Source organism: Salvia miltiorrhiza, unplaced genomic scaffold (genome assembly GCF_028751815.1).
Source record: "Salvia miltiorrhiza cultivar Shanhuang (shh) unplaced genomic scaffold, IMPLAD_Smil_shh original_scaffold_269, whole genome shotgun sequence".
Lineage (NCBI taxonomy): Eukaryota > Viridiplantae > Streptophyta > Magnoliopsida > Lamiales > Lamiaceae > Salvia > Salvia miltiorrhiza.
The window spans coordinates 141,760-213,848 of record NW_026651514.1 but is presented as its reverse complement, the minus strand read 5'-3'; the positions used below and the strand labels follow the sequence as shown (position 1 = coordinate 213,848).

General features: G+C 36.7%; 4 protein-coding genes and 2 long non-coding RNA genes across 8 annotated transcripts; 3 read left to right on the top strand and 3 right to left on the bottom strand.

Moving 5' to 3' along the window:
• The first annotated feature begins 17,928 nt into the window (after positions 1-17,928).
• On the top strand, positions 17,929-18,576 carry LOC131003785 (uncharacterized). Its single transcript, XR_009094795.1, has 3 exons — positions 17,929-18,043; positions 18,169-18,235; positions 18,485-18,576. It is a non-coding gene; the product is annotated as an uncharacterized LOC131003785 (long non-coding RNA).
• A 7,793-nt stretch (positions 18,577-26,369) lies between these two features.
• Positions 26,370-27,278, top strand: LOC131003793 (uncharacterized). The gene is made up of 2 exons (XR_009094799.1): positions 26,370-26,453; positions 27,029-27,278. It is a non-coding gene; the product is annotated as an uncharacterized LOC131003793 (long non-coding RNA).
• A 3,808-nt stretch (positions 27,279-31,086) lies between these two features.
• LOC131003811 (uncharacterized protein At2g29880-like) lies at positions 31,087-31,906 on the bottom strand. The gene is made up of 2 exons (XM_057930366.1): positions 31,794-31,906; positions 31,087-31,710 (listed from the first exon to the last, which is right to left on the bottom strand). Exons 1-2 carry the CDS (start codon positions 31,875-31,877, stop codon positions 31,087-31,089), a joined length of 708 nt encoding a protein of 235 aa, XP_057786349.1. The 5' UTR covers positions 31,878-31,906.
• A 2,965-nt stretch (positions 31,907-34,871) lies between these two features.
• On the bottom strand, positions 34,872-37,253 carry LOC131003800 (E3 ubiquitin-protein ligase RSL1-like). The gene is made up of 3 exons (XM_057930353.1): positions 36,960-37,253; positions 35,487-35,935; positions 34,872-35,051 (listed from the first exon to the last, which is right to left on the bottom strand). Exons 1-3 carry the CDS (start codon positions 37,113-37,115, stop codon positions 34,928-34,930), a joined length of 729 nt encoding a protein of 242 aa, XP_057786336.1. The 5' UTR covers positions 37,116-37,253; the 3' UTR covers positions 34,872-34,927.
• A 7,894-nt stretch (positions 37,254-45,147) lies between these two features.
• Positions 45,148-45,504, top strand: LOC131003810 (protein MNN4-like). The gene has a single exon (XM_057930365.1). It carries the CDS (start codon positions 45,148-45,150, stop codon positions 45,502-45,504), a length of 357 nt encoding a protein of 118 aa, XP_057786348.1.
• A 1,642-nt stretch (positions 45,505-47,146) lies between these two features.
• On the bottom strand, positions 47,147-58,212 carry LOC131003790 (choline monooxygenase, chloroplastic). Of its 3 annotated transcripts, none has more exons than XM_057930345.1 (12): positions 58,191-58,212; positions 54,583-54,783; positions 52,082-52,495; positions 51,617-51,662; positions 51,406-51,541; positions 49,738-49,812; positions 49,437-49,643; positions 49,190-49,285; positions 48,914-49,035; positions 48,728-48,821; positions 48,104-48,154; positions 47,147-47,469 (listed from the first exon to the last, which is right to left on the bottom strand). In XM_057930345.1, exons 3-12 carry the CDS (start codon positions 52,440-52,442, stop codon positions 47,332-47,334), a joined length of 1,326 nt encoding a protein of 441 aa, XP_057786328.1. In that variant the 5' UTR covers positions 52,443-52,495; positions 54,583-54,783; positions 58,191-58,212; the 3' UTR covers positions 47,147-47,331. The 3 variants fall into 3 exon arrangements, with proteins under 3 accessions (XP_057786328.1, XP_057786329.1, XP_057786327.1); XM_057930346.1 differs by lacking the exon at positions 58,191-58,212 and adding an exon at positions 53,261-53,344 and having other exon boundaries at positions 52,082-52,486; positions 54,583-54,738; XM_057930344.1 differs by lacking the exon at positions 58,191-58,212 and having other exon boundaries at positions 52,082-52,486; positions 54,583-54,760.
• Positions 58,213-72,089: the final 13,877 nt, after the last annotated feature.

Below are 72,089 nucleotides of genomic sequence, written 5' to 3'. Positions count from 1 at the left end.
TGAGACTGTTTGGATAACCATTACTTTATGTCTTGACAATAGCTCCATATTGTCACCAATTAGGAGAATATTATCTACATAAAATGCAAGATAAACCACATCACCGATGACACGAGAGCGATTGACACGAGATGCTTCTCTCCCTTCCTCACGTAACCTCGATGGTTTAAGTGAGCTGCTATGGGTAAAATGATCCGAATGTTCTGAGCATGGCACTGGCGAAAATATCATCATAACCTATACCCTTACACTGGGCATAACCTTTCGCCACCAGTCTAGCTTCGGAAGCTACGACCTTGCTCATTCGGGCCTGTCATTATCTTGTATACTCACTTACAACCTAAGGCATGACTGCCTCCTGGTAGCAAGATTTTCTAGTATACACCCATATCTTTAATGGATTGCTCCATTAAGGTGTGCCAAGAATCTACATTCTCGTCTTCCACTAATTCCAAGTAGATATCTGGGTCGATTCTCTTATATTCACCACCAGGGACTGAATCCAAAGATTCTCCCAAGAATATAAATCGATCGGGTTGTCCCCAACCCTCCCACTACAATGGATCTGTGGTGGCACATGTGTGTCAACAGTGCGTGCAGTGTCTTGTGGTACAAAAAACTCTTGCACACTTGGCTTGGGTGATGAAATCGCCTGTCTAATGTCTTCAATTTCTTGAAGCACACTACCTGACTTGGATTAGTGATTATTCCCATAGCCCACTTCTAAGAATCGTGTGTCATTGCTAATAACCACCTTCTGATTGTTTAGGACTAATTGCAAAGATGCATAACTCATCATCGGACATATTTTTTTTAAGAGTGACCTATTTCTTCTCTCCACCACACCATCTTATATAGGGATTACATGGTGTAGTAAACTGGGTTGGAATCCCAAACTCTGATAATGAATCAGAAAAGATCATTTCTAACACATTATTGGCCTTTTATCCCCTTTGTCATGAATGATCCGGTCTCCATCTTTTCCTCTATACAGGATTCGCAGGTTCCAAATGGTACAACCTGGACTGAATCCAATGTACTATTTAGACAAGAGCCTTTGGATCCTGTTAAGATAGATGTGACCTAATCTAGGGTATCAATATATGTGTAAGATCCTCATGAGAGATTAGCCTTAACTTTTCTCTTTCTTTTGTTCGATGATGTAAATGCAATATAAAGGTATTTTGTAGACAAGTTATAGTATGAAGAGAGATGTTCAAAATACCAGAATAGACAACTTTGTCATTTCTTATGATAGAAACACCACTATCAAAAATGACATAAGATCCATCTATTCAAAATTTTGAAACATGATAAGGAACTCTCAAAAACTAAACTATGTCTTTAGAACTTAAAGACAAGTCTCCAATTGCAATAACTGCGACTCTAGTCACGTTGCCTAGGAAGACAATGATCTCATCACTTCGCAGCTTCCTTGTCAGCTTACAAAAAGCCATGCAAGGTGTAACAATCATTATCAGTTTCTCTCGTTATCCACTACTCACAATTGAGTAGAAAACGAGCTGACATGTCTCAGTTACTATAGCAAGTGAAGTACCTTAACCCTTTGCCTTGAGTATTGAAATAAGAAATCTCCAATACTCAATCTTATCACACCACTACTCCCACTATTTCCCTTGTCTTTCTTGCCCCTTGGATCCTTCTTCTTCCCGTCTTTTGACGGAGAAGATGGCCATCCTTTGGCAATAACAAGTGTTTGCACATCTTTTTCCCACAACTTCCTTAGCTGTAACTAGAGCATTCAACAACTCAAAAGAGTATATTCTTTCTTGCTCACAACAGCGTTGAGGCGGAAGTTCTTAATTAAAAGACTTGGGAAGAAAGTTCAGGATAATATCGACTTTTGCCTCACCGTCGATACTTCCACTGAGCAAGTCAAGTCCGTCAAAATTTGCATGACATGCTCGTGCACTGAGTTGTGCTCACTCATAAAAATAACAAGATTACTCTCATCAAATTTAAATGAGCAGCTCAGTTCGACTCTCCGAACACTTTCTTGAGATTCAGCATGATGCTAATAGCATCGTCCATGCCCTGATGTTGGAGCTACAAGGTTTGTGACATTATACTCATAATAAAGCATATAGCCACATTATTCGTCACATGCCACCTTTTATGCAGTTCCTTTTTCCCATCAGTTGTCTCATTGTTCGAACAAATAGAACGTCGAGTAGTAAGCAACACAAAAAATTTTGTTAGTTTGTGATAAAGATGAAAATCCAAAACTGCGTTTCCTTTTTTTTTATAGGTGGACCGGTTAAAAGACTTTGTGCAAGAATAAAGAAACAGGAGACATAGACATATCTGAAAGTAACGAACAAAAAGCACATAATTCGTAACAATAATATTGTAACCTTTTGATAAAACAATATTAATGAAACCTCCAATTGCTCAAAGAATTCTATGTGCAAGCCACGAGGGGTGGACGTTTACACATAAACTCCTCAACCAGACTATTAACCTAGTCGTTTAATTTCCATCCATGTCAACTTAACCTTTTGACAAAGGAAATTAATAATTGGCTCCTTTAACTAGACCATATCATTATCAAGAAGGGACTCCGAGGGGGAGTTGTACATTGTACTTGAAAAGATATCTAAGCAATGACCACATTTTAACCTTGAAATTTAAATTCTCGAAATTAACATACTCACGCGGACCATGTCGCTTTCAATTTAACTTTCTTGGTTATCTTATTTAATTCCATTCTCCAAAGTACTTGTGAAAACTATACAAGTAAGCCACGAGGGGTGGACGTTTACTGCATAACTCCCACTACTTTAATGGTTTAAATATTTTTATAGAAACCTCTTCTGACAAACTTATGAAAACAAATGTGAAGTAAGCCACGAGGGGTGGACGTTTACTCACATTGTTAATCACTTTGTCTAGAGACCGCATGTGGAGGTCTATATAATTTTAAGAATAAAAATCATTAAACAATAACCACAATCTAACTTCGAAATTAAATTCTCAAATTTGACATACTCACTAGGACCATGCCGCATTCAATTTAATTTCTTAGTTATCTTATTTAATTCCATCCTCTAAAGTACTCGTGAAAAATTATATGAGTAAGCCACGAGGGGTGGACGTTTACCGCATAACTCCCACTACTTAAATGGATTTAAATATTTAATAGAAATCTCAACTCAACAAACTTGTGAAATCGAACATGAAGTAAGCCACGAGGGGTGGACACTCACATCTCAATCACTTTGTCTTGAGACCGTTTGTGGAAATCTAAATAATTTTTAATCATCCATAAAATTATTAAGCTTAGTCTTTTTTTCTTTCAAAAGGTTTGATCATGCTCAACACATAATCCTAAACATGCTCTTCTAAAACGCAACATGTAAAACATGCTCGCAGAATTCTAAAACATGCTTAAGAAAACGATAAACCTAGCATGCTTGTCTAAGCGCAGTTAATAAACACATATTAACAAGCAAAGACAAAAACAGCATGCAAAGAGCATAAAGGATTAACAACCACGACATGCAAAGAACATAATTAAAGAATTAAAATTCTTCGTGACCCATTCGTGGAATCCCATTTCTAATCTATTACAATAAAACAATAGAAAAGAAATTAAAAAATGGGCAAAAACAGCCCAAAACAGCCTCTAAAAGGCTGGAAAAAACTCTCCAGTCCAGCAATTGGGCCCAAAAGCCGCGGCCTAGCCGCCCAGGCCCGTTCAGCAGCCCAAAACCGCAAGGAGAAGCCCAGGCCCGCAAGGAGCAGCCCAGACCCGCGCTCAGGACCCGTCGACCCGCGCCCTGCCCGTCTGACCCGCCATCGACCCGCGTCTGGGTTTAGGGTTTCGGAACCCTTTTCGCGCCGCCTAGGGCTTTCTGCTACCAAGAGCGGCGCCGCTGCCTGCCATCTTCTCCGGTCGGCAGCCTCCAGCAGCAGGTCCTCGGCGCCTCCAGCATGCTCCTTCGCGTAGCCCAGGCAGCAGCAGGCCCCCGGCGTAGAGAAACAGCAGCGGCTGTGCGCCGCCCGCTGGGTGCGCAGCGTGCAAAGCGCGCAGGCGCGGCCCCGAGCGCGCGTAGCCCCTGCCGCCTGCCTCCTCGCTCTCGCCCGACCTGCACACCACCAGCAGCCCACGCAGGAGCCCTGCACAGCACCCTCGGCGTTTCCAGCACAGGCGCAGCAGCAGCAGACCTCGGCGTGGGCGGAACAGCAGCAGCGGCAGCGGCAGTGCGTCGCCCGCCAGGCACGCCGCGCGCACAGCGCGCAGGCGCTGCCCCAGGCGCGCGCTGCCCCCATCGCTCGCCTCCTCCTCGCCAGTACAGGCGCAGCAGCAGCAGACCTCGACAGCGATTTGTTCCCGTTCTTCGTGTTCTCCGTTTCGTTCTCCAAAAGTACAGATTACAACAGAAAAACGAATACAATTCGATAATCTAATCTAACCACGGATTTTCTCGTGGTAGAAAAACAATTACAACGTCAAACCGACGTATCCCACGAATCAACGAACCACGAAGAACAACAGCAGTTAAACAAACGCACATTATTAATCGTACATAAATTAATAATAGAGCCAAGAAATTAACCCTGGGCTCTGATACCAATTGAAGGAATATTAAATTGAATTAACGTTCCACTTTGCCCGATGATCGTTTCTTGGTTATTATTAATTTATCATACAACGATTAAATCCTAACATGCTCCTATGAATTTAACAGCTGCACACAGGTGTTAGGAAAAACTTACTTGAGAATCGGATGCACAAACTGTTGATGATCGTGTCGAAAGAATCTGACTCCAGCTCTGATCTTCTCGACTGTATCCCGCTCAATTCCCAACGTTGGATGGACAACGAGCTATGGAAATTCCCAAGGCAGAAAGATCACTCACGTTTCTGCGCCTCCCTCTGCTCTCAAAAACCCTAATTTTTATCAGTGTGTTTTCCCTGAGAGCTGACAGCTGTATTTAAATAAAATTAAATACGTGTGGGCACAGAATTAGTGTAGGAGGCGTCTTTCTCTCCTTCTAGGGCTAGGAGACATTGGGCCAGTCCAGGGACCAGATACAAGGAATAAAGATGGGCCTCAAATAAATTAATTTATCTATGGTCAGCCCAAACCATAATTAATTTATAAATATCAGTTCATTCCACTAGAGAACTGATACTGACTTACCCCTTTATTGCCGGTGATGAGTCGGGGCTTGTATTTAGACTTATTAAATCTCCGTATTTAAAATATCCGACATCCATTAATTAATTAGAGCTCTGACAGCTTAAATTAATTAATCTCTTAATAATTCCTTAAGCAGTACCACTCAAACTTTATTATTACGCCTGAACTTAATCAACCTGCAGGGTTTAGCGTAATAAACCTTATTGAGCTCCTTAAGGGGATGTCATTATCCTATACCGGATACGGGTACTAATACAGATAATCAAATATCATATATTAACCGCTATCACCCAAGATACAGAGTACTCGAGTTAGTATATAACTTTCACCCATAGTAAGTCAAAGTGATATACGAATTAATATATATATCTGAATACTTATTAGTATTAAGATTTATAAGTCACCGAGATCTTGATTCTTCACTTAAGTCAGATAGAAGAATACATCTCAACTGTGGTCCTATCAATACGTAATGACGTACCAGTATAGACAAGTAGCCAAGACAAACTACTTCCATCTATACTGCAGCCTAAACCAATAACTTGTCCTAGAGTTATTTCGGCTGTGATCATATTATATCTCTTAAGGTTATTCCAATTATATGGTCTTCTGTGATCTACAACACACCATATAATCTACTTATATAGAGATAAAGAACATACATATGCAATCATGAACACAATCAGATAGGAGATTAGATAGTGAACTTAGGAAACATTGTATACAAGCATAAAACGTTCTTGCTTTCAGTATACAAATCCAACAATCTCCCACTTATACTAAAGCAAACTTTTAGTATACAATGCGTCTATTTACCAATCACCTAACACTTCTCCCACTTATACTTAAAGTTTCCTAAGTGGGTGGCATCAATCTGGCATCAATCGCATTCCCATCTTTCAATGACCATTTGCGATAAGCCTTTTGTGAAAAGATCAGTATGTTTCTCCAATATGTGAGAATTTATTCTTTGAGCACATAACCTCGATTTACGAATAATCGTATAACTTGGTACTTACTCTCCATGTGTTTGACCCCTTGTGGTTCTAGGATTCCTTAGAGTTTGCAACTGCACTTGAGGTACCACGAAGGTGATGCTCTCACGCAAACTAGGAATCATTCTTAGACCCTGGAGGTAGTGGTCAAACCAAAAGGTTTTACCTCCCAAGGAAAACACATAGCTCGAGGTAATTATTCTTTGTTCCGGTCAGCCTGGAAATCCGAAATCGTATAATCCAAAAAGGAACTAAACTGTCTAACTAGTAAACTATCCTTATTCTCTAGTCATGGACTTGAGAATATAATTTACCACAGTTTAGTATCCTTAACTAGGACTATACAGGTATCTTACAATCATGCTAACTGCATAGCAAATATAAGATCTCGTACATAGTAATCCATACATGAAGCTATCTACTGCGGAAACGTAGAATACTGCCTTCATTTTCTCAACCTTAATAGGCATCTTAAGACATATGTCTTTAGATAAAGGAACGCCATAGCTCAAAGGTTGCAAACCTTTCTTGGCGGTATGCTAACTAAAACGAGTATTCTCAGTATCAATGTAAGACACTCGAGATAAGCCCAACATCGTTTTCTAGTGATCCCTTATAACTTTGATCACAAAGATGTATACTGTACCTCCTTAGTCTTTCATATGAGACTGTTTGGATAACCATTACTTTATGTCTTGACAATAGCTCCATATTGTCACCAATTAGGAGAATATTATCTACATAAAATGCAAGATAAACCACATCACCGATGACACGAGAGCGATTGACACGAGATGCTTCTCTCCCTTCCTCACGTAACCTCGATGGTTTAAGTGAGCTGCTATGGGTAAAATGATCCGAATGTTCTGAGCATGGCACTGGCGAAAATATCATCATAACCTATACCCTTACACTGGGCATAACCTTTCGCCACCAGTCTAGCTTCGGAAGCTACGACCTTGCTCATTCGGGCCTGTCATTATCTTGTATACTCACTTACAACCTAAGGCATGACTGCCTCCTGGTAGCAAGATTTTCTAGTATACACCCATATCTTTAATGGATTGCTCCATTAAGGTGTGCCAAGAATCTACATTCTCGTCTTCCACTAATTCCAAGTAGATATCTGGGTCGATTCTCTTATATTCACCACCAGGGACTGAATCCAAAGATTCTCCCAAGAATATAAATCGATCGGGTTGTCCCCAACCCTCCCACTACAATGGATCTGTGGTGGCACATGTGTGTCAACAGTGCGTGCAGTGTCTTGTGGTACAAAAAACTCTTGCACACTTGGCTTGGGTGATGAAATCGCCTGTCTAATGTCTTCAATTTCTTGAAGCACACTACCTGACTTGGATTAGTGATTATTCCCATAGCCCACTTCTAAGAATCGTGTGTCATTGCTAATAACCACCTTCTGATTGTTTAGGACTAATTGCAAAGATGCATAACTCATCATCGGACATATTTTTTTTAAGAGTGACCTATTTCTTCTCTCCACCACACCATCTTATATAGGGATTACATGGTGTAGTAAACTGGGTTGGAATCCCAAACTCTGATAATGAATCAGAAAAGATCATTTCTAACACATTATTGGCCTTTTATCCCCTTTGTCATGAATGATCCGGTCTCCATCTTTTCCTCTATACAGGATTCGCAGGTTCCAAATGGTACAACCTGGACTGAATCCAATGTACTATTTAGACAAGAGCCTTTGGATCCTGTTAAGATAGATGTGACCTAATCTAGGGTATCAATATATGTGTAAGATCCTCATGAGAGATTAGCCTTAACTTTTCTCTTTCTTTTGTTCGATGATGTAAATGCAATATAAAGGTATTTTGTAGACAAGTTATAGTATGAAGAGAGATGTTCAAAATACCAGAATAGACAACTTTGTCATTTCTTATGATAGAAACACCACTATCAAAAATGACATAAGATCCATCTATTCAAAATTTTGAAACATGATAAGGAACTCTCAAAAACTAAACTATGTCTTTAGAACTTAAAGACAAGTCTCCAATTGCAATAACTGCGACTCTAGTCACGTTGCCTAGGAAGACAATGATCTCATCACTTCGCAGCTTCCTTGTCAGCTTACAAAAAGCCATGCAAGGTGTAACAATCATTATCAGTTTCTCTCGTTATCCACTACTCACAATTGAGTAGAAAACGAGCTGACATGTCTCAGTTACTATAGCAAGTGAAGTACCTTAACCCTTTGCCTTGAGTATTGAAATAAGAAATCTCCAATACTCAATCTTATCACACCACTACTCCCACTATTTCCCTTGTCTTTCTTGCCCCTTGGATCCTTCTTCTTCCCGTCTTTTGACGGAGAAGATGGCCATCCTTTGGCAATAACAAGTGTTTGCACATCTTTTTCCCACAACTTCCTTAGCTGTAACTAGAGCATTCAACAACTCAAAAGAGTATATTCTTTCTTGCTCACAACAGCGTTGAGGCGGAAGTTCTTAATTAAAAGACTTGGGAAGAAAGTTCAGGATAATATCGACTTTTGCCTCACCGTCGATACTTCCACTGAGCAAGTCAAGTCCGTCAAAATTTGCATGACATGCTCGTGCACTGAGTTGTGCTCACTCATAAAAATAACAAGATTACTCTCATCAAATTTAAATGAGCAGCTCAGTTCGACTCTCCGAACACTTTCTTGAGATTCAGCATGATGCTAATAGCATCGTCCATGCCCTGATGTTGGAGCTACAAGGTTTGTGACATTATACTCATAATAAAGCATATAGCCACATTATTCGTCACATGCCACCTTTTATGCAGTTCCTTTTTCCCATCAGTTGTCTCATTGTTCGAACAAATAGAACGTCGAGTAGTAAGCAACACAAAAAATTTTGTTAGTTTGTGATAAAGATGAAAATCCAAAACTGCGTTTCCTTTTTTTTTATAGGTGGACCGGTTAAAAGACTTTGTGCAAGAATAAAGAAACAGGAGACATAGACATATCTGAAAGTAACGAACAAAAAGCACATAATTCGTAACAATAATATTGTAACCTTTTGATAAAACAATATTAATGAAACCTCCAATTGCTCAAAGAATTCTATGTGCAAGCCACGAGGGGTGGACGTTTACACATAAACTCCTCAACCAGACTATTAACCTAGTCGTTTAATTTCCATCCATGTCAACTTAACCTTTTGACAAAGGAAATTAATAATTGGCTCCTTTAACTAGACCATATCATTATCAAGAAGGGACTCCGAGGGGGAGTTGTACATTGTACTTGAAAAGATATCTAAGCAATGACCACATTTTAACCTTGAAATTTAAATTCTCGAAATTAACATACTCACGCGGACCATGTCGCTTTCAATTTAACTTTCTTGGTTATCTTATTTAATTCCATTCTCCAAAGTACTTGTGAAAACTATACAAGTAAGCCACGAGGGGTGGACGTTTACTGCATAACTCCCACTACTTTAATGGTTTAAATATTTTTATAGAAACCTCTTCTGACAAACTTATGAAAACAAATGTGAAGTAAGCCACGAGGGGTGGACGTTTACTCACATTGTTAATCACTTTGTCTAGAGACCGCATGTGGAGGTCTATATAATTTTAAGAATAAAAATCATTAAACAATAACCACAATCTAACTTCGAAATTAAATTCTCAAATTTGACATACTCACTAGGACCATGCCGCATTCAATTTAATTTCTTAGTTATCTTATTTAATTCCATCCTCTAAAGTACTCGTGAAAAATTATATGAGTAAGCCACGAGGGGTGGACGTTTACCGCATAACTCCCACTACTTAAATGGATTTAAATATTTAATAGAAATCTCAACTCAACAAACTTGTGAAATCGAACATGAAGTAAGCCACGAGGGGTGGACACTCACATCTCAATCACTTTGTCTTGAGACCGTTTGTGGAAATCTAAATAATTTTTAATCATCCATAAAATTATTAAGCTTAGTCTTTTTTTCTTTCAAAAGGTTTGATCATGCTCAACACATAATCCTAAACATGCTCTTCTAAAACGCAACATGTAAAACATGCTCGCAGAATTCTAAAACATGCTTAAGAAAACGATAAACCTAGCATGCTTGTCTAAGCGCAGTTAATAAACACATATTAACAAGCAAAGACAAAAACAGCATGCAAAGAGCATAAAGGATTAACAACCACGACATGCAAAGAACATAATTAAAGAATTAAAATTCTTCGTGACCCATTCGTGGAATCCCATTTCTAATCTATTACAATAAAACAATAGAAAAGAAATTAAAAAATGGGCAAAAACAGCCCAAAACAGCCTCTAAAAGGCTGGAAAAAACTCTCCAGTCCAGCAATTGGGCCCAAAAGCCGCGGCCTAGCCGCCCAGGCCCGTTCAGCAGCCCAAAACCGCAAGGAGAAGCCCAGGCCCGCAAGGAGCAGCCCAGACCCGCGCTCAGGACCCGTCGACCCGCGCCCTGCCCGTCTGACCCGCCATCGACCCGCGTCTGGGTTTAGGGTTTCGGAACCCTTTTCGCGCCGCCTAGGGCTTTCTGCTACCAAGAGCGGCGCCGCTGCCTGCCATCTTCTCCGGTCGGCAGCCTCCAGCAGCAGGTCCTCGGCGCCTCCAGCATGCTCCTTCGCGTAGCCCAGGCAGCAGCAGGCCCCCGGCGTAGAGAAACAGCAGCGGCTGTGCGCCGCCCGCTGGGTGCGCAGCGTGCAAAGCGCGCAGGCGCGGCCCCGAGCGCGCGTAGCCCCTGCCGCCTGCCTCCTCGCTCTCGCCCGACCTGCACACCACCAGCAGCCCACGCAGGAGCCCTGCACAGCACCCTCGGCGTTTCCAGCACAGGCGCAGCAGCAGCAGACCTCGCGTGGGCGGAACAGCAGCAGCGGCAGCGGCAGTGCGTCGCCCGCCAGGCACGCCGCGCGCACAGCGCGCAGGCGCTGCCCCAGGCGCGCGCTGCCCCCATCGCTCGCCTCCTCCTCGCCAGTACAGGCGCAGCAGCAGCAGACCTCGACAGCGATTTGTTCCCGTTCTTCGTGTTCTCCGTTTCGTTCTCCAAAAGTACAGATTACAACAGAAAAACGAATACAATTCGATAATCTAATCTAACCACGGATTTTCTCGTGGTAGAAAAACAATTACAACGTCAAACCGACGTATCCCACGAATCAACGAACCACGAAGAACAACAGCAGTTAAACAAACGCACATTATTAATCGTACATAAATTAATAATAGAGCCAAGAAATTAACCCTGGGCTCTGATACCAATTGAAGGAATATTAAATTGAATTAACGTTCCACTTTGCCCGATGATCGTTTCTTGGTTATTATTAATTTATCATACAACGATTAAATCCTAACATGCTCCTATGAATTTAACAGCTGCACACAGGTGTTAGGAAAAACTTACTTGAGAATCGGATGCACAAACTGTTGATGATCGTGTCGAAAGAATCTGACTCCAGCTCTGATCTTCTCGACTGTATCCCGCTCAATTCCCAACGTTGGATGGACAACGAGCTATGGAAATTCCCAAGGCAGAAAGATCACTCACGTTTCTGCGCCTCCCTCTGCTCTCAAAAACCCTAATTTTTATCAGTGTGTTTTCCCTGAGAGCTGACAGCTGTATTTAAATAAAATTAAATACGTGTGGGCACAGAATTAGTGTAGGAGGCGTCTTTCTCTCCTTCTAGGGCTAGGAGACATTGGGCCAGTCCAGGGACCAGATACAAGGAATAAAGATGGGCCTCAAATAAATTAATTTATCTATGGTCAGCCCAAACCATAATTAATTTATAAATATCAGTTCATTCCACTAGAGAACTGATACTGACTTACCCCTTTATTGCCGGTGATGAGTCGGGGCTTGTATTTAGACTTATTAAATCTCCGTATTTAAAATATCCGACATCCATTAATTAATTAGAGCTCTGACAGCTTAAATTAATTAATCTCTTAATAATTCCTTAAGCAGTACCACTCAAACTTTATTATTACGCCTGAACTTAATCAACCTGCAGGGTTTAGCGTAATAAACCTTATTGAGCTCCTTAAGGGGATGTCATTATCCTATACCGGATACGGGTACTAATACAGATAATCAAATATCATATATTAACCGCTATCACCCAAGATACAGAGTACTCGAGTTAGTATATAACTTTCACCCATAGTAAGTCAAAGTGATATACGAATTAATATATATATCTGAATACTTATTAGTATTAAGATTTATAAGTCACCGAGATCTTGATTCTTCACTTAAGTCAGATAGAAGAATACATCTCAACTGTGGTCCTATCAATACGTAATGACGTACCAGTATAGACAAGTAGCCAAGACAAACTACTTCCATCTATACTGCAGCCTAAACCAATAACTTGTCCTAGAGTTATTTCGGCTGTGATCATATTATATCTCTTAAGGTTATTCCAATTATATGGTCTTCTGTGATCTACAACACACCATATAATCTACTTATATAGAGATAAAGAACATACATATGCAATCATGAACACAATCAGATAGGAGATTAGATAGTGAACTTAGGAAACATTGTATACAAGCATAAAACGTTCTTGCTTTCAGTATACAAATCCAACAATCTCCCACTTATACTAAAGCAAACTTTTAGTATACAATGCGTCTATTTACCAATCACCTAACACTTCTCCCACTTATACTTAAAGTTTCCTAAGTGGGTGGCATCAATCTGGCATCAATCGCATTCCCATCTTTCAATGACCATTTGCGATAAGCCTTTTGTGAAAAGATCAGTATGTTTCTCCAATATGTGAGAATTTATTCTTTGAGCACATAACCTCGATTTACGAATAATCGTATAACTTGGTACTTACTCTCCATGTGTTTGACCCCTTGTGGTTCTAGGATTCCTTAGAGTTTGCAACTGCACTTGAGGTACCACGAAGGTGATGCTCTCACGCAAACTAGGAATCATTCTTAGACCCTGGAGGTAGTGGTCAAACCAAAAGGTTTTACCTCCCAAGGAAAACACATAGCTCGAGGTAATTATTCTTTGTTCCGGTCAGCCTGGAAATCCGAAATCGTATAATCCAAAAAGGAACTAAACTGTCTAACTAGTAAACTATCCTTATTCTCTAGTCATGGACTTGAGAATATAATTTACCACAGTTTAGTATCCTTAACTAGGACTATACAGGTATCTTACAATCATGCTAACTGCATAGCAAATATAAGATCTCGTACATAGTAATCCATACATGAAGCTATCTACTGCGGAAACGTAGAATACTGCCTTCATTTTCTCAACCTTAATAGGCATCTTAAGACATATGTCTTTAGATAAAGGAACGCCATAGCTCAAAGGTTGCAAACCTTTCTTGGCGGTATGCTAACTAAAACGAGTATTCTCAGTATCAATGTAAGACACTCGAGATAAGCCCAACATCGTTTTCTAGTGATCCCTTATAACTTTGATCACAAAGATGTATACTGTACCTCCTTAGTCTTTCATATGAGACTGTTTGGATAACCATTACTTTATGTCTTGACAATAGCTCCATATTGTCACCAATTAGGAGAATATTATCTACATAAAATGCAAGATAAACCACATCACCGATGACACGAGAGCGATTGACACGAGATGCTTCTCTCCCTTCCTCACGTAACCTCGATGGTTTAAGTGAGCTGCTATGGGTAAAATGATCCGAATGTTCTGAGCATGGCACTGGCGAAAATATCATCATAACCTATACCCTTACACTGGGCATAACCTTTCGCCACCAGTCTAGCTTCGGAAGCTACGACCTTGCTCATTCGGGCCTGTCATTATCTTGTATACTCACTTACAACCTAAGGCATGACTGCCTCCTGGTAGCAAGATTTTCTAGTATACACCCATATCTTTAATGGATTGCTCCATTAAGGTGTGCCAAGAATCTACATTCTCGTCTTCCACTAATTCCAAGTAGATATCTGGGTCGATTCTCTTATATTCACCACCAGGGACTGAATCCAAAGATTCTCCCAAGAATATAAATCGATCGGGTTGTCCCCAACCCTCCCACTACAATGGATCTGTGGTGGCACATGTGTGTCAACAGTGCGTGCAGTGTCTTGTGGTACAAAAAACTCTTGCACACTTGGCTTGGTTGTTGTTGACGGAGTTGATCTCGCGCTCGATCATCTTGGTGGCGGTGCGGATCACCTCCACCTGCGGGCCGAGCCATTTGGGGGAGGTGCGGAGGGCGTAGCGGTCCTGCTTCGGCTTCTGGAGCGGGTTCGTCTCGCGGAGCTCCTGCGCGGCCTTGACGTAGGCGCTGCTGTCGAGGATGTGCACCATGATCGCCGCCGCCTCAATCTGCCCCGGGTGGTGCTTTAGCTTGGAAAATTGCACAATTGAACCCTCATACATCCCATCATTTGGCGAGCTTGTGGGATGAAGATGCACAATTTGATTAATGTAGCAAACGAGAATCAAGTTTCAGGTATTAAATGTTTCAGCGAGTTCGTCATTTGGAAAAGAAGACACTGGTGGCTGATTTTGGAGAAGAAGAGTCCACATAATCTAAATAATATCGTTTTGGACTATCTGTCATTTTCATTTTTATTTTCACTTGTGATATCCAACATGATGAGTCTCCAATTATTTGCCAAATATAGTCATATTCTGTCGGAGGATAGAATATAGATACGCATAAAAAAGAGAGAAATTAAATTAGGAATTAATTTAGTCAATTGAATTTATTTGTAAGGAATGTTTACTTTGGCTGTAAAAAAATTAATAAAAAATGATAAATAAGAAAATATGAGGAAATATTACTTATTATTTTCTTATTTTAATCATATGTTTACAAGAGATGAAAAGATGTGAAAATGTTGAAAAATATTTCCGCACAACTACCCAAGATAATATTATCTAATATTGAAGAAAAAATGAGTGGAAATGAGTTGTCCCGAGAGTAAAATTTCTATCACAATAAATATGTGAAAATAGTGAAAAAAATGATAAAAATATTTTTTCCTCTCATTTTGTATGAACTCTCTTTTAATGGTGTTGCCAGGGGCTTGAAATGTAAGACTTTAAAATGCAGAAGGAGAAGACGATGATCAAAGTAAAATTAACAAGACACCTAATTTATGCTGCAGTGAAAGACATGAAGATATCACATGTAAGTTTTGTTACACAAGAAATGTATTGATTTGAAGAGTCATTTATTTAGTTCCAAGCTGTATCCATTCTTGATTATGATCTAAATTAGATTAAAATCGATTAGTATATTACTAATTTAATTAAATAAATTAATTATTATTGAATTTATTAATATATTTATTAACTAATGAGTTAGAGCTCGCTCAAAAAAATTTAATTAGTTATTACTGAAATTTAATAAATATTTTTATATAAATTAGCCAGTTAATTAAATTTCTAATTAACTCATTTAAATCGAATCTACTGATTAAACATTTAATTTGAATACTTAATTTCACTTAAACACATATTGATTACTAAGAGATGCCCCGTTTAAAGGGCAATTGTGTATGCAGTTAACTGTGCACTGTCATTGTGCACCGTAGAACTATTATTTTTGCTCGATTTGAAGGTGTTTGGGAAATGGAAATCAAGATATTTAACTTTCTAAGTTTATTTCAATGTTTATCAAATCAAATTGGATACTTATTTATAATCAAACACGTGTCAATTACTAAGATGCTATTATATGTACACTAACATATACTCTTAGTACACTTAACTTACATGTAATATATTCTCAATATGTTTGAGTGAGTAATAGATATGAGCACTATTAACTCATTTAGATCGAATCTAATGTTTAAACATTTATTTGAATACTTAATTTCACTTAAACGCATATCGATTACTAAGAGATGCCCCGTTTAAAGGGCAATTGTGTATGCAGTTAACTGTGCACTCTAGTTGTGCACCGTAGAACTAATACTTTTGCTCGATTTGAAGGTGTTTGGGAAATGGAAATCAAGAAATTTAACTTTATAAGTTTATTTCAATGTTTATCAAATCAAATTGGATACTTATTTATAATCAAACACGTGTCAATTACTAAGATGCTATTATATGTACACTAACATATACTCTTAGTACACTTAACTTACATGTAATATATCCCCAATATGTTTGAGTGAGTAATTGATATGAACACTATTAACTCATTTAGATCGAATCTAATGTTTAAACATTTATTTTGAATACTTAATTTCACTTAAACGCATATCGATTACTAAGATATGCCCCGTTTAAAGGGCAATTGTGTATGTAGTTAACTGTGCACTCTAGTTGTGCACTGTCATTGTGCACCGTAGAACTATTACTTTTGCTCGATTTTAAGGTGTTTGGAAAATGAAAATCAAGAAATTTAATTTTCTAAGTTTATTTCAATGTTTATCAAATCAAATTGGATACTTGTTTATAATCAAACACGTACCAATTACTAAGATGCTATTATATGTACACTAACATATACTCTTAGTACACTTAACTTCCATATAATATATCTCCAATATGTTTGAGTAAGTAATGAATATGAACACTATTAACTTATTTAAATCGAATATAATGTTTAAACATTTATTTTGAATACTTAATTTGAATATTAATTGAAATTGCATACTTAATTTCACTTAATTGCATAGGAATTACTAAAACATGCCCCGTTTGTGGTCGACTGTGTATTCCCTGATTAACTGTGTACGTAGTTGTGCACTGTCATCGTGCACCGTAGAACTCTTGTTATTTTCCCGATTTGAAGGACTTGGGGCATCGAAAATTTGGATTTTTAATCTCCTATGTCAAATTCAAGGGTTAACACATCAAATGGAATACTTATTTTTTTTTTTATCAAACACGTTTAATTACTACGATGCTATTATATGCACTCTAACACGTACTCTTAGTATACTTAACTCTCATGCGATATATGTCCAATATGTTTGAGGGGGTGATGGAATTGAACACTATTGACTCATTTTTATTGAATATAATGTCTATTAATTGAAATTGCATACTTAATTTCACTTAATTGCATAGGAATTACTAAACCATGCCCCGTTTGTCGTTGACTGTGTATTCCCCGATTCACTGTGTACGTAGTTGTGCACTGTCATTGTGCACCGTAGAACTCTTACTATTTTCCCGATTTGAAGGACTTCGGGCATCGAAAATTTGGATTTTTAATCTCCATCAAATCGAATACTTGTTTTTAATCAAACACGTCTCAATTACTACGATGCTATTATATGCACTCTAACACGTACTCTTAGTATACTTAACTCTTATGCGATATATGTCCAACATGTTTGAGGGGGTAATGGAATTGAACACTATTGACTCATTTTTATTGAATATAATGTCTATTAATTGAACTATTAATTGAAATTGCATACTTAATTTCACTTAATTGCATATGAATTACTAAAACATGCCCCGTTTGTGGTTGACTGTGTATTCCCCGATTCACTGTGTACGTAGTTGTGCACTGTCATTGTGCACCGTAGAACTCTTACTATTTTCCCGATTTGAAGGACTTCGGGCATCGGAAATTTGGATTTTTAATCTCCTATGTTAAATTCAAGGGTTAACACATCAAATGGAATACTTGTTTTTAATCAAACACGTCTCAATTACTACGATGTTATTATATGTACTCTAACACGTACTCTTAGTATGCTTAACTCTTATGCGATATATGTCCAATGTGTTTGAGGGGGTAATGGAATTGAACACTATTGACTCATTTTTATCAAATTCATGATTCTTTTTTTCATTTATTATTTTCTTTGCTTTCTGATTTTTTGGTCTTTTTTCATTCAGAAATTTAGGCTGGGAAAGCAGCCTCACAAGGATTTCAATGATCACTCGATGAAAGATGGTATGAGAGGTGACTTTGTTCACAAGTTTAAAAATTTTGTGTGTGTTTATTTCTTGAAAACCCTTGTATGTATATATCATGTAGTGATAATTAATAAAATTATATATATGCACTTGTGGTGGCAGCTTCATCTCTTGAACTCCAACGAAACAATGCATCGTCGTCTGGAATGATGGGGCGAAGCATGAACGAGTATGTTTAATTTTCCCTTTGATTTTCATGCTTTAATTCATTTGCAGCATGTTGAAAACGATATTTTCTGAGTTTGTAAAACTCAAAATTAAAACGCTTTTAATTTGTCGGTGGTACATGTGATCGCATGTGCAGCACGACAACAAAAATACCCTTCGTCCTTTTAAAATCATTTTTTCAAAAAAAAAAAAAGTTTGATTTTTCTGTGGAATTGCATCTGCAAAAATGGTACGTGTGATCTGATATCAGTGGCAATAATGTTCACATCACTGATGCAATTAGGATGCAAATGGAGGTCAACAGAAGACTCCACGAGCAATTAATAGACCGCCGCTAAAGCTCTATCGCCGTCGCCGCTGGAGCTCTGTCTCGGCCCTAAGCGCCGCCTGCTGGAGTCGTCGTGGAGAAGAGGCGCTGGAGGTTGCGCCGTGAAGAATCGTCGAGAACGGAAGTCGACGGTCGCCGTGAAGAATCGTGGAGCAGAGATGGCGAGAGTGGAAGGTGACGGACGACAATTTTGAAAAAAATGGGGAAGAAGTTGGATGGTTTTTAAATGGGGAAGAAGAAAGGTTTTGAAAGAAGGGCCGTCAGTTTTTTTCTTAAAATTGTAAGTCAAACTTTCATTTTTTATTTTGTTTTATTACAATTATTTTAAGACAAATGTTATTTCAATTTTCTTTTATTTTTATTGACTAATTAGTAAGGATAGCTTTGTCTTTTAATAGCATTTTGATCCATAAAGTCATAGTTTAAAAGTGGTGGCTATCAAAGTCATTAACTATATACTTTGTCTTTCTCCCAAAATCATTTGTCTCTTCCCAAGAAATTACCAAATCTTTCACTTTATCATTTATCCCCAAAGGCAAAACTCCACACACGCAACCTCCTTCCATCTGTTTTTTGGAAGAGTCTTAGCTACCCAATGTGTATTACACATCAACGTTAGGATTGCGCCACGTTGCATTTAAAAAAAGTGCATTTATTTTGGGTTGTCATGGACCGGTCCGAGTTTGCGAAATAAAATACCACTCAACTTTTGTGGCTGTTTTCTCAATTACCACTTCCCCATTTCGATTATTACACGTGCCCCTATTAATCTTGTAAGGATTTTGGTTTATTTACAATGATTCACAAAAATTTTGGCGGCAAAGTGTATCGGGCCCCGCGTAAAGTGTTTACAGAAATGCATTTTCCATACCTATAGGGACAGAAATTGATCTATATTACACTTTTATATAATGAAATTGCTTACGCTAAAAATTCCAATAAATTACTCGAAATAAGGAACAAATTATTTAATAGCAGTTCATTTCAATTTTTAAACTTAATTCCCATATTCCCATACGCGTTTGAGTATATGTAAGTAATTTCTAATAAGAAAATTTGGACAATAACAAATAATAATAATACTAAAAAAATCCTACAAGTAATAATAAGATTATATATTATATAAATACTACAAGTAAAATGGGATTTCTATAAAGTATAAATTCTGTGCCTGAGATTTGATATTACAAAAAGTAATATTGACAATATGAATATTAATAGTAATATTTATTTTATAAAATACTACCATTAAAAAGGGATTTTTACTGCAATTATAAATCTTGACAATGAGATTTAATATTGTAAAAATAGAACAATAGTTCATTTAAATCTAAGAATTATAAGGTAAAAATTGAGGTATGATGACCGAATGATTCCATCAATTATCACATATATCTTATTGTAGTTCATATGATAATAAGAATATTAATTTGATGCAGTGATTCATTATTCTAATCTAAGGTTCTTAGTATAAATATAAGAATTATAAAATAACAATCTTGAATTGATTAGTGATTCACTCATCTAATTTAAGGTGAGTAGGGCTGCTTATTTGGATATTGAATATTGGTTATATCCGAATCGACCCGAAATTCGTCGATTATCGGATAATCGATACCTAATATTTGGCTAATTGGTACGGCTATGGTTACGCGTATTGAGATTTTTTGGCTACCGGGTATATCTGATAACCGATCGGGTATACCCGTTTAACCAATTTAATTAATTTTAAAATTATAAAATATAATTTTATTAATATAAATATGTTTAATTTGATATTTATAATATAACTACAACTTTACGTGAAAGGAAATGTATCAATTTAAAAATTAATAATTAAATAAACTTATAAATAGTCAAAGTATGATTAGTTGAAATCAATTGAGGATTATGAAATTGAAGTAAGATTAGTGCAAATGCAATTGGGGGTTTATGAAATTGAGGATTATTAAATTGTCACATTTTTATTTTTAATTATTTTTTTTAGGAATTTTAATATAATAGGAATAATATTGAAATATTTTTATGGAAAAAATAATGTAATATAAAGATGTTATTTTTTTTTTTTGATCAATTAAAATGTAATATAAAGATGTTATGTAGATTATAATACAATTCTCTTCCAAAATAATGTTGTTTCACTCTTTATTTTTTCAATACGAATCTTAAATTAAAGCTTATATTTAATTTGAAATAAAGACACACACACACATTATATAGAATTGTATATAGACACACACACATTAAAACATAATTTTATATAGATACACACGCGCATTAAAGCATAAATTTAAAATATGTTCCCCCACCTATTTAGTGTCAAATAAAGAATAATAATTACAATTATGAAAATGATGCCTAATTGTTAGCAAATATTTGTCCCAACGGTATTTTCAATTTTTTCGGCGGTATTCTCAATTTTCCCGACGGTATTCTCAATTTTTCCGGCGTTATTCTTAATTTTTTCGGCGGTATTCTCAATTTTCCCGACGGTATTCTCAATTTTCCTGACGGTTCTAAACTTAAAATTGAAATGAATTTGTTCAATTCGTGATTCACTAATAGTGATGATTATTCTTGTGTTAAAGTATGATTCTCAAATTTTCCGACGGTAATTGAGAATACCGTCGGGTAAATTGAGAATACTGAGAATACCGCCGGGAAAATTGAGAATACCGTCGAAAAATTTGAGAATCATACTTTAACACAAGAATAATCATCACTATTAGTGAATCACGAATTGAACAAATTCATCTCAATTTTAAGTTTAGAACTTAGAGATATAAGTTGAGAACCATACTTTAAATTAAGAACTAATTCATCGAAAAAGACTAGTGGGAATGCCATTGTGGATTATGAAATTGAAGTGATCGAGATTAGTGGAAAATCAATTAGAGGTTTTGAAATCTAAGTAAGATTAGTGGTAATGCGATTATGAAATTGGGGGGGTTGAAATCGAGGTAAGATTAGTGGGAATGCCGAGAAAATTGAAAATACCGTCGGGAAATTGAGAATACCGTCGGGAAAATTGAGAATACCGCCGAGAAAATTGAAAATATCGACGGTATTTTCAATTTTTTCGGCGGTATTCTCAATTTTCCCGACGGTATTCTCAACTTAGTCGACGGTATTCTCAATTTTCTCAATGGTATTCTCAATTTTCCGGCGGTATTCTCAATTTTTTCGACGGTATTTTCAATTTACCCGTAGGTATTCTCAATTTAACCCGGCGGTATTCTCAATTTTCCGGATTTGTATTCTCAATTTTCCCGACGGTATTTTTAATTTACCCGTAGGTATTCTCAATTTAACCCGGCGGTATTCTCAATTTCCCGGCGATATAAGAATCTTGATTTGATTAGAGATTCACTAATCTAGTCTAAGATTCTTTGTAAGAATCTTAGAATTATAACATAAAAATCTTTATTTGATTAATGATTCACTAATCTAATATAAGTTTCTTAGTAAGAATCTTATATTCTTATTAAGAATTTAAGATTCTTAGTAAGAACTCAAGATTCTTAGTAAAAATCTTAGAATTATACCATAAGATTCATATTAAAAATAAAGATTCATAGTAAGAATCTTGAATCCTTACTAAGAATTTTAGATTAGATTAGTGAATCACTAATCAAATCAACAATCTTATTAAGAATCCTGATTTTTAACAAGAATCTTATGTTATAATTCTAAGATTCTTACCAAGAATCTCGAGTTCTTACTAATAATATAAGATTCTTATTAAGAATATTAGATTAAATTAGTGAATCACTAATCAAATCAAGATTCTTATGTTATAATTTTAAGATTCTTACTAAGAATCTAGAATTCCAACTAAGAATCTTGGATTAGTGAATCACTAATCAAATCAAGATTCTTATGTTATAATTCTAAGATTCTTACTAAGAATCTTGAATTCTTACTAAAAATATTAGATTAGATTAGTGAATCTGTGAATCACTAATCAAATCAACATTCTTACTAAGAATCTTGATTTTTAATAAGAATATTATGTTATAATTCTAAGATTCTTACTAAGAATATCTTGAGTTCTTACTCATAATCTAAGATTCTTACTAAGAATCTTAGATTAAATTAGTGAATCACTAATCTAATCAACATTCCTACTATGAATCTTTATTTTTAATATGAATCTTATGGTATAATTCTAAGATTTTTACTAAGAATCTTGAATTCTTACTAAGAAACTTATATTAGATTAGTGAATCATTAATCAAATAAAGATTTTTATGTTATAATTCTAAGATTCTTACAAAGAATCTTAGATTAGATTAGTGAATCACTAATCAAATCAAGATTCTTATATCGCTGGGAAATTGAGAATACCGCCGGGTTAAATTGAGAATACCTACGGGTAAATTAAAAATACCGTCGGGAAAATTGAGAATACAAATCCGAAAAATTGAGAATACCGTCGGGTTAAATTGAGAATACTTGCGGGTGAATTGAAAATACCGTCGGAAAATTGAGAATACAAATCCGGAAAATTGAGAATACCTACGGGTAAATTGAAAATACCGTCGGAAAAATTGAGAATACCGCCGGAAAATTGAGAATACCGTCGGGAAAATTGAGAATACCGCCGAAAAAATTGAAAATACCGTTGGGACAAATATTTGCTAACAATTAGGCATCATTTTCATAATTGTAATTATTATTCTTTATTTGACACTAAATAGGTGGGGGAACATATTTTAAATTTATGCTTTAATGCGCGTGTGTATCTATATAAAATTATGTTTTAATGTGTGTGTGTCTATATACAATTCTATATAATGTGTGTGTGTGTCTTTATTTCAAATTAAATATAAGCTTTAATTTAAGATTCGTATTGAAAAAATAAAGAGTGAAACAACATTATTTTGGAAGAGAATTGTATTATAATCTACATAACATCTTTATATTACATTATTTTTTCCATAAAAATATTTCAATATTATTCCTATTATATTAAAATTCCTGAAAAAAATAATTAAAAATAAAAACGTGACAATTTAATAATCCTCAATTTCATAAACCCCCAATTACATTTGCACTAATCTTACTTCAATTTCATAATCCTCAATTGATTTCAACTAATCATACTTTGACTATTTATAAGTTTATTTAATTATTAATTTTTAAATTGATACATTTCCTTTCACGTAAAGTTGTAGTTATATTATAAATATCAAATTAAACATATTTATATTAATAAAATTATATTTTATAATTTTAAAATTAATTAAATTGGTTAAACGGGTATATCCGATCGGTTATCAGATATACCCGGTAGCCAAAAAATCTCAATACGCGTACCCATAGCCGTACCAATTAGCCAAATATTAGGTATCGATTATCCGATAATCGACGAATTTCGGGTCGATTCGGATATAACCAATATTCAATATCCAAATAAGCAGCTCTACTCACCTTAAATTAGATGAGTGAATCACTAATCAATTCAAGATTGTTATTTTATAATTCTTATATTTATACTAAGAACCTTAGATTAGAATAATGAATCACTGCATCAAATTAATATTCTTATTATCATATGAACTACAATAAGATATATGTGATAATTGATGGAATCATTCGGTCATCATACCTCAATTTTTACCTTATAATTCTTAGATTTAAATGAACTATTGTTCTATTTTTACAATATTAAATCTCATTGTCAAGATTTATAATTGCAGTAAAAATCCCTTTTTAATGGTAGTATTTTATAAAATAAATATTACTATTAATATTCATATTGTCAATATTTTTTTTTGTAATATCAAATCTCAGGCACAGAATTTATACTTTATAGAAATCCCATTTTACTTGTAGTATTTATATAATATATAATCTTATTATTACTTGTAGGATTTTTTTAGTATTATTATTATTTGTTATTGTCCAAATTTTCTTATTAGAAATTACTTACATATACTCAAACGCGTATGGGAATATGGGAATTAAGTTTAAAAATTGAAATGAACTGCTATTAAATAATTTGTTCCTTATTTCGAGTAATTTATTGGAATTTTTAGCGTAAGCAATTTCATTATATAAAAGTGTAATATAGATCAATTTCTGTCCCTATAGATATGGAAAATGCATTTCTGTAAACACTTTACGCGGGGCCCGATACACTTTGCCGCCAAAATTTTTGTGAATCATTGTAAATAAACCAAAATCCTTACAAGATTAATAGGGGCACGTGTAATAATCGAAATGGGGAAGTGGTAATTGAGAAAACAGCCACAAAAGTTGAGTGGTATTTTATTTCGCAAACTCGGACCGGTCCATGACAACCCAAAATAAATGCACTTTTTTTAAATGCAACGTGGCGCAATCCTAACGTTGATGTGTAATACACATTGGGTAGCTAAGACTCTTCCCTGTTTTTAAACATCTTTTCCTTCACCCACAAACATTCTCCATACACTCCAATCACTGCAGCGTCTACCATGTTTTCAGAAGCTCAAGGACTCATCCATACGCAGTAAATCAAGGTTGCATTCATTTTCATGTATAACTTCACTAACTCTATTCTTTTCCATATAAAGAAACAAGATCGTTTCCTTTTTGTTACAGAAAATCACCAACGATTCCTCATTAATTAAGAAAAGAAGAATGTATACAAAGCACATGAACACTACTATTTCATAACCTGTATAAAAATTTCTGACTTCTACAACAAGACCCGATTTTTCTTCAATCTGCAAGTTTCGTTTTTGTGGGTGTCACTGGGTCGGATCTGGAGTGTCAAGGTGAGAAAGGGAGAGGTGGGGGCTGTCCGAGCTCGACGCCCGGCTGTCAAGGCCGCGGCTGCCGGCGCTGCATGCGTTGCAGCAGCTCGCCGGCCAAGGCAGACGGAGTCGGAGCAAGGTGGCTGAGCGGGGGCAGCGCCACTGCTGCTGTTGTGTTGCTGGCAGACGGAGCGGAGGCGGCGACGTCGCCGGATCTGGAGAAACGGGAGGCGGCGGCGCTGCTCCCGTACGGAGAAGGCGAAGGCAGCTGCTGTTGCCGGTTCGATTCACGCGAGGGAGACGAATGGGGGAGTGGCTCCGAGCGAGTTCGCCGCCGGGGAGAGAGGGCGGAGGAGAGAGTGAGAGGGCGACGGCGGCGGATCTGTAGAGGGAAAAGATGTGGTGGTTCTGGGTGAGAGAGTGAGAGACGATGGGATAAAGTGAGGTGAGAGAGGGACGACCAAAGGGAGGTTTTTCCGGCGAGGATTTCGCCGGATCTGGGCAGGCGACCGGCGTGGCACTCTGGAGGAAGGGCGGCGGTTTTGAGGGAGAAAGGAGGAAAAAGAGAGAAGGAGAGGGGGAGCCGAGAGTGGGTGTGAGGAGAGAGAAAAGAAGTTTGGTTTTCTTTTAATTCAAACTTTCTTTAATTGTTAGCTATTATTTTGGGCTCACTTTTATTTAGTTTGTTGGGCTAATTTTTAATCTTTTGATTGGGTTGATTTCTTCTATCTGATGGGCTCTACTCATTTAATTTACTTGGGCTCATTTAAATTGAACAAGTTTTTTTGTATTGTATTGTCTTGGGCTCTAATTCTTTCTTTAAATGAGTCTGAAGTGCCTTAACTAGTTTTATTATTTTTCTTATAAGATTGAGTTTTTTATATTTTAATAATTATAAATTATTTTATAAGTTTCAAATTTGTCATTAATTATGTATTTAAAATTTACGGATTCACTTAAAAAGATTATTAATTCGGGCAACATGTATCGTATCAATAGTTAGTGATTTTCCCCTCTTTATTTAGAAGTTAGAATAGCACCAAGAGACCTATTAAGAATAGATTTCTTGTAGGCCTTGAGGACCAGGAGGATTAGCACTGCTTTCCCGTGATAGGTTTACGGTTAAACTACAGGCTTTGCCTATTCAGGTGGGTTTTATTTTACATACAATGTATCTTGAGTTATATAAGCTCTGATATTTCATGAAAATTATCTGTTTATCCAATATAAATATTTTTATGTGCGTTCTGTAATTGTTTAAGGCTCGCTTAAGTATCGATCGAGATTCTCATTTGGCCTAACACGCTAAATGAGGATTGTGTACACAAGGTTAGTGGCTCGATGGGTTGATCGTCATCGTGCACTAACAGATCTAGAACGTTATAAGGGTGGGTGCTTGACAGGAGGTTATCCGGAGCACAGTTAAGACTATTGATTCTGACCGGGTGGGTCCCGAGATCAATAACAGATTTTTGGATCTGACTGGGCGTGTCCCGAGATCAGTGAATGTGGGGAGAAAGTGAGTAACAATCGAACGTACATGGCGCGCCACTTAATGAGAAAAGTTTTGTCATGCTTAGAAGCGGATTTCTATTTTTAAAACCTTCTAAGTTATGATTGTGATATTGGATAAACTGTTTCGATTATTTCATAAAATATTTCAAAAACTCGTGCCCACTGAGTACATTAGTACTCAGCCCAAATTATTTTCAAATATTTTCAGGTTGATCAGTTGGTGCAGACGAGGCTGAGTTGAGGCTAAGTACCACGATGTCTTTTGCTTCCGCTAATGACTAGCTTATCATCTCGTCTTTTAAATTCTCTAAATTGAGAATTTCTATTGTGGGGTACAATATCATCTCGTTGTGTTTAAACTCTTATCCTATATATTTTAATGAAGCTATCATTGATTAAGATCAGAGTCACGGAACTAAACTTATGTGATCCTGAGTTTGAATATTGTCATTTGATTGGCATCTCTTAATGCCTTTCATTTTATTTCCTTTCATTTTATCTCTTTGGATTATGAATACCCAATTTGAAGGGTAGATTGTCAAGTTTATTTCGCTCAATTGAGTCTTTTCATTATTTTCCCTATTTCTTTTTGTCTTGGGAAAGTTGGGTCGTTACACGATCGATTTTCGGTCGGTTTTTTTGCTTTGATCGGTCGGTTCGGCCCATTTTTTACAGAAAATTTGGTTTTCTCGTTCGGTTCAGTTTTCCCAAATTCGGTTCGATTTTTGACCGAACCGACCGAGTATATATATATATATATATATATTAATATTTTTTAATTTTAAAATATAAACTACACCTATCAAACCCTAATCTGCCAATCTCTCTATCACTGTAACTTTCGCCTCTCCCCACCCCAAGACCCCAATCTGCCTCCCAACGCTAACCCCCAATCTGCCCTCCCCCACCTACCCTCAATCCGCCTCCATCCTCCAATTACCGCAAATAGCGGTTGCGCCACCCTCCAAAGTTCAGACCACCGCCCTCGAGGGTACACATCGCGCCCAAAAATCAGGCTTCCCAACATCACCACGCCGGCGTCAGATCTGCGGCCATTCGCACCTGAAAACAGGCTTCCCAACACCACCACGCCGACGTCATATCTGCAGCCCGCAGCCGCGCTGCTCTCCAAAGTCCAAACCACCTCTCTCTATCGCCGTCGACGCCTCCGGCCAGACCACCTCCCTCCCTTCCAGAGTCTGCACCCCTACGGCCCTACCTAGTCGAAGACGCGCCAGTCCAGACTCCAGACGGCTAGGGGTGAGCAGAAACCGAATCGAAATGAAAAACCGAACCGAACCGAACCATTTTGGTGCGGTTCGGTCCCGAATCTATTGGTTCAGTTTTCAATTCGGTTCTGAAAATTAAAAATCGATAAGTTTCGGTTCGGTTTCGATTTTCAGTTTTTGGTTTGGTTTTAAACCGAACTGAACCGATAAATATTAATATTTTATAATATATATTCAATTTTCTAATTTTTAATTGGTTCATATATTTATATTTTATTATATATTTAAATTTTATATATTTTATAATATATTAATTGGTTTTTTCATAAATTATATATTTATATTTTTACATTATTTTACATGTTTTTAATTGTTTTTTTTTCGAAAAAAAAGATTTTTTTTGCATTGGTTCGGTAAACCGAACCGAAACCGACGATTTTATCGGTTCGATTTTGGTTCGGTTTGGCACCCTCAATTGGTGCGGTTCGGTTCCAATTTTAACCATCGGTTCGGTTTTCGGTTTTGAATTTTTGGTTCGGTTTTGCACCGAACCGAACCGATGCTCACCCCTACAGACGGCCGCAGTCGTCCGCCGAGCCAGAATCACACTCTTCCGCCGTGCCGCGCCGCAGACTCCAGTCTTCCGCCTACGCCGCGCCAGAAACCTCCATCTCCGGTTGATTTGGATTGTTGGATTTGGATATTTGTAATATTGATTTGGATAGTTGAATCTTGGATTTGGATTGTCGGTCGGGGCAGTTCGGTCGGCCGAAAATCGAACATTGATTGGTTCGATTTACGGCCGATTAGAAATGTTCACGTCGGTCGATCGGCCAATTTTTTTTCAGACCGATCGGTCGGTTCGGTTTGTAAAAAAACGATCAGCTAATTTTTTTCAGATCAATTTCTGGAGTGCGTGGCTTCCTTTGAACGTTGGAGGTTCAGTCCGAGGAAGAATGTTTAACCGATACTTGACTTTAGTATCAGTCCGCTGATTCCACGTGGCGCACATTAAGTAATCAGTCAACACTGATTCTTCGACTGATGCTTCAGTCGACAACTTCAGTCTTCAGTCCTTCGTTCTTTAGAACAGCAGCTAAACTAGAAAAAGAACTCTAACACTTGAGTTCAAATAGTTCTAGTCTATTACAAAAGAAACCTATTGATTTTGGTATCATCAAAACAAGGATTAGGAAATTTCACTAAGTTCCCAACAAAGTACCTAAAGAATATAATATCGAAATGATCCATACCTTAAATAAAGGATTAAATCTTGTATTTTCCCGAAATTTAGCCGGTATTGCTGTAGTTGGCTTAACCATCATGTCCGGTGCTATGGTGTTCAATGCTTTCAAGATTTTATTGAAGTTTTGACTAGTAGTGTAATACCTCGTTTTTCCCTAGCTAAGTTTGGAATGATTTTGAACTTAGAAGCTAAGATAATTCACGTCGGATAAAAGAAAAAATGAATTTATTTTAAATTCCAACAAAATGATTTTCAAGAGGTGTTACTAAATTTTTATTATTTAAGTTCTCATGCATGACATATTTATTTAAATTAAGCATTCAAGCAATTGCACGAGCTATTTATTTAGCGAACCCTAATGAATTTTAAAGTTTCAATAATTCAGTCCTGAGAGATTTTAAATGTCAAATCCTCACTCAACTCACTTACACTCATCTCTCCCATCAACCACCCTACACTATGCTACTAACTTCAACTTTAAGCCATGCTTCCTCTGCCAACTCAAGACTATATTGCAGCCCAAAAATACTTTCAAATACTTATTTCAAATTGTAAAATTATGAGTAAATAACCATTGTGTATGTAAAATAATCACATATAACTGTAATATAAAAATACAAATAAAGAGAGTGTGACATGTGCGCACAAATGAAAGAAATTATTTTAACATGCTTAGAAGTTTTTTCAATTTAAAACCTTCTAAGTTATGTCAAGTAATGGATAAACTGTCTTTACGAAAATATGAAATGTTTCAGAAAATGCATGCCCACTGAGTACATTAGTACTTAGCCCAAAAATACTTTCAAATGTTTTCAGGTTGACTGACTGGTGCTGACGGGATGGAGCTGAGGCTAGGGTTAAATTCCTATTTTAGACTTCCGTTGTAGCAATTATTCATATCCGTCTTTTGTTTTCCCAACTTAAGATCTTCATGTTAAATTTCAAATGGTGTACCTGACCGAGCTTAGACTCTTCACTACTAAATTTATGCTAATGAATGTCGGTTGTCAGAAGCATGAAACAAAACTTGTGATCCAAATGGGCATAACCCGACTTTCTATCCTATTTCGGTTTTTAACAAGGTTTTTCCCTTGTTTATTTCTATGAATTGTTCACACTTCGATTATATTTATTCCTTCAAGAATTGGGGTGTGACAAGTAGCAAAATGCGAACGATCGAACCTTTGACGAACATTACCATATATATCGTTGTGTCCTACAATGATCAAGAATGTTGCCATTTCTTCAACAGTTGTATATCGTGTATCTGAAACATGAGTTTTCTCTCTAATGATCCGGCATAATTTCATAAAGACATCCGGATACATTCTATACAACTGCCGAAAACTGTTTGGATCTCCGTCGAGCATATTACGTACAAAATGGTATCCTTCCCGAGTCTTTGGTCGTCGCATCAAAGAGTTGTCAATAGTGTGCGGCATCATCGTAACATTTCCTAATAAAATTATTAATGCCTTAGTTGCCATCATCAAGAGCTTAACCTTTTCATAAAGTTCAAGCTCATCTTCTGTTTCAATTTCATCTTCAATTTCCTCTTCAATTTCATCCTCAATTTATCTTCATAATTCATGCTGACATATAAACAATGAAACAATAATAAAAATAATAATAAAGGCATTTTACTAAAATATAAAAATAAAAATACGAATTCATTAATGATCAAAAGAAAGTTTAAAAATAAAATACCAACAAAACAATGTACTTATAAAAAGATGGTCAAACAAAAAGAAAACATAGTTTTCAAAACATGACTGAAATCATCACTATCCTCTAATCTTTAATCTTGAAAGCTATCCAACTTGATCGTTCCGCAACAGTCATTTTTAAAAATCTATCTTTCTTTGTCTTGGTATCAAGCAAGTCATATGCTTTCATGCGAACGTCGTCATCCAAATCTGAGATTTCTTTGATAGCATCCCAAGTTGTATAAGATCTTTCTCTTTGTCTTTTCTCTAGCATAGTTTCTGGTTTCTCTAAGAGACTATGAACTCCATCAAAAGTGTTAGTTATTTTTTTAACTTCTGACATGAAATCATGATGCGAACTATTTTCAGTAAGACCAGAATTTATGTCAAACTGAGCTCTAGTTCTTTTGGCAGCAGCTTTTCTCTGAGTGGAGACCTCAGGCACTTCAGGGAATACCAAAGGTGATTTGGATCCAGATGATGCTGGATCATCTTGAGCTAGTCCTACAAACGCCTCATTTTCAGCATCATAATTCAAGTCTTCTATGTGCAGAGCTCTATTTTCATCAACTCCTAATGTTCTAGCATCAGTAGCACTACCCAATCCAATTGAGTTATTTTCTACAGCCACACTATTTCCAACAGCAATTCCCAAGTCATAATAATCCGGACAATTCCCATGGCGCAAGTATGCATCTTTTGGGTGAGCCTAACATAATAAAGAATAACTTTATTAATTTACTATATTATTACAAAAAAATATTTGAAAAAATTATTGCTACCAATGTTTACCTGGCAGTACTCATCCCATACTTCATCTGGAGCCGTGAACTTTTTGGTATTGTTGTCATATCCAAAACCAGAGTTAAACTTCATAAGTGTTGAATAAGCTGACCAACGGTTCTTAAACCATTTGATACGGCTTAGGTAATTGTTATAAGTACGACGCTAACAATTTATAAAGATACAAAATTTATGCAATAGAAAAACTGAATAAGAAAATAATATGAAAGATACAAAATTTATGAGAGAATACCTTGTTAATAGCCAATGCAGAACCCTAAGCTTGTGTTATTTTTTAAAGGCGGCTACAAAAATTTGCGCGCTGAAGAAAAACTGAATACAGTTCTTATTTATAAACATTTAGTGGGCCCAGCGACCGCTAGGACTCACCGGCCGCTGGCTTCTTCGCGCCGCGGCCGCTGGATCCAAGCCGGCGCTGGCATTTGAAGATTTCCGAATTCTCGTTGTCCGAGCTCGAATTTGTTCATATGTATTTTTTGAATGAAATCAATGAAAATCAGTCCAATGTTAAAATCCATAGATTTTTAAATACACCCAGATTTTCATAGAATTTTAAAAGTCTTGAACGAATACACCCATATTTTCATAGACTTTTAAAAGTCTTGAACGAATACATCCAAATTTTAAATCCTAAACGAATACACCCCACTTAGTTGTGAATTCAGCATTTACCAATTGATCAGCAAACTACTCGTTTCATTCAGTTCAAATTCCTCTACAGAACTCCAACTTGATTTTCTCTACATATGTCCTCTACAGAACTGCAATCGGTAATCTCATTATTTCTGTAAAATTTTCATCCCCTTTATTTCATCACAATTATTTCTCAATTAGAGTTTATGCAGAAATTCTCATTCTCGAATTCAAACACCAACATCATCAATCCACGCACATAAAATAGCTCACAATTTACAATTCATCACCATTGAAAAGAAAGAAATTCAAATAAATAAAAATAGAATAAATTTTACTAATTTCACAGAGAAGGAATTCAGAAATAGGGGGTAAGGGAACGACTGTTATCAAATCGGAAAAGCAAAGGGAGGGGGAGTTGGACGGCGGCGGCGGCGGCGTTGCTGCTGCACTGTTGACGGCCGAAGAAGACAGGCAAAGAGGTAGTGGCTTCGGCGTTCTTCGTCGATGGCCGTCTGGCCGAGAAAGCGAGAGAAGAGAGAGAGGCCGAGAATTGATAGGCGGCTGGGCAGCGCCAGATCTGGAAAAGGGAAGAGCGGCGGCGTAGTGGTGTCTGCCGCCTATTTCCGGCAGGAACAGAGAGCGATAGATAGAAACAGAGCGGCGGCGTAGTGGCGTGACCGCGTGAGCTTGCGATCCGTGGCTGCTCTAATGAAAAATTTATTATTCTTGTTTTATTTTGACATAATTAATATATACGTTAATGGTCAATTTGATTAATGTATTCATCTGAATTTTGCATAAATTGTAACTTTAATTTCTTTATCATATATAAAATTATCATCTAAATTAATTTGAAATCAATTTCAAATGAAAAATTATCTTGTCAAAATAGTATATTATAGATTTTGTTGGATGAGCGGCGTCATGTGCTAAGCTTATTTTAAAAAGTTTATAAGATATAACTTTTTAAGAGCTTATAAGTAGTTAAAGTATTTGAATAATTGAATTTATAAACTAGAGAGAGAAAATCTACGTTAGATATATATATATATATATATATATATATAGGGTGTGGTTCTAGAGAGAACTACATTATTTGTGAGAACGGGAGAACCATCAAATCTAATGCATCCACTGTAAAAATTAATGCATTCGCTGTTAAAATTAATGCACTAAAAAAATTAAAAAAAATGCTCCCTTCAGGATTCGAACCCAGGATCTGTATTCATCCAACAAGATGATGCATCCACCGTAGATCTTGATGATCGAATGGCTGAAAATGGTTTTCCGGTCTTCTTTTATTTATGGTTCTTTCTTGAACCTCTCCCTATATATATATATATAAAGATGAAATTAAAATGATATATGATGAAAATAAAAAATCATAGTTGAGTTATTTTTGTAAAATGAATGTTGCTTATACGATACTGAAATTGTGGACTTATAAGCTTTTCAAACTTATTTTTACAGCTTGTAAGCTCTTTAAGAGTTTATTTTGCTTAACATTTTAAATGAGCTTATAAGCTTAGCCACACACTCTTAGACTGCCTATAACAGCAACCATGTTGCCTTTGGTCGACCGCACACATCATTAAAGTGCATTAAACAAAAAGAAAAAATTGGCTTGATTATTGTGGAGGCAACCAACCGAGGTCGGCTGGGAATAGAAATGAGACCGGGTGGTCTCTTTGCTTTTGGGGTGAAATTTTGATGATGTGGCATTATTTTATTGATTGGATATTTTTAATTTAGATATTAAGATTAAATTTTAATATTATATATATATATATATATATATATATATATATATTAAAATTCATAATTTTTAATATCTCTATAAATAGCCCTCACTTGTTATATTAAAATTCATAATTTCGAGTTTGCATTGTTGTAATTTATATTCTTAGTTTGTTGTAATTTAAATTTTTATTAGTTTGTTTTTTTTCTTTTGATTTTTTTTAATATTAAAATTAATATTTAATATTATTAAAATTATTATGATTAAAAATAATAATAAAATAATTATATATAATGTTGTGGTTGGGTGGTTGGGGTGGTCATTGATAAATCAACAAAAATAGAGGTGGTTGGGTTGGGATAAATATAATGATGTGGAAGAGAGAGAAATTAATTAAATATTGAAGATGGTTGGATGGTTGCTGATAAACATAGGGTTTGTGATAAGATTTGATATATTTGACTGTGATATCTATTAATTTATTAGATATCAATATCATGTTTGACAAGATATATAATTTTTTTTTCGCTAACACACTATCTTATAAAAACAAAATTACGTTAACACACCTTGAGGTGTGATACAGAATCTAAAAGATATAGATAATAAATAACAAGCAATTAATTTATAAAGAGCTTTGAAATTTGAAGCAAACAATGAAATTTTAGAATGCTATAATTATTTATTCCACATTTATTTTAGAATGCTATAATTATTTATTCCACATTTATTATGCACTGCGAGCGGCCTACGTGATACATACTACAGCCATCCAAATGAAGAAAAATAGTAGTAATATCAAAACTAGACCAGCAACTATTTCACCGTCGACGATGGGTTGTGAACCGTCATGCCTAAAATATGTGCCACATCTGCATGACACCAAACAAGAAATTAATCCAAGGATTTGCTTTTAAATTAAGTTTAATATTTATTTTAGGATTATTTACCTTCAATACACCAAGTTAATAAATTTTTATTCTTCTAATAACTTTTCAATCTTGAAATAAAAAATATACGTTTCACGACGTCTTATTTTTTTCCATAAGTATCAAATTCTTCCAGATTCATATTGAGATGAATGCTTGAATTAATCTAATTTAAGAGAGTTTCTTATACTCAATTATGACATTTGCCATCTCAACATTGATTTGGAAGAATTTGGCACTCGTGGAAAAAATCATACAAATCGTAAAAGTGGAGTATTTTATTTCAAAATTAAAAAGTCATGGGAAAAAGGTTGAAAGCTGATGTATTTTACGATAACAATTTTCATAATTAAGTATGAATTGAATTGGATTGCACACCTGCATTTGACGTTAACACAGCCACTAATGAGCTCAATGGGAGTGCCACATTTAGGACATCTTCTCCACTTCATCCTCTCAATCAAAGCACCGAATAGAACATCGTTTGCGTCCCTTTGTTGGGAGGTCTCGCTGCACCAAAACCCCGCGTGCCACGGAACGTTACATGCATAGCAAATGAGCCTCTTGCATCGGGGGCACGCACATTTTGTTGTCGCCTCGTTGCACTCGTTGAGGATCAGCTCAGAGCAATCCCGGTAAGGGCAGTAGCAGCTTGAGTAGGCTGAAGCACACCATCTGCAGAGGCAATCGCACCACTTCACGAAGAGCGAAGGTGGAATTATCGGCTGGCATTCCAGAGGAATTAGGATTTTTCCACAATTCAATTCTGGGCAGTGTATGGTAGTTATATTCTCATCAAGCTTTGCTTCAATGTGGCCGGCTATGCACTAATCGATCACAAAAGTTTAACATCAAATACAGATAGATTAAGGGGCAACTTGCAAAAACATGAATTAATAGGACAATAAGGAAATTAAATTATGGTAGCAGGGAGAAAGAAGATTTCTAGTAAAACTATAAAATTAAGAGGATGATCTAATATGGGTGATGTAAACTGATAATATAGGAAAAGAGAAATAGTCGAATACTCCAATCAATATGATGAAAACAAATACTCCATCAGTCCACCAATTCGGGCACGACTTTTAAGAAAAAAGTGATTTATTTGTTAAAGAAATAGTTATTGAAAATAAGTAGGATACAAATTGATGCACGGATCAAAATGACAAATTAGGACACGAATTGGTAGACGGATGAAGTAATTAAATGTTGTTTATTTTGAAATATTCCGATCCTTATGATTATTTATATTATTTAAGAAAGTTTTGCTTGATTTAAATTATATGGAAGAAAGAGTGAAATTGGATAAATCCTATTCTTAAAAATAAAAGTATTTAATTATGAGTCTTATCAATCATGCAAAATAAATTTCAATCCTATTCTTAAAAATAAAAAAACTCAATTATGTATTCTATCACTCATGCAACTTAAGGTACTATGATTTACAATTTATAAAATAACAATCTCTTTAAATCCATTCATTGAAAAGATCGCGAACATTATTTATAAATGACTACAAAAGATTGCAAATAATAATAATAATAAAAATTAATAATTCAGCAACTAAAATTAATGACCGATACTTGTTCCAACTCAACATAGACTACACAGTGAACCCTTTTTCTAAACAGAAAAAACAAAAAATAAGAAGAAGAAAAAAATCATTAACCTGAAAATCAATTATTGCAATCACGAATTTTCACATACATACACGTTGTGTTCAAAACAAAAATATCTCATGAAACTAAAATCGAAAAAAAAAATCTCATGAACCTGAAACCGTTTACAGAATATTAGTTTAAGATTGAAAAAAGAAAGATTAATAATGAAAAACGAGTACAATATACGTACCATAAAACAAATATTATGAACACAATTGTTGGTGTGGCGGAATTGGTGGCTCAACGATCTTTTTTCTACACAAATTTCACATGTAAAAGTCTCGAATTTTTTTTTGAAGAGACGTGTAAAAGTCTCGATTAATGGCTGCTTTATTTTGTCGCTCATGATGCTTGTATCGTCTGTCTCAAAAATCTGTAACCTTATAATTTTAAACCTTTTTAACTATATGTATTTGTACAATACGAATTGAAGAGTTTCACTTTGACAAGAATTCTAATAAAATACGTAAAAAACAAATATTTCATATCTTCTAGGAAACCATATATATATGTACGATCGATACGAATAGAAGAGTTTCTCTTTAACGATAATTCGAGTAAAATAATAATAATAAAAAATTATATGTTCTAGGAATATAAAATTAATGAATTATATTAATTAATAGAGTATCTTTAACATAAAAGGGTTAAGTGCATATAAATTACTGAATTTTCAACAAATTCTCATTTTGCATAAGAACTTTAAAATCTTTATTAAAATTACTTAACTATTAATTTTTTTCTCATTTTGCATATTTGCCCATTTTTCATCGTGGTGACATGACATAAATATACTCGCTTGACATGAATATGCTTGCATGGCATAAATATGACCGTGTGAAAAAATATAATTGACGTTGTAATGTATAGTTGGATGAAAACGACGTCATTTTAGGCTCAAAGTTTAGTAGAAAAATGGACAAATATGCAAAATGAGAAGAAATTAATAATTGAGTAATTTTAATAAAGATTTTAAAGTCCATGTGCAAAATGAGAATTTGTTAAAAGTTCGGTAATTTATATGCAATTAACCCAAATAAAAATCAATTCATTCTGTGGTTGGAGACGTATATATCAATATAATATCTTTAAAATAGAGATAAATTCATTTTATAATTGGAGATATATCAAATCAATTACACAATGCATTCTTTTATCTAGTCAACATTATTATCTTCTTAAAATTTAGGGGTAATTGCCTATAAATCCATAACGTTACACGGAATTAGTTTTTGCTCCTAATTTAAAAAAACGACTTTTAAATCCATAACTTTTTATTTTTGTCTCAAATTTGTCCGATGACCAGTTTTTTCTTACGCCGGCGCCGAAAATGACACGGTGACCGTCGGAATTGACACGGTGGCACATTTAGGACACATGAAAAAAATTAAAAAAAATAATAAAAAAGCATCCACATTATCATCTTCAAAAAAAATTTAAAAAATAATAAAAAAACATCCACATCCTCATTTGAAGTATGCCGATCCAAATCGCCCAATTTGGGATGATGGAAAATTCGAAGGAATATGCCCACTAAAGCGGTGAATAAATAGAATGAGAGGATTCTCCCATCCTCATTAGAAGTGTTTTAGGTTGAGTCAAATTTTGTTTTTTTTTAAAAAAAATTAGTCTCATTATTTTTGTTCTTGACAGATAAGCCATATTTCACGAGATTACAACTTTTGGAGGTAATCTGAAGTGTTCTCACGTGGTTTCCCATGCTGACAAACATGGTTTTCGTACCTCAATTCCACATGATTTGTTGTCATTTCCCTTCATATTTTGATTACTAATATGTGTTTGTATCCCAATTTTGTCCTAACTGTTGAGTTTTGATGCTTGGTGTAGCTTTTGGAGTGATTTCAGGGAAAATCAAAGATTAATTAGAGAGTTTTGAAAACATTAGGTTAAAGTTCATCTCGAGAGGAATCCGTGAGCGCAAACGGCGACCAAATCGGAGTTCGGACGAGGGAGAACGGAGCCGAACAAACGGACTGCGCATAAAGCCCAGGCGCCCGCGGTCCGGGCCGCGGCCACGGGCCCGACCGCGGGCCTCTGTCCAAAATTGCCCAGTAACCCGCGGTCCGGGCCGCGGCCGCGGGCCCGACCGCGGGCCTCTGCTCCAGAGCAGTCCAGAACGTTTTTGACAGTCACCCGCGGTCCGAGCCGCGGCCGCGGCCTATGACCGCGGCCTCCCCTGCTTCCAGCCGCGTTTTCAACCGCGGTTCATGCCGTGACCGCGGGAAAGAGGCGGGGATCCGCCTTTTGGTGGGCCCAGACGTGATTTTTAGCCCAAAAACTCCATTTTTCCCCTCTTTTCTCATATCTTTCATCTTCCTCACCCATTTTTCCATCTTCCCCAATTCCTCCACACCAAACCCTAGCCTCCATTACCACATTTTTTCACCAAGATTGAAGGCATTGAAGAGGAGAGAAGATTGAAGAAAGCTCATTAATAGGATTTGTCACTTCTTACTCTCTCTTTCATTTATGTATTTCTTTGATTTTGGTTTGTTGTTTGTGAACATGTTTGGATAAAATCCCCCATTGGTTTGGGGATTAGGCTAGATGGATGTTGTATTGGATTGAATGTTATGCTCAATATTTCTTAGTTATTTCTATTGCTATTATCTTTTCAAGCCCTAAATTTATATCTTGTATGGATTGTTGGCCACTCTCTATGCATTTCCAATTTATGTTTTGAATCGGGAGAGGATAATCATAATAGATTAGGTGCTTGAAACATATCAACTCAATAAACCGAGAGGTTGAGAGTTGGGTGAGAGTTTGTCGATCTTTGTGTGCTTTTGGGAGTTATAGGTTAGAAGTTGACCGGGGACGGCAACTATGACCCGTAATCTACCGTTTTAGTCGTCCGGGAGGGGGCTAGAACTAGTTGGGAGATCACTCTAGATAATTAGGAATGTTAAGATTAATATTGAGCTATTTGAAATCCATTACTTGTCCATTGATGCCTAGTCCCTAAATCACCTTCATCACTTGTTTAATTCTCTTTGTTTGTTTGATCTTATTAGTCTTTGAAATTGCTAGATAATTGAACCTTTCACCTCATTGTTTAGTCTAAATAGCTCTAGCATAATGAATTAAGATAATCACTAGATTGAACTACTAATCCTTGTGGGATACGACCTTGCTTCCATATATTGCAACTACCCGTATACTTGCGGTGTGGTGAAAATAAATAGCGAACACATGCTCATAATTAAACATCAGAGGAGCAGAGACCCAGAGCTATCAATAACTCAATAACAAACCAAGATTCAACAATATTTCAACAAGAGATAAGATATTAGGCAATTATAATGAAAATACTCCCCCTAGCATCTACTGGACAAATCACATCAAGAGTTGCTCATCAGGGTGTTGCATCCAAAACGTTAAACCCATAACACTACTCAGGATTATATCAATCAAGGTGAACGAGGACAACAACTAAAACCAACACAAAACCAGAATCACTAGCGAACCTTCGTCAAATTCAAGGGTGTACTCAAAGACAATTAAATAATCAAAGCAAAGGGACCATTCGCCCTAAACCAAGCAGTCCATGCAAGCATAACAAAGTAACCAGTCGTCCCAGAAAACACAATCCACGACCAATGCAGCACACATGCAACGCATACCAAACACCCCAACCAAACATACACCCCCCCACACGTAAAAACATGCACTGTCCTCAGGGCATAAAAACATGAATGTTAGAGAACTTCCCTGAAATGAAGTGCAGTCAATAAATCCTTGGTGGAGTGAGAGCGTGGTAACACGAACCAACACAGTGAGCAACAGAAACAAACACCAAAACAGTAAAAAGAGACAAGGCAAACAAAAATAAAGAAGAAAACAAACTATGTACAAAGAGAAGGGAAGGGAAATGCTCACAGAGGCCTCGGAGGTGGGGGCTGGGGGTGGTGGAACTGATCACGATGCTGCAAAGAGAAGGCTTCCCACTGAGCTTGGAGGGCCTGTAGACTGTCATCAATATCAGCTAGGTGCTGATTGTAGGAAGCCATGCGAGCGTCATAAGCGGACACCTGGGCACGCAGATGCGACATCTCCCCTGATAAAGAGTTAACCTGCCATACATGTGGCCCATCTGTGTCTGCATCTGGTAGACATGACCCACAAGTGTGTCAAGATGACCATAAAAGTCATCCATCCGGCCATAGAGCCCAGTCATGGTATCCTGTACCTCATCAAAGCGTTGATAGACATCTTGGCGAAACTGGCCAAATGACGCATCAAAGTGAGGCTAAAACTGTGCAAAAGCATCAGAGGGCCCAGTAGCTGGATCATACGTGAAAGAGGACGGTGGCATGGGCTCATCCTCAGCGGCTTCCTCCTCCTCATCGTCATCATTGGGCACAACGCGAGATCGAGAAGAGCTTGCCCCAAGATTGCGGGTCTGCAGGTAAGTACGGACAGGAGGGCGCTGAGACTAGGGGATGATGGAAGAATTGGAGGCCACAAACACTTTGAGCTCTGCACGATCAATAGGCCGGGGCTCGATGATGTGCTAAGACGCCGGAACAGCTGTCGCAGGAAAAAGCAAGAAGTGCAAGGCTACAGCAGTAACAATGGAGCTGAGAGAGGGCATGAAGCTGTCGCGCCGGGCCATGAGGTCCATCTGATTCCAAATGAAAGCGGTGGCGTCAATCTTCTTCTTGTGCAAAGCACACCACAACAGGTAGACCTCTGATGAGTTGACCTTGTTCGCCTGCTCCTTCCCGAAGATGCAAAAGGCAAAGAACTTGTTCAAAATGCCCAGCTCAACATCCTTGAGGAAACCACTTTGAGCGCCCTGGGCAGTCCAGTTGTCGAACCCAGTGAGCTCGCGCCATGCATTCCGCGCTACCCAACTCGTGGGCTTATTCTTCAGCTGTGTAGGAGGAAAGCCAAAAATCTCCTTCATCACCCGGTAAGTGAGGATGATGGGCCTATCAAGAAGGCGGCAATGAAGCTCCGTTTTGTTTGTTGTGAGTAACAAGGTGCTTAGGAACTCCAAAGTCAATGGCTCCAATCCGGGATGAGACGTTTCGGCGTACGTGAGGACGTCCAGATACTAAAGATATGACTCAACTTTCCTGTCCAGCTTCAAAGTCCGCAAAAAAGGCCATTGCAAAATGCGAGGTTGTGTAATTGTCTTGTTCTTGAGTTCTTTATATCGAGTACCTTTCCATGCTTCAAAGATGGCAAAAGGAGCACCATAAAGGTACCGGAGGTCCTCCCGTGGTGTAGGAGGACGAGGAATGAGAGGCGAGGTATCTCGATCGTCGGTGTCGAAATCAGAGGCGACGACTGCCCGACGCTTATGACGGCGAGACATGGCGACTGAAGCTGGAGGCGGTGGCCTCAGGGGGTGGCGGTGGCCACGGAGGTGCAGGCGATGGATGGCTCGGCGGCGGCGATCGCGGAGGTGCGAGGAAGATGGTGGATCAGGAAGGTGGGTTGTGGGAAAGGGTGGTGGTGGAGAGGATGGTGGGTGGTTGGCGGCGGTGGGAAGGATGGTGAGTGGTGCAGGTGGTGACCGATCGGTGGCAACGGCCGGTGGTGGTAGTTATTAGTGGTGGTGGTTGTTGGTGGTGGTGGGGAGAGGTGGTAGTGGTGAAATTTGGGAGAGAGTAGAGAGGGAAAGAAGAGAGACGGCTAGGGGGGGAAAGGTGGGTAGGATTAAGGTTTGTAAAGTGAGAGAGGAAAAACAGGCCGAGCTAGGTGCTTTTGCGGGCTGGGCCGCATGGGTAGGGGGCGGCCGCCCACAAGGCGGCGGTGGCCGCGGGGCGGCGGCGGCCACTACCCCATTCACAAAGAAAGAGTGGGCGAGCGGCGTAGGCGGTGACCGTTGCCAGGCGGCGGTGGCCGCCTCTGGGCGCCCAGCTTGGCTAAAAACGTGTTTCACTCCGATTTCATGATTTATGTCCCCTTTTTAGAGCCACCAAGCTCAAAACCTGCACCACAACATGAGCACGAGAGTCACACACAGAAACAAACCATCAAAAACAACGCAACAAGAGCGAAACAAACTCCACAAGGCGATAAAAAGAAAGACAAGAAAGACAAAAAAAAAAGAAAGAGAAGTGGGTTGCCTCGCACAAGAGCGCTCTAGTTAAGGTCGAGAGCTCGACACAAGATAAATCGCTTAAGAAATCGGATCATTGAGTGCTTGGGACTCCACCACAACGGGAGGACCTCCGGCACCTTTATGGCGCTTCTTTCGCCATCTTTGAAGCATGGGAAGGTACTCGATACAAAGAACTCAAGAACAAGACAATTACACAACCTCGCTTTTTGCAATGGCTTTTTTTGCGGACTTTGAAGCTGGACAGGAAAGTTGAGTCGTATCTTTCGCATCTGGGCGTCCTCACGTATGCTAAAACATCTCATCCCGAACTAGAGCCATTGACTTTGGAGTTCCTAAGCACCTTGTTACTCACAGCAGACAAAACGGAGCTTCATTGTCGCCTTCTTAATAGGCCCATCATCCTCACTTACTGGGTGATGAAGGAGATTTTTGGCTTTCCTCTTACACAGCTGTAGAATAAGCCCGCGAGTTGGGTAGCGCGGGATGCATGGCGTGAGCTCACTGGGTTCGACAACTAGACTGCCTAGGGCGCTCGAAGTGGCAGTTTCCTCAAGGATGCTGAGCTGGGCATTTTGCACAAGTTCTTTGCCTTTTGCATCTTTGAGAAGGAGCAGGCGAACAAGGTCAACTCATCGGAGGTCTACCTGTTGTGGTGTGCTTTGCACAAGAAGAAGATTGACGCCACCGCTTTCATTTGGAATCAGATAGACCTCATGGCCCGGCGCGACAACTTCATACTCTCTCTTAGCTCCATTGTTACTGCTGCAGCCTTGCACTTCTCACTTTTTCCTACGACAACTGTTCCGGTGTCTCAGCACATCATCCTTAATGAAGCTACTGGATAATGCACGGCAGAAATCAACATCTTTACTTCTGCAGATCTCTCAATCTCAGAGAAACATCACATAAATGTCTCTCAAGTGGTAAGAAAAATATTTCATCTTCCTTCTGATGGCCCCTTCTCAATCTTCTCCGATGAAGAGGCCAATCAACTCATGATGTATGCACTAAAAGAAGAAGCACCATCAGAAGTGAAAAGCATCATGAGCATGTCACTACTTCATCCGCATCTTCGACCAATCGCTAAGATCATTAAGAAATGTTGGTTTGGTATTCTGGGGTCACCGGATCACATGTCGAGACCTCACAAGATACTGCTGATAGCACTGATGCAAGAAGACCCATACAACTGGGAACAAGCTTATCTTCAAATTTTAGCATAAGAGAAAAAACAAGTTCATTCCACCAAGCATCTTTGACAAGGAATCAAGTATCATCGATCATCCTTAACAGCACCAAACAAGTACAATGCTTCTGGAAGGACACAGTTGAAGTATCTGACCCCATCTACCTTTTCAAAAGTCACAAGAGTTCAGTCAGAACATCTCCCATTATACTCAGTGCAACTCTTGTACTGGTGTTCACAGTCGGACACGTCGCTCAATCAGAAAGGCTCAAGTCAGTCAAGCAGTCCTAAGTGTAAACTCTCCCATCGACCTTGTTACTCCAAGCTCCCCAACTGAAGAACTATCAAAAATCAATTCCGAGAAGTCTCATGTTCAATCACCTATCCCATTTGTTGATTCATCTCTCCTACCATCACACTCTCCTGAGAAACCTCATCCGAATTCAGAGGAACAAGCTCTTGATCAGATTCCAGCCACTCAGGCAGATGAAGATCCAACTGAGGAAATTTATCCTCCTCTTGTACGATACTTTCAGCATTGCACTGAAACCTTCTATGAAAGGGTCAACTTTGTCGATCTTGATGCTCCATCTTCATCAACTTCAACACAGAAGGCAAAGCTCAGAAACTACTTCCTAACATTTGCTCAACACAGTGTCAGTATCTCCCTACCATCAGTTACGGCTGAAAATTATCCAGACGTCTTCTAGGATCTTGTCCGATACCACTTCTATACTTTTGTCAAAATTGCGCCCAAATCCCAATTTCCAGGGATAGATGAAATCATGCCCGCCTCTGAAATGGACTCAATCGAGGCTGATGTATTTGAAAAGTTCAACGTCACAAATCTATGAGATGCCATCCATGCCTAGGTGGCTAACTTCAAGCAATATCTGGTGGCTAGAGGTCTGATCAACGTTCCTTAGAGCGAAGAAGACCCTACCAACAACGACAAAATTCCCACAGACAAACATCACTCCCCTCCAGCAACTGATGGCATGAGAACAGAGCAAAAGACAGAAAAAATACCAACTGCGATAAATCAATAGACTGATGCAGATTGAATCAATGAAAAATAGACTACAAGCTCAAGAGATGGAGCTTAATGATCTCAAGGCCAGACTTGCCTTTCTTGAAACAACAGTGATGAATTTCCAGCATCAGAGCGACCATCAAGTGAAAAAAGGGAAGAGGACATCGAGCGCAGCAGTTACTAAACCCCAAGGCCATCAGAAGGAACCCTCCTTTCTTGATGATGCTAAAAAGGGGGGAAAGAGAAAGGAAAAAAGGGAAGAGGACAAGAAAAAGGGAAAAGTAAAGGAAAAGGCAATGGAAAGGGAAGAACAGAAGAAGCAAGAAGAGAAGAAGAAAATGAAATCAAAAGCAGCCGAGGAATCAACAAAGAAAGACACTGGAGAAAGATCTACCAAAAAACCTCGCACAGACAAATAGATAAAATGGTATGGTAAGGGAATATGAAATTTGTGTGTTTTTTTGTAAAGTGTGTGTAAGTCTGTTGGTTGTTTGAAGCTATGTTAGCTTGTGAATTCACGTGTTTCTTATTGCGTTCAAAACATGTTATCGCGTGTTCCCTATCGCGTTCAGAGCATGTTTTGTTATCTAACTGATGACTTGACTTTAATGAATGATGAACATGACAAATTCTCATTGTCTTTATCATGTTTTATTGTGCTTATGTTACTCTGCTTTCTGTCTCTCTGTTGCTGTGATAGTTGATGCAAGATATTAGGTTGTATTGTTAAGGGGGAATAGTATTCACCCTGGTTTAGTTCTTCCTCCTCTGTCTTTGTGTCTTTGTTTCTATTAGGCTTGAATGTATGGTTTTGGCATCATCAAAAAGGGGGAAATTGTAGGGAAATGAATGAAATATCCTTGCCCTTATTTTGATGATACCAAAATCCCTTAGGTTCTTTCTATAGCATTAGTCTTTTTCATTGAACTCAAGTGTTAGAGTTCAAAGTGCTTAGAATAGGATTCTGGCTTGCTGACTGATGAACAAAAGACAATGCAACTGAAGTCATTCTGACTGAAGCATCATGAGACACTCTCTGACTGAAGTTTGAATGCGAGTACCAGTTAGAAGCTACTCAAATGATTCATGTCATCATAGAACTAAAGCAAAGTGAAAGTGCTTACAACCTTTCTACTCTCGACTGAACCTAGGAGTATCAAACACACATCATTAAATGCCATGTACGGAGCATTAAATGCAGAGGATTTGACGACTGTCCTTGCAAGGACCAAACTTCCTCTTTTCGTGTAAAGCTGCAGAAGTAACAAGCTCCAAGACTACTCCAATTCAAATTCAAGTATGAATGAGCTTGCGAAGATTGCCACCTCAACCCATGAAGTGACAACATCTCACAATGGCAGGAATTTCGAAGACCTTCTCTCCAACGGAACTATTCGGAACTCCACCTATAAATAGCGCCAAGGATCAACCGCAAATCTTCATCGATTCGATTACATAGCCAAAGCTCTGCAGAAATTGCTACTCAAGCTCAACCATTCACCAAAGATTGAATCGAAGAAGAGAGACATCAAAGTCTGAGTCATCAGAATATCTGATTACCAAAACTCTCTTAACTCTCTAAGCATATATCTCATACACATCCTAAGCCTAGAATTTGATTACGCGAGAGTCTGTTCTCAAATAATCCTAGTTGGAAGATAAATTCAAACCCGTCTTTATTTAGAGTTAAGTGTTTGAAGTTAGAGCGAGTTCAGACCAGTGTTCAGACTCAGAGTTCTTAGTGTGTGTTATCGCACTAAGAGGAGAAAGAGAAATCCAAATAATTTCAATATTTCTCATTCATTCTTTTCACTCCAAAGAGGGATAATATTATCACACAAAAAATGGAGGGATAATATTATCCATCATTCAAGTGAAAAGAATTAATGAGAAAATGATGAAATCACTTTTTGTAGGAAATGACTATGAGGGAAAGAAAGAAGACATTTAAGAGGAATTTTTTTTTATCCTCACTTTTTTCATGATAAATTTACCAGTCAAAGATGCCCTTATATTAGTTGAAATTTGTGGTTGGTGTCAATTATATGACAATGTCTTCAGGTATATAATTAACATTTATTTGCCATGTTCTATTTCTTTTAGTTACAAGATCTGTGAGTGCCTGGCTACGCATATCATAATCCAAATTCATATCTAGTAACAAATTACAATTAATCTCATGAGGCAAACAACATGGTTGCTCAGTTTTAGGTTTGCAGGTGAAGGTGCATATTGCATTTTAGGCTTCATGTAGAGAGATTTTGATGCAGTAGACAATGGAAGTGATGCATAGCCATCTCAATAGATGGACTGTATCGCCCCATGTTATATGCTGGAGACTCCAGCCCTTGTTGCACGCCCTTACAAAGTGTTGTGTCTTCTTCCTGCATCATCTCATTAATTCTTTATCATTCCTCTTCCCACCAAAAAATGGGGTTGATTACTTATAAATACACAGAGTAAGACTCAAATTTCGGTGTCCAACCAACACTATTTTCTTGATTAAAAAATACATAAATTTTTAAGTTTTTAAATTTTTTCTCAAATTAAAGTTTCGGCAACACTTTTAATCCTACGTGAAAGTCGAAAATTAATTATATGGTAATTCAAAAGTCAGAACTCCCTTTGAATCTGCATGTCATAACTAATCTATCTGCCATAATTGGCAAATTGATTTGTTCAGTTCGTCAGTTCTGGCGAGACAGATCAGTTCGCCAGAATTGGCAATTAGTTTTGGCTTACAGATGCAAAGGAGTTCTACCTTCTAAATCACCAAGCAATTAATTTCCAATTTCCACATAGGATAAGTGTGTCTGAAATTCTATCGGACCAAATTCCGAAAAATTAAAAAAAATTATGTATTTTCTTATAAGAAAATAGTGTTGATTAAAAATCGAAATTTAGTAATACCCAAAAAAAATTAAAAAAGAGAGAAAGAAAGAAGAGATGATGAAAACCATAGAATCCAACATTTAAATATGATGGAACATGAAGCTGTTGCTACAAGCAGGGAATTACCTGCACTCTTTCACTGTCTTGTAAGCTCGCTCCGATGAAATCGCTATCACCCTAAACACCATAGAATATAAGATTACATATATATGCAGCTACATAACAAGATCTATTAGTTACAAGAATGTTATATATGTCGAAAGTAGATGTTAGACATACGCAAAGTGTATATATGTAGAGGTTGAAATTAATATACCCCCTCCCTCTACGATATCGTTTCCACCTTTTGCTATTTTGATCCGTCCACAATATAATTTCCATTTCTATTTATAGTAGTAGGGTCCACATAAAACTTTATTTTCCTCCACACATTTATAATGGGACCCAAACTCCACTCACACCAATACGCACTATTATCAAGTACTATTCACCATTTTTTTAAAACACGTGTCATCTACAATGTGAAAACAATCTCGTGGACGGAGAGAGTATAAGTTAAAGACAGATCACCTTGAAATTGAGCTAGGGATAGGGAATTTTTCAATAATATTCAGTGATACTATATGATAAAAGCTGTTTTGGTTTAATCTAATGCATGACAGAGTCCAATTAAATGTAGTAAACAACACAAAATAATCGATCACTAACAAAAAATCAATAACATATATCTCTCAACACTATCCAACTTACCACGAGAGAAGCCTCTAAGAAGTAGTCGAAAATCACTTGGCATTTCCGAGGTCCCATAGGTAGTACGAGATTAGTGTCCATCCATGGCCCATACCTGAGTTTCAGACGGGACTAACGATCAATTAGATTTAACATACACAAAATATTAATCACAATCATTCCAACAAAACAAATGAAATAGCTAACCTATTAATCATGAAGTTTGGATATACAAATGCATAAAAAGCTTTTTCCCCCAGTCTCTCATTTTCTTCATGCGAGTCATTGGTAATGCCGGCACAGCTTTGGACGCTGACTTTCTCATACATCTTGATGATAGAGGAGAGCGTTACGCAAAAATGAGTCGTAAGAAACTACATCTTATAAGCTATTTAAAATAAGCTTAGCCAAACACTCTCTTAGGATCACTAGCGGCCTTAAAACTTGAAAATCAAGATATGGTAAAAATTCGAGTGGGCGTACTCGGGTAGAATACGAGTCGAGCTGGAGGCCAGAAGCAAGACCTTTATGCGCGTATGGCACATGATAACCACCATCTAAATAGTTGTCGCAGAAAACCTGCAGAAGAAACTATGTATAGTTAGTACTGAATTGTCATAGTTGTGTATGTATATTAAGTGAAATGACAAATTACATAAGAAAATGTAGATCTTGACATAACTCGAACGACGAACGTGAATAAAAATCAAAAGAGAATGTTCTACCAGACCTTCCAATTGCATTCAAGCGTGTACGTACGTCTGCAGACATATTGCAAAGATGCATCAACTCCATTGGCACTCAGAATCTGTGCTGCATCACCTAGCCATTCATTGCCCACGCCCTCGGAATCATGACTATCATTTGATGTGACTCCGAAATTTATCAAAATGAATGGCCCCCAAATGGCAACTTTAAGCGGCACAAGTCCCATTTCCTACCTTCCATAAAGGTCATAATACGAAACAAAATTATACTATTTCGTACTAGAATGATGTGGATAAATGAAAGAGGTTCATGATGCATAGTACATTGGCTTTGAAGTTCTTGATTCCGGTGATTCTTGTTGCCTTTAAAAGTGATCCGTCCAACCCATAAGTCCAACCCTAGAAGATAAAAGAATGAGATAGAAGAAAATGAAAATAATTGATTATAGAGTAAACAAAGTATATGTAGATATCGAGGAATTAATGTATACTATTTGGCCAATTCCAACTAGGGGTGAGCATAAACCGAACCGAACCGGAAAAACCGACCGAACCGACCATTTTTGGTTCGGTTCGGTTTTGAATTTTTTGGTTCGGTTTTCGGTTCGGTTTGCAAACTAAAAAACCGACATGGTTTCGGTTCGGTTTCGGTTCTCCGGCCATGGTTCGGTCGGAAACCGAACCGAACCGATACTTTAATATATTTTAATAAATATATTATTTATTATATATTTTATCTAATTTTCGAAACCCTAAGTAATGATATTTGCAAATGCTTTCTGCCCTACTACTCACACACACCACCAGCCGCCTCTACTCTCCATTGGAGTCTGGAGAGTCCAATTCCAATTTCAAAACCAAACTGAAACTCCTCCCTCCCACGCCGCGCCGACGTTTCCTCTCCCCCACGCCGCGCCGGCTTTGCCTCCGCCCCCACACCGTGCAGCTTTTACTCTCTGACTCTACGGCGCAGCACGAGCAGTCGAGCAGATCGGCTTCTTCCGTCACTTCTCCTCCAGCCACGAGCAGACCGGCTTCTCCTCCGCCGGACCGACGCTAACGCAGACCTCCCATCGGCTTCTCCTACGCCACAACGCCAACCTTCTCCCCAACTCCTCCAGTTTTTTGGCAAAAAAAAGGATAACACAACGGTTCGGTTACCGACCGAAACCGATCGGTTTCGGCCGGTTCGGTTTTGGTCGGTTTTTGGATAATAGGCGGTTCGGTTCGGCCCGTCCTCTGTGGAAGTCGGTTCGGTTTCGGTTTTTTCAAAACGCATCGGTTCGGTTCGGTTTTGAACCGATGCTCACCCCTAATTCCAACAACAAACATAATGTAAAGAGCAAAGGCATATATGCAAGGCTTCATTCCTTCAATACATCTATCCTCTTAATGCACAATCCTTGCAAGAAGTTCCTTTCTAGTACTCCCTCCGTCCCGGCTATCTTGAAACAAAATTTTTGGGCACGAGATTTAAGAAACTATTGTTTAGTGTGGTAGGTAAAAAAATGAAAAGGTGAATAAAGGGAAAAACTTTTGTCATGTAAGGAAATGTATCAAATTAATTAGTTGGGACTGCTCAAATAGAAATACGAATCAAGTTAGTTGGGATGGAGGGAGTAATTTATTTCAATAAAGTATCACCATAAATGAAAAACAGCATTTACTTATTAATGCATCAAACCTTTCTCCATTGTTATTTGATAGGAATACTACTGACTAGATGCATGGCATGAAACATAAAAGTCACATAAAATTTATTTTTCAGATGTAATCATGTTGCAAGCTTGGATAAAAAAACATATTTCTAGCATCATCACTTTCAACATGTACCATGAAAACTAAGCATATATTCCATACTTCTAAACAGTTATGTGAATAACTATCAGAGTAATAAGAAAAACACACATGAAGAATAGAATCACCGTTAAGCTAGCAATGCAGCTTCTGGTATAAGTCACAATTAGTCTTTGTGTGCTCTCAAAAACTCACATGATATGGACAGGCAAAGCAAGACGATTTCCCTGTTCCAGCAACAAGCAGAGATGCATGATGGCGGCACACATTGTGGAAAGCGTGTAACGTGCCTTCTTCATCCCGAGACACAATGTATTCGATATTCCCCAATCTGTTGCAATCTCTGGTTATCAAACCAAAAACAAAAAAAATTCCATCATGATTCTATGAGTTCTCGTTGTCGTACCTGCCAGTAAAATAATTGCAAGGTTCCTTGATCTGTTCAGTATATCCTAAGAATTTCAGCGAAAAACACACAGAATAAGGGAAAACAATGAAAGAAACAGATCCACGTCAAAAATGAAAGAAACAGAGAGCATGACATCATTTGAAATAAACAAAAGTCTGCTGCATAGTTATGCCAGAGTGAATTCTAATCCTACAAAGTTGTCTGCATGAACCTAAATTATGATTACTAAAAAGGGATTCTTGATTCTTGTTGCAATTCCAAGCAAGGTTTCATCATCAAGCCTTGTACCAAAACTAACCTACTGACCAAATGTGAGATAGCAAAATAGTCCAAGCAATTGGGCTATTATGTTATCCCTCCTTTTCCCATGATAAATTTATCCATCAAAGTAAATGCAAGGAAGAAGAAAAAGAAAACATCATCTATAGAAGTATTTTAGAAGAAATCAAGAAAATGGGGTACCTACAGCTTGCCATCCAGTGTAGAAGACTCGATCAAGCTCAAAACCATAGAAATCAGGGTCAGTGTACCAGCTACTTGGTGGGGTGAATGCTTCTTCTACAGGGATTTCGGGGTTGAATTCTCCGACCAATCTTTCCATTTTCCGGCTAGAACTCATTTCTTCTCCACACCTAAATTCTTGAATTGAATAACCACCACTATTGCTGTTGTTGTGAATCTGTCGAGAGCGATGGCGTCTATGACTTATGTCAAGATAAGATTTTGATTGATCACTGTGTTTGTTCATGAAGTTGAACTGGGCTCGTTCCGGCACGCTGTTGAAAGCAGGGAGCTTCTGCAGCAGCAGCATCTTCACAGCCATGGCGATTAAAGTGATGCTCCTCGGATTGATGCTCTCGAGTTTTGCTGTAGAAACTATTAAATAAGCCAGGTAGTAGATACATACTAAGAAACTTATTATTATTTTTTTTAACAAAGGAAATATTAACATCAACTTTGTAGGCAACAGCAGTTAGGCACCAAGTGCAATCATAAAAGACAGAAGATATTTGCAATCCCACTACAAAATACATATCAACCTTTTATAAAACAATTAAAGTGCTCATACTCATTAAAGCATATAATTTTCAAATCAGTCAATTGGGAATAAAAGCATGATAAAGCACATAGAACACATAAATGTGTTCATTAGTACACAGTGGTATATGCATGTGAAGCCTCCACCTTAAGACTGTTACATAAATTCTTTTCAAAAAATCTTCATGGAAAATATTACATGATAGTGAAAATAATGTAATTGGATATATAAATGTAGAACACCCTATTTTGCTAAAAATAGAACTCATAATGTGATAGCAATATTGCAAAATTAACATTTGTAATTTTTGCAACCATACTCCTCAATTTATAACTGTATCAATATAAAATTCAATAAGGGAACATCGTAAGCAATTGTAACGCACAGATGCATGGAATATGAAGAAGACCCTCCACAATTTGTAACTGCATAATTCATTTTTTTTTAAGGAAAAGATCAGATTTTATTATGCACACACGCATGGAATATGAAGAAGACCCTCCACAAGAGACGGGGGTTCTTCCCAAACATACGCATTAGGATAATCACAAGAACTTCTAGCTAAACGGTGAGCTCCAATGATGGACTCACGTCTCACATACCGAACAATAACGTTATCAAAATCAGCAAGAAGACGCCGACAACTAGCAATAATACTGCCGAACTCAGAATTAACCAGGCACATTCTGTATACCATCAAAAATTAGACAATGAGAAATTAAGGGCAACAAAATAACTTATCATTAACTTAAGGGTTATTACACTTCAAATCCTACTGTAATTTAAATGCACATGAGAGGCTTGTGTTATATTCTTAAGGATACATACAACATACAAAATACATTACCTTTAATGTTGTAACAGTTTGACCACAGATTCAATTTCTTGATATTCGAACTCTATAAAAACCTTACAATTTTCAAATTTAGAGATGTCTTATACTCCTACAATATATTTTAGAGATGTTCTATATCATATCACTTTTTAAAACGTCCGATGAGTACACGTCAATATTTCGAATTCCCACGTCAACTTTAATTTGAATAAAAATTAAATTTATAACAAAATTACTACAGCATTAAAATTTTTGTATTTTTGACACCTTTCAAGTTCACGTGCAAAATCAAATTACCCAAAATTGTCGTATTTCGATGCTAATAACTCTTTCTAAAATACCATGACTTTTTTTGGAGTTGAACTAATAGGACTTGATAATATAATCATAGGCTCATAGCATGGAGAAGGCCATTTTTTATTATTTATTTTTTTAAAAAAAATACAGAAGAAGAAGGGCATTTTATCGAAAAGGACATTCTACTTAATAAAATTGCAGTCAAAATTGGAAGAAAAAGCAATCTCCAAACCCCCCTCCCCAAAATAAAGACCAACGCCGTCGCTGGCGTCAATTTCTGCCACTCCGACCATCATTTCAGAATCGGAGACCACCGCCGGACTCCTCTCCCTTCTATCGAGATAATCTCTCCATCCGCCGCGCCATCTTTCCACTTCCGATTCCTCCGCCGCCGGCCGTCGGGTGAACAAATTGTCCGTGGATTCAATCCCTCAGTCAATTCCGCGATCAGCGCCGATCCGGAACCGCAACGAAAATTTAATCCTTTCAATCGATTGCAGCCGTCCTTCTTCCTTTAATTAATTTGTCATCTACTCACAAAATTGATGATACAGTTGGAAAGCTATATTGGCGGGAATCCTCGTCGGCCGCAGCACATGACACAGAAATTCATACACACACACACATGCACGCACATAAAGGAAAAGCCATGTCGGCCGCCGCTACGGCGCTGCCACCACCTCTACCCCACCGATGGTGCCGTCGTCCACACACACGCGCGCGAACTTAACTACAACTCACCAGTTCCCACCAAAATTTTGCATAATTAAATGGAAAGGGAAGAGCGTTTACCTCAAATCGTAAATGCATTTGCACAGCTAGCAGAAAATGGAAACTTGAGTCTGAGCAATTGCTGTGCAGATTTAATTTGGTTTTGGACTTTGTGAGTGGTGTTGCTTTATTTTTTTTGAGCGACGAGTGGTGTTGCTTGGCTACAAATACATTATTTAAATTTTCAATTTCAAATTTAGATTATTAAGTATTGAAAAAGTGCTAATATATCAAAGTACCCACTTTCTTATAACAAAAATAAATTTTACTCACTCAAATTAAAACTTAAAATTTTACCCACTTTTTTGTTTAATGGACTAAATTACCCTTCTATATAAATGGGCAAACCCTAATTTTCTTTCATTTTCTCATTTCTCTCTCTCTCTTCTCTCTCTCTACCCACACGCCCTCTCTCTTCTCTCTCTTTCTCTCGATCATTCCCTTCACCACGCCGCCGCCGCATGCTCCCACGGCCACCACCGCCAACTCCGTCCTTCACCACGCCGCCGCCTCAGCACGGCCACCGCCAACTCACCAAACCCGATTTCGACAGGCTCACCGGTAAATCCTCTCTCTTCTCCACCTCCAAGAGGCCGCAGCTCAAAATTTCGGTCTACTCCGGTCGCCGCGGCGCTACCTGTGGAGTCAGCTCCGGCCGATTGCGACGGAAAATCGCCGTGCCGCTAGATGTGGTGGCGCTGGTGGCGTGCGGCGGCCACACCGCCGTCAGGGGCACAGAGGCTTGCTTTCGGTGGTGTGTTGAGGTTTTGAGCCCTAGATTTTGAATTTGGGGGAATTCTTTTGGTTGTGATTTTTTTTATGCCAGCAACAATTGTTGTATTGAATTTCATGGTGTTTGTAGCAATTCTTGGTTTGAATTTGAGTTATTCATTTTTATTGTATCCAACTTCCAATCATTTTTTTTAGTTATCAATTTTTTTTATTTGAGTTATTCATGTTCATATTTTAGTGGTGGATCGACAGATTAATTTTTTTTATCCGAATCAAGTTGATCGTTCAGTTATTTCGATTCGGTTAAAAAAACTAGTACTTTTTTTTCCAATTTAATTGTTTAAATCCAATGAAGAAATTGATGAAAATCATGCAATTTTGTACAAATGTTCTTGAATTCACAACCAAGTTTATGAATTCACAACTGAATTATCGGCGTTGGTTGTGAATTCACAATTGAAATAGTGTTGATTGTGAATTCAAGTTTTATTGGTTGTGAATTCACAACTTGAAAAAATGTTGGTTGTGAATTCAAGCGAATTCACAACTAACTGCTGAAATAGAAATTTTACTAAAAAAGAAAAAAGAGAGAAAAAACCCCTGAAAGCACAGACGCTAACAGAGGGCCGTGCCAAAAAGAAATGTAAAAAGCAAAACAAAAACCATAGAAAACCAGCAAAGGACCACGGGTGAACAAAAACAGAAACTATGAGGAGAAATCTAAATAAGCTTCGTCGTTCCCAACATCGTCGTCATCCACCTCTTCGTCGTCCAGCATATCTCCCCATTTCTTCTTTTTTGTAGAGACCACTGCCGACATAGCTCGGGCTGCGTCTGAAGAGGAGTGTATCACAAAGTTTTGCAGAATCGCCCCTCTAGACTGAGCCTGCTGCACTTTATTCAAAAACTCCACCGGTGGAGCATCAAGAACAGCCCTCTGTAAAACAGCACCAGCAGCACCGCCTGCTGCTTTTTGGAAATCCGAAGACATGTCATTCTTGATAATACGCCGGAGTCGATGCTTGATAGAGGAGTCATAAACCTTTCCTTTCTTAGTAGCCCCCTTTGGTCGCCCACGGCCTCGAGGGATGGGGGGATCCTCCATCGTCGTCTTAGCTGGCGTCACAACCAAAGCCAGATCTAGATTGCTCACGGGAACAGTAGTATCCGACGTAGAGAGCCTTTGTGAGAGAGAAGTATCAACCTCCATTGTGAGCTGCTCGCTTGAAGTGAGTTGCCCGCTAGAAGAAGAGACAAGCTCCTTCCCATTAGTAGTGTGCTCCAGGTGTTCCATGTCAGATTCTTTGTCATGGGGAATGGAGTCCATTGTGTCATCCTCGGCGAGGGAACCAAAAGAATTCTCCTGATTGAGAATCTTTGGTATCGGGCGCCAGTTTGGGATTTTTCCGGGGCCCTGCGCAACATTGAATTCATCCACCGCTGTTGTCGTAGAAGTTGGCTTATCCGCCGCAACGGATTTCACATTCTGACAAACAGTAGAAGCATGACCAAGAACTTTACAAATCGTGCAAAAATAGGGTAGATTCTCGTACCCAAATTCGACAGTAAAACATTTATCTCCGCAAGTAACATCGAGAGAGTCAGGCACCGGATTAGAAACATCAATTTCGACCAAAGCTCTAGCGAAATGCCCCACAGACGCAGCAGCAGATTGTCCGTCCACATGGATCGGATCTCCAACATGTCGAGCAATCCCGGATATAACTTCAGGGTGCCATAATTCATGAGGCAAACGGAAAATTCGAATCCAAACCTGAGCAGTGGAAGAAGAAACTTTGTATGGATCGAAAAAAGACACCCAAGCCTGGGTGCGTAAAAAGCCTTGCCGAAGCCGCAAAGATGGAGAGGCTTTCGCAGCAATGAAATCCGCCGCTGACGTGAACTTTAGGGAGAAGAACCCTTTTCCCAGTGGTATAACTTGCCATGGGTGAGTCGTGTTCCACAAGCCGGAGAGCTCTTTGTGCAGATCGTGCGCGAATCTAGGGGTGTCACCCTTACGAAGGAAAAGACGAGCGTGAAGAGCATGAGTGAAAGATTTCGCCTGTCTTTGGTGGAATGCTGGTGAAAGAACGAGTACCGGTTTATCGTTGACGATCGTCGGCTTAAGGACATCAAAATCATGTGCAGGTAAATCAGGGGGTCGGTCCGATTGATTTTTGACCGCACTGGTGAAAGAGGACCGCAAGGTAGGGTTAGAAGCAAGAGGCGGTTGTTGTGCCCGCTTTGCTTCCGAGATATGTGGAACCCTAATTTCTGGAAAAAGAAGATCCGAGGCAAGGGTAACCTCGGACGAATCAGCGGCGACGCTGCTATCCAAAACCGAAACAGCAGCAACCTGTTGTTTCTGCCCCAAAATCAAGGCTTCCGGGAAGAGTCCGTGAGATGTAGGTTGCGGAGAAGCCATGGGAGCACCGGCCGGTAAGGAGTTCCTTGGTGAAGAATTGCGAGAAAAGTTGTTAGAGATCACCGGTAGGTTGAGGGCCGACCTGTCCAGATGGCCGGAATCCATGAAGCGCGAAGACGGCGAACTAGGGTTTCATCATAAATTCCTTTAATATCTATGTATATTTTATACATTATCAGCGAATTCACAACTAACACTATTTATAGTTGTGAATTCAAACTTTAAAACTTGAATTCACAACCAATACTTGTTATTCAATTGTGAATTCGAGTTTTAAAGCTTGAATTCACAACCAAAATAAATTTTGGTTGTGAATTCCCTGGTTGTGAATTCGTGGGTATTTGTAAAAATTTTATATGTAAGGGTAAAATAGTAAATATGAGTATTTTTTTAAGTTTTTATATTAATGGGTAAAATTTATTTTTACTATATAAAAGTGGCTATTTTCAAAATCCACTCATTGAAAAATTACTAAACTTTGGGAGTTCGTATATAATTGGAAATAAAATAGGAGTATAATAAATAATATGTCGAAGTTGTTACATACATTCTATTCGGCTATTGTATTAAGAAGGAATATTCACGTTGTCAAAATATCCATCTGGATCAAACAATAACAAAATACCCAAAGGAAATTGCTTATATAATATTTAATATTGGAAATTGAAAGATATAGACATTTTGGAAGGACATCAATTAAATTATTAAGTGCTATTGTATAAAGAAATGGTGGGTCTTAAAGATTGTCGGGGCATCTCCAATGATACACCAAATTTCATTTTGATGTACTAAAACCTCTTTAATGGTATTCCAAACTTAAATCCAAAATGAGTTTGGGATCACCATATCAACATACTACACCATATTTGGTGTTGCACTATTTACTACACCAAATCACTTTATTGAGTTCTATAAATTACAAACTAACATCTCTTCTTGGTGAATATTGAGAAGGCGTCGACTTGTTGAAGAGCACAGTAGGCGATTAATTTTGTTAGTTTATTTGCTGTATTTTAATTTTCAAGTTATGTAAATATTTAATAAATTTTGTTTTTAAGTTTAGTATTTTTTTTGCTTATTTAATAATAATAATAATAATAATAATAATAATAAATTAATTTCCGTATAGTTATTAGTATTTTAATATGAAATTATTAATTAAAAAATTGGGGCAAATGTATAATTTGAAAGAAATATATAGGTATAATTGAAGAAGTATAAAAAGTAAGTGGAAAGAGAATATTTAAATAATATTCTTTTGAGTTTGAGTTTGTTGTAAATGGTTAGAGAAGAATTACTGTTGAAAGTGACATATACTGTAAAATGGGTTTGGATTTGGTGTAAATGGTTGGAGATGGTCTTAATATTTAATTAATCAAATATAATAGGTGACACGTAAATATGGAGTCTATTTGTTAAAAAAATAAAATGAAAACTGACATTTGGTGTGAAATATATTTAAAAGAATAAGGGTAAATATCACTTTATTGTTTCATTTTATTTTTTTGCCAGTAAAAATAATTCGGCGATCGATAATTGATGTGTTCTGATCAATTGTGTAAAATACACTATTACACAATTTTTCTCAAAATTGTGTAATAATCGTGAAAATCGTGTAATAGTGTATTTTATACAATTACACACTTTTTCTTAAAAGTGTGTAATTGCGAAAAATTATGTAATTGTTCAAAATACACTGTTACACACTTTTCGCGACTAAAAAGTGTGTAACAGTATATGTTACACATTAAAGAATATTTTAATTAGAAATATTATTATTTTTATATTTTTATTTATATGACTATAATTTTCTATGATTGATATTTTTTTTTATATTAGAGTACCGCCTCAAAGAACTTATATCGCTTAAGAGTAAACACACAAGGTTTTTGAATATGAGTGAATGTAGTACTACAATGAGATCACCCTCCCTATAAATATATGGCAAAATGGGTCGTTCTATAGTGCGCCTTCTTCAATGCAGCTCGTCGTTCTGATCTTGCCACGTGGCAAGTATTTTTAATTTAAATAAAACTTTTTATTTAATATAGAAATTAGCTTTACTTTGGTTACTTTTTCAACCATAGTTGCTTGCACATACATCGAGGCCACTATTTAGCTGATATTTTCTTTCATCCAATTTTATTTTTATATAACTTCAAAAAATAAAAAATTATTTTTATGTTATATTAACTAGGGTTAATTGCCGAAAAAATCATATACTTTTTCGATTTTTGGTTTTTTCCCATGACAAAAAAAATCTGAATAGAAATCCATGAATTGGAAAATTAATTGCATTTTTTCCCTGCGTCCATTTTTTCCCCAAATTGAATCCGAGGTGGCAATCGGATTTCCAGCGTGTCATCGCCGGGAATTGAACGAGAAAACGCCGTTTTAATTTTAATTAAACGACGCCGTTTTATGGTTGTTTGGCAGTTGAATTAGAAAATCTGAAATTAGAATTTGGGAAACATTTGGAGTCGCGATTAGGGTTCGTGGAGCAAAATGTCCCAAAACCTAACTGGAAGCTCGAATTCAGAAGCTTTGCAACCGCCTGCACAATGTGGATGTGGAATACCAGCCATCCTTCGTGTATCTCACACGGAGAAAAATCCGTTTCGGCGATTCCTTTGTTGTAGAAATATAAAGGTTGGTGTTTTTTTTGCATATTTGTGTTTTAGGTTGATCTTGTTGATAATTATGTAGTATTATAGGGCGATTGTGGCATTTGGAAATGGGTGGATCCTGAGCTATCACCGTATTACAAGACCACTGTACTGAGGTTGAAAGCTCTGGCCGAGGACGGTGTAGCTGGAGATGGAAATTCCGATGGGTTGTATTTTGCTAAATCAAATGATGGAGAATCAATGTTACCACTTAAACAAATCAATAACTAACGATTATTTGAAGTTGTAAGTATTTGAAAGAGTTATCTTGCTTCAAAAAATATTTTCAAAATATTAGTGGAGATACAGGTAAAAGTATAATAATTAATAGTTTATGTATAATTCATACTTGTAATTGTTTATCAGAATAATCAGCTTTAGTGATGTATACTTATAATTGTTTTAGTGTATACATGCACGTCAATTTCTCAAACGAATCAAATAGATATACGAGACATACACGGTAGGGGACACAATATCTTACACAGTTTGCTACATAGTGGAATGACATAACCGTGTAACCAACTGTGTAGTTGTCACCTAACCGTGTAGTCAACTGTGTAAATAAGAACACCAACCAACCTTTAGAGTTTTAAATTAAAAAGAATTTTCGATAAAATATACAGTACACACCTTAGATCATGTTAATCGGTATGTTGGAACTTGTCTCGTAAATGTGGGTTGAAATCGCAATAATTGATAAAAAAAAAATCACCATTGTTCTTCACTACTCAGTCGAGTACTCGATGGTGAACGCCATCGAGTAGTGAAGAACAATCTTAGATTTTGCTATTTATCTCGTTATTTTTTATCATACGAAGCGTTTCGTCGATCTTAACTAACGTGTTCAAGCTAACATCGATGAAAAATAAACATATTAAGTGTATTTAGCTATTGCACTAGAGTAAATGATTGAACTGTAGAATATCTACTTCATAAGACATAGTGTAAAGTTTTATGTTGAAACTTAGGATATGTGTCACGTGTTCAACGATTATCACACCTCGTGTTATATAATAGTCAAATATACTCCAGTTGACGTTATAAACAAGAAATGTGGGTTGAAATCTCAATAATTGATAATAAAAAAAAATCACCATTGTTTTTCACTTAGCTAGATGAATTAACTGGTACAAGGACAAGAGAAAAACCTGGTAAAGCTAACAAATGACTCCGAAACTATAACAATACATTTCCCTGTAGGGTGAAGGTGGTCATATTCCATGTTATGCATTTTCCCTGGATCATTTTTAGCGAATGTGGTACTAAATTTGCAGTATTTGTTCTATGTTTCTTTTTTTAGGGCAATGACTTACCATAAATAGAACGAAAATCAGGCAATGGTCCATTCAATCTTAAATGGTCTTGTTGTGGGAGTTCCTGCATGTGTGTAACATGCTAAACCAAATCAGTTCACTCATCATCTATGAAGTTCAGCTTATATCGATCCACAAGCTCAAACTCAGTTTTCTTACCAACAGAATACATAGAAGGAAAACATATATAGTTGAATCACTAAAATACAATAACATCTATGCATCTGTTGGGAACCTTGTGGAATATCCTGACTCTTGTTTTGATGATACCAAAATTCATAGGACTTAACTGTAATAGACTAGAATCGTTTTGAACTCAAGTGTTAGAGTTCGTTTCTAGTTTAGCTTGCGGTGTCGAAGACTGAAGACTGAAGAACGAAGAACGAAGACTAAAGACTGCAGATACCAACTGAAGTATCAGTTGAAGAATCAGTTGAAGACTGATTATTTAATGCGCGCAAAGGACTGATACTAAAGTCAAGTATCAGTTGAACATTCCTCCTAAGACTGATCTTCCAACGTTCAGAGGAAGCCACGTACGCACAAGTACAGCCGCATTAAATGCAGAGATCTTAGAATATCTTATCTCTGCAAAGGTCATTCCTATCTGGTGGTTACTTTTCAGAGACGTCACATCTCCTGTCCATCAAAGAGAGCCGTTTCCACACAGACAAGGAACCTCGAAGATTGAAGCCTCAGCCCAAATTCGAATTGCTCTCCAACGGAAGAAATCTTGAGGACGATTTACGCCAACGGATCTATTCAAGAGTTCTCCTACAAATAGCGCTCGAGGATCACTTCAACCTTCACCGATTCAACGACATAAGCTGAAGCTCTGCCAAAATTGCTACTCAGCCTAAAGCTTAACCGCCCCAAAGCTTGAATCGAAGAAGATAATTCCAAAGCCAAAATCAGTCACTGCTGATTACATACATTCTCTTAGACCCTAGGCATATATTTGTTTACCCAGAAGCCAAAGGTCAAACTTGCTTCAAAGAACTTGTTCTTTGTAAGTATAGTTGGCACTCGTTCAAACCTCCCTCCCATAAGAGTGTTTGAGTGGTTCGGAGTTCAGGAAGGTACTCTGAACTCTGAGTAAAAAGTCTGAGCACGAGGCGTGCTTAGCAGGGAAATCCTACGCGAGTGAAGTGTGGGTGCTGAAGAAGGGTTTTCTTCAGTTTACGGTTGTGTGCACCAGGCAAGCACACGGGTACGGTTTGCAGTGCACCAGTGAAGCACTTGCGGAGTGGATTGTTGGTCTGATCAAACAACCGTGGATGTAGGAAAGGATTTTTCCGAACCACGTAAAAGTCTCTGTGTTGTTTACAGCTTTCAGTTTTACATTCTTACTAAACAGCAAAGAGAAACCTTAAACCAAAAACTTGCTCCACCGAGGCTATTACGAAACTAAGTTTAATTTCCGCTGCGTATGATATCGATCTGACTGAACTATCCTCTGATAGTCAGGAAGAGTGATATCATCTCTATCTTTGCAAACACGACTGAAGCCCTTACTTGCATCAGTTAAGTTCCAGCAACTTAACTGATAACTCATTACTGAAGAGCTTTCAGTATCAGTCGTCAACCCTGTTGGTCAAAACTGATTTCAGTAAAACAGGAGTCCTTGTTTGCATGCAAAGTTTCGTTTTGATCTCTGACTGAGATCCCTCTGATTGAGGTCAGTAGATTAAGTTAAAAATAGCCCATAGGTGTATTCCCCCCCCATACACCTATTCGAGACCCTCAGGACCTAACAGCATCTTACTATTATTGGCTACCAACTGAACTGAAACTTGCAATATATAAGTCAGTTGCTAATTCAAATAAGGTTATTGAGTTGAACAGATGACATTAGTCACAGCAGCATGACAAATGAACTGGTCATTTAATAGATCAAAATTTCAAAACCAATAACTCTCATCTGGCCCAACTCAGCTGAAACATGAAAAACTGAAAAGCATAATGAGGCAAGTGTAGATCCCAAATCTGGTTCCTAGAAATCCATTTTTCCTAGTCTAACAAACCATGAAGTATTTGACAACAACATTACTAGCTAAACGGAAAAGGATTCGAATTTTAGACCTTCTCAGCTGCTTGGCATCCGAGTGGCACATCCATCACGAGTTATGAAAGAGAAATAGACTTTTCAAAACTAAATTAATGCATTCATCTAAATGCATTCATCAGTATGTCTCCTTCCACAAACGAGCCGCCTTTCAAGAAAACACGCCAACTCACGTTCTCTCGTACATGAATCCTATGAAACAATGGGAATAGGAAATCTGTTACACATCAAATACTTGAAAATCTGATAAATCCTGGCTTCAAAGCAGCAAGCATGTCGAAAAGATCTTATCGAAATCCATGTCCCTGCAAATGGGAGTTAGGAACAAGTACAACAATCTCAGTCACAACAAATTTCACAAATTTCCTTCAATGCGGCGTTATACCAGCAAAGGATTGCTTGTGTTGCTACACCTAAACTCATTCTTAACAGAGACAAAATTCATGATCTAGATAGAAAACACTTGCCAAAAGTTGAATAAAAGAATAAAGATAAGATAGAAATTTCCTGTCGTTGACTAGAAAAGCACACATTAAACCCATACACGAGTTTCAGAAAATCATCAACCAATATTCAATTCAAACTACCACCAAAATAAACAAACCGACAGACCAATGATTCAGAACATCAAAGTGTAAATTGCAAAGAGAGGCATCAAAACCAAAGCCGAGATCACCACCTTCGAAATACTAACGAGCTAACAGCTAGAACGCTACACAATCAAAAACCCTCGAGCAAAATTGGATCTTTAGAGAGAGAAAATAGGGATTGAGGAAATCATAGTAGGTGAGGTCGGCAGAGAGAAGGAGAGGCGAAAGAGGCACCTCCACCACGACGATGCACTCAAGAAGACGAAAAATGACCAATTTATTGGAAACAAATTCATTATAAAATAACAAATTCAAACATAAAACACCATTTCGAACAAAATACAAAAATACAATAATTCAGAAACTATTTTTCTGACTCACCATCATGTTCCCGTTGAAAAATCTGGCGCAAATATCGAGAGCCCTTGGCCGAAACAGTGATCACCTTACCGAAACTCTCAGACACTTTTTCTATACGCCATCGTTCTTGAATCTGAAAACATATTCGGATTCAGCGTCAAATTCGCCGTTGAACAATGTTGCTCTCGGCCAAAATTTCTCGACGCATCTCAGACACGGGTCCAATTTCTTCTTCGAGTGGAAATTTCTGCAATTTTTTCCTCTGGCGGCCACCCAAACCATGGTTACCTCTTTTTTTATTTTTTTTTACATTACACGTGTCTCAATGTAACGGCCGAGTTGTATTGAAGCTTCCGCGCTATAGAATTTTTCTGGCAAAATGGTCTTCTAAGTGTTACGTACGCAACATGAATTGATTACAATTATTTTGTCTTGTTGCTCGAGGGTCACGGGTCCATCTGAGGCCTATTAATTTTGCAATCACATGTTGTTCATATTGTCTACGTGTGTATGAAAATGTTAATGGCAGATTAATCTAGGACCCCACGCCTGGTCAACGTTGAATACTACCAAAACTATTTACGTTGTTACATCTGCTTCACTACTTACTTTAGGCTTTAGCCTTCGACTAGTATTATTCCCGTGCGATGCACGGTGATACCTATTTAATTAAAATAGTAAAAAATATATATTTTTAGAATATTATATTTAGAAAATAAAATTCTATAAATTACTTATATTTTTATATAAAATAGCTCTAATAAGGATAGCAGCATTAAAATGAAGATGAAACCATTTTATAGTTTGAAGCTTATCAAATAATTGACTAAGATTTTGACAAAACCTTTTTATCTAATGATTATTATTATCTATTTAAAATTTCCACCAAAATATATAGATATTTTTCTTTCAAATTTTCTATTAGTCTTGAAAGGGTTTTTGGAACTTTTAATTACTTTTTACTGATTTGGATTTCACAACATATTTTTTTGAGGCGTTAATTGACTGTAAATCCACAAATTATTAGTGAATTTTGGTATTTTTTCCACTATATAAAATTGTGATATAAATACACTGAATTTTAATTTCGTCCAAATCAAAACCATACATGGCAAAATTAAAGATGATATAATATATACACATTATATTAAAAATAACTTATACAAAATTTATACTGAAATATATACAGTACTAATATATATATATATATATATATATATATGTGTGTGTGTGTGTGTGTGTGTGTGTGTTTGTGTGCGCGCGCGTGTATGTGAGTGGTAATATATTATATTTAATGCACTTTTTTATTTTTAATGAATATATAGTTTAATTTTGAAATTTGTATTTAGATAAAATAATAATACAACCTAGAAACTATGAAAATGATTTAATGGAAAATCATTAATTGGAGAACCATTATCGATTTTTCTTTAAAAATAAAAAATAAAAGTAGATTGAAGAGTTTAATTTTGTATTAGCACATCATTTAAATTTACTGAAATTGCATACATTTTATTTTGAAAAAACTATGAAAATGTGATAAATTATATCAATAGAAAAAATTATAACAAAGAAATATCTGTATAATCTAGAGTAGACGAAATGAATAAAAAAAATTAGAAATAAAAAATTATATCCAAAAATAGTAAGGTGATTTTTGGCTGAAAAATATAAATTACTATTTTTGAAAGTGGTTGTGCTTATTTATATATATATATATAGAGAGAGAAGGGATCTATTGAGAAGGCTATATGTTGTGAGAATAGAGAATAAATCGTGTTCGCTGATCTTAAGGAATCCAATGACTCACATTCATCCAAAATTTCGGCCCCTATAAAATGGTCAAAGGTTACAATTGTAATCTATCATTATTATATAACCGTCAATGCCATATTTAAGATATGCTTAATCTTGGTAACTTTATGCGTATCCATTATTATGATTATTTTCCAATTTTAATAAACTATATTCCCTGACCTATAAACAATTAACGGTGCTGCATATTTTTTGTTATTTTGCGGCTTTTTTCACACACTTTAGCCATTGATTAATTATTTTGTAATTAACGCATGGTGTTTGCGTATGCATTCCAGATCTTTGTTTTATCATTTGAAGGTCTTACTTTAGAATTCTATTATTATTATTATTATTATTATTATTATTATTATTATTATTATTATTATTATTATTATTATTATTATTATTATTATTATTATTATTATTATTATTACTACTACTACTACTACTACTACTACTACTACTACTACTTCGATTTGCTGCATTTTGTATATATATGTTGTTGTATTCTTTTTGTTTTTATGTGTTCTTTATATTAATATTTAAAATTCTTGAATAATATGTGTCTTATTCGTCATAATAATTTTTTATTCAATTAAATTTAAATAATATTCAACACATACTCATCATTTTTTAACATGTTCCTTGTTATTCATCAATTTCATATAATTTATTCATTAAATTAACACAACATGTTCATTAAGTCAACATTTCAATTTCATATGTATTAATATATTGTATTCATGAATATTGTTCAAGATGTACCAAATAAAAATTATGTTTATGCGAATAAGGACAATAGTTTGATGAATAATACATCTACTATTCATAAGTTGTGAATAAGGAAAATATTTTTCTGAATAAAATAATATTATTCATGAATATGATATGTAATGAATAATTACAATTTCGCAATGAACAAAACAAAGTTTTTCAATTAACAGAAAACAGAGTCCCTGTTTTGACATCCCATGACTTTGCAGATGGATCATCACTTCCAGTTATAAGGCTCGAGGAATCCCCTAAGGGCATGTTTGTTTGGCACGGATTCTGGCCTGGGAAAGTAATCTGATTCCAAAATATTAAATTTCTATGTTTGGTTAAATTTTTATGAGTCAAGGAAAGTAATAAGAATCCTGCAAACAAGGAAAGTAGTGCAACTTTCCAAGATTCTTATTCCCTAGCTTTTCTTAGGTATTCTTTTTCCTCATTCTCAGGATTCTTATTTATTTGTATTATTTTATAATAAAATGTAAATTATAATTTTTATTTAGTTGGAATTTAATGTTTCTATTATTATTATTATTATTATTATTATTATTATTATTATTATTATTATTATTATTATTATTATTATTATTATTATTATTATTTAATTAGTTCATAATTTATTTTAAGCAAATTATAATGTAATTCTCGTAACTATGTATCAACTTTATATTATTATTATTATTATTATTATTATTATTATTATTATTATTATTATTATTATTATTATTATTATTATTATTATTATTATTATTATTATTTAATTAGTTCATAATTTATTTTAAGCAAATTATAATGTAATTCTCGTAACTATGTATCAACTTTATATTATTATTATTATTATTATTATTATTATTATTATTATAATTATTATTATTATTATTATTATTATAATTATTATTATTATTATCATTTAATTGATTAATTAGTTCATATTTTATTTTAAGCAAATAATAATTTAATTCTCATAACTATGAATCAAATTAATAATAATAATAATAATAATAATAATAATAATAATAATAATAATAATAATATTTTAAGCAAATTATAATTTAATTCTTAGAACTATGATCATACATTATTATTATTATTATTATTATTATTATTGTTATTATTATTATTATTATATAAGAAAATTTGAATTTAATTTTAGAATTATAAATCATATAATTAACCTTAATAATGTACTTTGTTGTTACTAAAAAAATTATAGAGAAATTTATTATAAAGATTAAATTACAATTTAATTCTTATATATATTGATTAATTATATTTATTTAATGATACAAATCCAGAATACTAATAAATATTTTTGGTATTTCCAAACACTGGAAAATGAATCTATTAGGATTCATTTTCCACGGAATCATTTTCCTGGGAATAACAATCCCAATTCACATTACTTTCCTGGCAAACAAACATGCCCTAAAGAGCAAAAACGATCCATCCATTGTAACCTAAAAACAACCCAAAATCTCAAGTATTTCATTAGTATAACGAATAAGATTTTGATTCTGATGAACATTATGCATACGACTTAATATTAATAAAAGACATAAATGAATAAGAAATACAAAGTTAGGAATAATCATCATAGTATGACGAATAATCAAGAAGTGTATTACTAAATCCCCTACACATGCCAAACAAAAAAGTTGAAAGATCTGTGTGCATGCCTGCAACAACAAAAATGATTAGCATATATATCCAACTTTGCATTATCTTTCTACTGTTAGTTTAGAGAATGAGCCACAAGTAGGAATTGTACTATTCAGATTGTATCCAACAACAAAAAATGATAAGTATATATCCAACTCAAGCGTCGTCACGGGATATGGAATGACTGAATTTCCATGATTCTGTAGAATAAGGGTAAATGGTTGAGCCAGACACACATAGGATGCAGCCAGAGCCATTGTTCTCTACATTATTCATAAACAAAAAAAAAACACAAAAATTCAACACTTTCTTCACATACATATTTAGAAAACGATGATCCAAAAATTTACACTAAAAAATTGGTCAATAGAAACGACCATCGTAACAAAAATCCTAAAATAGATTTTCCAAAAATTAAAAACAAAATCCAAAAGAAAAACACATATATTCAACAATTTTCACATGAATATTCAGAAAACGAAAGTGCGAAAATATATTTTCAAAGATTAAGAGAATTCTTACCAGAAAATTTTAGAGAAATTGAAATGAAGTCGACGATTTCCAGAGGATAGTGAAAAAGGTGGGCAGATTGGATGAGCAGACTTCAATAATTCCAGCGTCCATTCGTCAATGGTTGAAATCGCTGAAGAAAATAGCCGCCCAAAATCTTCCGCCGTTTATGAATATCGACGCCCAGAACATTCTGCCCAAACTCTATTTCTTCAATATAAAGATGCCGCAAGTCATTTGGAATTTGCACAATATCCGGGATTTGATTAGGGAGAGTTAATAATCGGGGGTGATAAAATACTGATTTAACCCCGTCGAATTATTTTATGTTATTTAGTGAATTATAAAATCAGTAAAATAATCTAACCAAAGCCAAATCTGACCGTCTATTTCCTGAAATCTAACGGGTAGTATTTCTTCTTTAATATTAACACTTAGGGGCTTTTCAATAGATCCTTACCCTATAGATATATATATATATATATATATATATATAATATAGAAAATTATCTATATAGGTTCTAAAAATTACAAAAAAAAAATTAATTTTAAAAATAATAAAGTAATTTTGACGGGAAAATATAACTTACTATTTATGTTAATGGTTGAGCTTTTATATGTATATTGTCACGGCCCAAAACCGTTTACTTCCTTTGTAAATTTTATTTGAAAATTATTGATGTTTCGAGTTATTAATATATATATATCTATGAGTCGAGTTTGTGAATTATCTAGCGCGCCCCTAGTTATACATGTATATTTGAATTAGCATTTTATCTTTAGAAATATAGATTTATTCTTAACATTTTAATGTAATTTGGGCCTCATATAAATTATTTTATAGGCTTATAGATTTGGGCCTTATTTATATTTATAGGCTGGAAGAATTAGAAAGCCCATAACATTTTATGATATGATCGAGAGTGGTTCTTAATTTTGTAAAATCTCAGCATAATTTTCAGCCACAAATTTTAATTCTTGGCTGCCAAGTTTTCTCCTCAGCCATCCAATTAATTTTCTCAATCTTGTGGAATTCATTTTATCAATTCCACCGCCTCATTTGAGCTTATTAAGCTCTTTCATTTTCTGAAAACACCACACCACCAAAACCCAGCAATTTCAAGTGGTAATTTTAATTCTTATGCAGAAATTATGTAATTTTATTCCAGCATGTCAATGATTTCTTCATTGTTTTCATATCTGCCCAAAAACCAAAACTTTACAACAGAATTCTGTTTTCAAATCAAAACATGCATACATCCATTTTCTGTAATTCCATAAGGAATCAAATAGAACAAAGATATTATTAATTTCATAGAAAAGGGAAAAATAGGAGAAGAAACTGGAGATGGAGTTTGTGGCATAGAACAGGGGAGGGACGATGGAATAGCGCCGCCGTGCGCTGTTGCTGGCGGAAGGCGGCGGCTGGCGGAAGGAAGAAGGGGCAGTGGTGCGGTGGCCTCGGCCGCCGTTGCGCTGTTCCGGTCGGACAAAGGGAGGAGGCGGATGGGCGGTGCTAGATCTGGAAAAGGAGGGACGACGGCTGGGCTGTGCTGCTGTCGACGCAGGGGCGGCGATGGCGGTGCTGCTGCTAGCCGGGCGAGCGACAGGGGAGAAGCGTGGTTGTGGCGGTGGCTAGCGGAGGTTTCGCCGGAGAAGGGGGCGCGCGGTGGCGTTGGGTGTGAGAAGAGAGAAGGAGATAAGGGAAGATGGAGAGAGGTTGAGGAGAGGACAGAGGGAGGCAGAGCCGCCGGCCTCCGGGGACGGCGCTGCCGTCCGGTGGCGGTGGCAGGAGGGCGGAAAGAGCAAGAGGGAGTGAGCGGCAGGAGGCCGAGAAAGAGAGAGAAGTGGGGGAGCTGCTGCTGCGTGAGTTGTGTGGGTGTGCTGGAGAATGAGAGTTAAAGTAGGGGAAATGGGGAAATGAAATGGGCTTTGGGCTTAGTTTGGTTTTAATTTAATGGGCTGAGGTTATTTGAGTTGGGGCTTAATTTTATTAAGTAATTGGGCTCAAAGTTTAATTTTCATGGACTTCCATTTGCATTATTTTTCAAAGGATGTTTTTAATATTATATTTGGGATTGGATTATTAATTTGAGCTTAATTTTAACTAATTATTGAGCCCAAGTCTTTTATAAGGAAAGTTCTTTTATAATTTATTAGACAAATGATTTCAAATGGTTTTATGAAATTTTTCTAAATTTTAAATATTTTTCAAAGTATATTTAGGCCCTTATATTTTATTATTTGAATTTATCTGACTAGGTGCGGCGCGACTAGGACGTTACTTTTATTTGATTTACTCAAGTTAGCATACAAGTTGAAGTTCAAGTTCAAGTTCAAAATTCAGGTGTGGGATTTATTTCAGTACATGCCCGTGGTTAATTCTTGTCCATTTTAATATCATGTGTTTACCATATGTGAGTTGCATTAAATTATATCGCTAGGGGCCCGCTCAATGGGTCCAGGACTTCACAGTCCTTGGTATGCCACAATGCGATTTCATGTTAAAGTTATGGTTGCAACCAGTCGCCAGGGGCCGGCTCAATCGGTCCAGGACGGAAAGGTCCTTGGTATGCCACCGTGCGACTTTCAGTTACGAATGTATTGATCATATGTGATTCTCATTTTATTAATATG

What these genes read in the sequence shown, in the direction of transcription:
- LOC131003811 (XM_057930366.1), bottom strand. Translation starts at nt 31,877, where the DNA reads ATGAAGTTTAACTCTGGTTTTGGATATGACAACAATACCAAAAAGTTC. An exon ending in TATGGGATGAGTACTGCCAG is followed by an intron (nt 31,711 to 31,793) that starts GTAAACATTGGT and finishes TTATTATGTTAG; the next exon opens with GCTCACCCAAAAGATGCATA.
- LOC131003800 (XM_057930353.1), bottom strand. Translation starts at nt 37,115, where the DNA reads ATGAGCGACAAAATAAAGCAGCCATTAATCGAGACTTTTACACGTCTC. An exon ending in TTCATAATATTTGTTTTATG is followed by an intron (nt 35,936 to 36,959) that starts GTACGTATATTG and finishes GTGATCGATTAG; the next exon opens with TGCATAGCCGGCCACATTGA. An exon ending in TGTGTTAACGTCAAATGCAG is followed by an intron (nt 35,052 to 35,486) that starts GTGTGCAATCCA and finishes GGTGTCATGCAG; the next exon opens with ATGTGGCACATATTTTAGGC.
- LOC131003810 (XM_057930365.1), top strand. Translation starts at nt 45,148, where the DNA reads ATGGAGCTTAATGATCTCAAGGCCAGACTTGCCTTTCTTGAAACAACA.
- LOC131003790 (XM_057930345.1), bottom strand. Translation starts at nt 52,442, where the DNA reads ATGGCTGTGAAGATGCTGCTGCTGCAGAAGCTCCCTGCTTTCAACAGC. An exon ending in TCGACTCGTATTCTACCCGA is followed by an intron (nt 49,036 to 49,189) that starts GTACGCCCACTC and finishes TCTATCATCAAG; the next exon opens with ATGTATGAGAAAGTCAGCGT. An exon ending in TCTTAGAGGCTTCTCTCGTG is followed by an intron (nt 48,155 to 48,727) that starts GTAAGTTGGATA and finishes TATGGTGTTTAG; the next exon opens with GGTGATAGCGATTTCATCGG.